The sequence below is a fragment of the Pelecanus crispus genome, chromosome 19, assembly GCF_030463565.1.
Source record: "Pelecanus crispus isolate bPelCri1 chromosome 19, bPelCri1.pri, whole genome shotgun sequence".
Classification (NCBI taxonomy): Eukaryota; Metazoa; Chordata; class Aves; order Pelecaniformes; family Pelecanidae; genus Pelecanus; species Pelecanus crispus.
In genome coordinates, this window is record NC_134661.1 from 7,310,069 (window position 1) to 7,375,550 (window position 65,482).

General features: G+C 62.6%; 6 protein-coding genes across 6 annotated transcripts; 4 read left to right on the forward strand and 2 right to left on the reverse strand.

Annotated features, from left to right (window-relative positions):
* Positions 1 to 459: 459 nt before the first annotated feature.
* Positions 460 to 4,586, forward strand: SCN2B (sodium voltage-gated channel beta subunit 2). Its single transcript, XM_075723345.1, has 4 exons — positions 460 to 629; positions 3,396 to 3,562; positions 3,990 to 4,200; positions 4,387 to 4,586. The coding sequence occupies exons 1-4, from the start codon at positions 560 to 562 to the stop codon at positions 4,584 to 4,586; spliced, it is 648 nt and encodes a 215-aa protein (XP_075579460.1). The 5' UTR covers positions 460 to 559.
* A 6,720-nt stretch (positions 4,587 to 11,306) lies between these two features.
* SCN4B (sodium voltage-gated channel beta subunit 4) lies at positions 11,307 to 18,553 on the forward strand. The gene is made up of 7 exons (XM_075723409.1): positions 11,307 to 11,524; positions 12,613 to 12,837; positions 13,140 to 13,180; positions 16,803 to 16,966; positions 17,702 to 17,927; positions 18,208 to 18,337; positions 18,460 to 18,553. Exons 1-7 carry the CDS (start codon positions 11,307 to 11,309, stop codon positions 18,551 to 18,553), a joined length of 1,098 nt encoding a protein of 365 aa, XP_075579524.1.
* A 3,770-nt stretch (positions 18,554 to 22,323) lies between these two features.
* Positions 22,324 to 30,914, reverse strand: TMPRSS4 (transmembrane serine protease 4). Its single transcript, XM_075723410.1, is given in 14 exon segments — positions 22,324 to 22,335; positions 22,636 to 22,785; positions 22,960 to 23,099; positions 23,228 to 23,323; positions 23,520 to 23,686; positions 23,969 to 24,128; positions 24,661 to 24,701; positions 24,827 to 24,928; positions 25,985 to 26,114; positions 26,219 to 26,371; positions 26,562 to 26,675; positions 26,756 to 26,786; positions 30,644 to 30,773; positions 30,775 to 30,914. Coding segments are annotated over 14 exon segments (1,566 nt in total).
* A 3,462-nt stretch (positions 30,915 to 34,376) lies between these two features.
* Positions 34,377 to 38,052, forward strand: SMIM35 (small integral membrane protein 35). The gene is made up of 4 exons (XM_075723411.1): positions 34,377 to 34,392; positions 37,306 to 37,422; positions 37,723 to 37,756; positions 37,947 to 38,052. Exons 1-4 carry the CDS (start codon positions 34,377 to 34,379, stop codon positions 38,050 to 38,052), a joined length of 273 nt encoding a protein of 90 aa, XP_075579526.1.
* Positions 38,053 to 42,093: 4,041 nt separating this feature from the next.
* Positions 42,094 to 46,019, reverse strand: IL10RA (interleukin 10 receptor subunit alpha). Its single transcript, XM_075723353.1, has 7 exons — positions 45,956 to 46,019; positions 44,857 to 44,977; positions 44,563 to 44,741; positions 44,011 to 44,177; positions 43,526 to 43,676; positions 43,215 to 43,339; positions 42,094 to 43,086 (listed from the first exon to the last, which is right to left on the reverse strand). The coding sequence occupies exons 1-7, from the start codon at positions 46,017 to 46,019 to the stop codon at positions 42,094 to 42,096; spliced, it is 1,800 nt and encodes a 599-aa protein (XP_075579468.1).
* Positions 46,020 to 51,470: 5,451 nt separating this feature from the next.
* TMPRSS13 (transmembrane serine protease 13) lies at positions 51,471 to 61,336 on the forward strand. Its single transcript, XM_075723412.1, has 13 exons — positions 51,471 to 51,491; positions 56,931 to 57,102; positions 57,456 to 57,557; positions 58,336 to 58,458; positions 58,546 to 58,675; positions 58,963 to 59,055; positions 59,139 to 59,182; positions 59,460 to 59,619; positions 59,780 to 59,952; positions 60,387 to 60,485; positions 60,770 to 60,912; positions 61,037 to 61,189; positions 61,322 to 61,336. The coding sequence occupies exons 1-13, from the start codon at positions 51,471 to 51,473 to the stop codon at positions 61,334 to 61,336; spliced, it is 1,428 nt and encodes a 475-aa protein (XP_075579527.1).
* The last annotated feature ends 4,146 nt before the right edge of the window (positions 61,337 to 65,482 follow it).

The window sequence follows — 65,482 nt, forward strand, 5'->3', positions numbered from 1 at the left end:
GGGCTGGGTCGCCAGCCTCCAGCAGGGCAGAGGTGACACATCTGCATGGCCCCGCAGAAATCAGGGGGCTGCAGGGGCCATGGGAACCCTCAGGGTCAGGCCTGCACTGTGGGGCAGCAGCTGAGTCCCTGGGCTCCTCGCTTCCTGGGGGGAGAGGAGCCCTGAGCACCGCTTGCTCCGACAGCAAGTTTGCACAGCCAGAGGGAATCCCAGCAGAAGCCTGCTCCTCGGCTGCCCTGGGCTCAGCACGCTGCAGGAGACGCTGTGTGACACAGCCCACAGCCAGACCCCGGAGCAGGAGCGCCAGCAGCATTCGCCTTCCGTTCAGGGGAAAAATTTTTCTGCCCTCCCACTTCCCCGGCTGAAATCCACCAACCATAGCATTTACTGATTTTCTCAATCCAGCACCACTCCAGCCAGCCATATTGGGCTGTAGAAATAAAGCAGCTCTAATGTTATATGTCACCTGCAAATAACCCGGGCGTTCGAAAAAAGCAAACCACCACCACCAAAATCCACACCAACACCAGGTCCTCTCCATACACACAAGTCCTTCAAAATGAGCCTGGAAGCTTGGCTCCCGCAGCCCATCTTGTTCCTCACTGGCCTCAGCTTGCTCCTCTCGCTGGGTAAGTGTCGACTTGACCCCTTGCATGCACACGGCTGCCAGGGGAGAGCACCCAGGCTTGGGAGAAACACCCTCTCTGGCCAGGAGCCCCCTCCCCACGCCCCAGCCCCGAGAAGCCCCTCCTGTCCCCGGGGAAGCAGCGAGCCAGCGAGAGATGCTGTGCCGCAGAGATGGGGACGGAGGTGGTCTGCTGTGCTCCCTCCTGAAATCCACCAGCCAGGGTGACCTGCTTTTGGGCAGGAAGGGGGGTATGTTGCAACTGCATCTTCTCTTAAAAAAGCCGTGCATCCTGCTTGCTGGAGGTTTTGTCTATGCGCACGGCTGTTTGCATGCCAGGCAGAGGTGTGGGCTGCGGTGGGGAGAGGGGGCAGTTCTGGCCGTGCCTCGCTGGGGAGGCGGTGGCTGGTGGGCTCCGGGCGGCTCGTGACTGTCCTTTGGTTTGTGGCTGGCTGCTGGGGTGGCAGGCTCGGGCTGATGGCGCTGCATGGGGTAGCAGGGAGCTGTGGTATCTGCATTTCTGCCCTGCCCCAGAGCCAGCAGCGTGTGTCAGCAGGTTTGGGTCTGTATTGATTGGAAACAGGAACGCATCACCTCTTTGAAGTGCTGCTTGCACTGTCCCGGAGCTCCTGGTGGGCTGCCTTTGCTTTAGGAGAGCGCCTGGGAAATGGAGGCTAGGAAGCCTAGCAAGGTCTGCTTTAGAGGCTGCGTGTAATTTTACCTCCCGAGCCCTGGGTGCAAGGTGTAGCATGACAGAGCATTTAGGGGTCTGGAGCACTGAAGGATGCAGCCTGGACCATTGGTTGCAGGGATTTTAGCGGTTTCTTTCCCCGCCTCTGTTGTCCTTGGGTGCCCAGGTAATGGCAGAGTTTGGACCAGTGCACGCAGGTGCTCCTGCGGCACGTGCCCATCACGTGCTGGCTGCCTGCGAGGACCCTCTGGCTGCGGTACGGTCCTGCCGTACCAGGTGGCAGGGCAAAGCCCTGCCAGGGCTGCCCCGTTGCTGCAGAGCCCAGGAGAGCTCCTGGTGGCATCTGAGCCCTCTGCGGAGCCCTGGGGCACCCCGAGGATGCAGCACAAAGCCACGCCACCTGAGCGCAGGCACACAGGGCATCGTGCCGGGACTGCTGGGCACTCAAGCCGGTGACCCTGTGCAGGGACCCCTCCAACCAGGCCTGCTGGGCTGGGGCTGCGAAGGGGCCTCCTGGGACAGGCAGGCTCCCGGCTCTTGTCTCCTACCCCTACGAGGTTTTCTTGAAGGCTTCTAAGGGGGTGGGCTGCGATGGGGCAGCAAGGCTGGGTCACCAGCTCAGGCCTGGACACTGCTTCTTCCCTTGGGTGCTGCGACTCAGCCCCATGCGCCAGCTCTCCCCATCCCTGCCTCCTAGCACCCTGCGGGGAGCCCTTCCTGCGCCGGGGCCCGATGGAGGGTGCTCGTTGTGCATGCCCAGCTGCCCGCACGAGCAGGGAGCCGTCTCCAAGGGCTTGGCCATACCTGGAGGGCATGCCTCTGCCTCTAGAGCTGCCTTCAGCATGCTGCTGGTTCGCACCTTGCAGCAAGACCTGTGGCTCAAAACAGCCATATCTGCAACTTGGAAAAGCCTCTTTTCCCTGGCTGCAGAGCCTGGCCCCTTTCCTGCCCTGCTTGCGGACAGAGCAGATCAGCCAGCGGAGCAGCCTTGACATGCACCCAGCTTGGCCGCAGGGCTGGACCCAGGAGCACCTCAGGAAGAAGGCTTGAGAGCAAAGAGCAGCAGCCAAAGGGGAGAGGGGAGGTGATGGGAAAAGCCCGTGCTGCCGGAGTCACCGTCCCTGCCCTGTGGGTGCCACAGCCACCCTTTACAGCCCCGTCCCTCCAGCAGTCCTTCCAGGGCACTCCGTCCCTGTGCTTCTCAGGGCTCAGCCTTAGAGTTTGCAGGCAGCTGGCTTACAGGAGCCTGTCTCGGCGTGCGCACCCTGCCCTTTGCAGGCTGGGGAGAGCGTGCTGGGGGCAGGCGCTGGGTTTTGGGTGCTGCTGCAGGAAAGGAGTGGGAGAGGGAGCAGGGCACAGGCACCCCATCCCTGCCCATGCCCTGAGTGAGCCGTCCTGCCCTGCGAGCTGCAGTGGGCAATGCCCCCATTTCTCTGCCACAGCGAGGCCAGGGTGCAGGGACTGGCCTTGTCCCCCCAGCAGTGACTGAGATCTTGATCCAGTCATTCCCAGCTGGAGAATCCTTGCGTGAGCAGCACTGGGAGCATCTGCATTCCCCCTGCAGCCCCCAGGGGCTGGCCCTGGCAGATCCCAGCCCTCGCCGCTGTAGTGCGTCCTGCCGGGAATGAAATCTGATGAGCGCAGCCATAAATTTCTCAGCGGATGTGGCGCTGAGCCCTGCATGCTAATGCTGCATTCAGCTCTTTGCATAGCGTTATCGATTCTGCAGCAGGAAAACCTCATCTAAGTGGCAAGGAGCAGGGCTTGCCTGGAGTCAGCAGAATTTAGCACCAGGCACAATCAGGCCAGGCATGGCAGAGCAAGGGACGGTGCCAGGGCTGGGGCTGCTCCCCCCTTGTCCCTGTCACTGCTGTGCAAGGAACCCCTGGTCCTGGCTGGCCACAGCATGGTCTGTGCGTGGATGTGCCTGAAAGGCAATCCCAGGGCGCGGGGCGAGCTCTGTGCGGCCAGCTGTCTGGAGGGTGGGATGGGGAGACCGGCTCAGCCAGCAGGATGGCTGCTTGTGCCCCCTTTCTAACTCACCTGCATTTCTGCTCTTGCTCTCTGTGCTCGTGGCAGCGCCCATGGGATTGGGCATGGAGGTCATGGCTCCCACCACCATCAATGCCTTGAATGGCTCCTCCGTGAAGCTCTCCTGCACCTTCAACTCCTGCTACAAGGTGGAGAACAAGCAGTTCTCCCTCAACTGGACGTACCAGGAGTGCAGGAACTGCTCTGAGGAGCTGGTGAGTCTCGCCGGGGCTAGGGATCTGCTGAGAGGTCCCGGGACCAGCTTGAAGTAGTTGTGTGCTTTCCTCGGGGTCCTGAGCCTTAGCCTTACATGTGCTCCTGCTCTCTGGCCCTCCTCCGCCGCAGGAAAAAACCAAAGGAACCGACTGCATAAAGAACCAGGGGTCAGGGCAGCTGGTCTGATGTGGCAGGACAGGCAGGTGTGAGTGGGGAGAGGTGCTGGCAGCGCTGCTCTGCGAGGAGACCCCGGCCCCGGGTCCGTGGGGGCCGGAGCTGAGCGGGGCCGTGCTGCTCGGGGCGAGCGTGCAGCATGGGCGTGTGCCCGGGGCAGGACATGCAGGGGAGGGGGATGCCTGGCCGGGGGAGGCGAGCGTGTGGGGTGCCAAACGCCGTCTCACCTCCTCTCCCACGCGGGCTGCCCAGTTCCTGCAGTTCCGGATGAAGATCATGAATAAGCAGCTGGACCGCTTCGGGAACCGGGTGGAGTTCACCGGGAACCCCACCAAGTACGATGTGTCCTTCACCCTCAAAAATGTGCAGCTGGAGGACGAGGGCACCTACAATTGCTATGTCCGGAACCCCCCGGACCGGCAGCGGGGCCATGCCAGCATCAGCCTGAAGGTGCTCACCAAAGGTAAGTGGTAGAATGGTCCCCTCTGCTGTCGGGCACCCATGGGTGCTGGCTGGCTCTCTGCTCTGCCCTGTGCCCTGCCCTCACCCTGCCTTACACACAGGGTTTGCTCCCCGGCGGTGGGAGCGAGCCTCGCCTGTTCCCTGTTGCTCCCGCTGGCTGCCCTGAGCCCGTGCCCTGTCTCCCCAGAGCCGCCAAAGCACGACTCGACGGTGGCTGTCATCGTGGGCGCCTCTGTAGGTGGCTTCTTGGCCGTGGTGATCCTGGTGCTGATGGTGGTGAAATGCGTGCGCCGGAAAAAGCAGCAGAGGCTGAACACGGACGACCAGAAGACGGAGGAGGAAGGGAAGACAGACGGCGAAGGCAACCCGGATGAGGGCACCAAGTAACACCCCCCTGCCCGCCCCTCCCTCTTCACCCCTGTACAGCGTGACCCCCTTGACGTGCTTCCCAGAGCAAGGATTTCTGTCTCCCCAGAGCATCCCTCCTTCCATCTAAATACCCAACCCAACCTGGAGCAGGGCGCGGAGAGAAGAAGGTCCCCGGAGCCTGGCCGCAGCGGGCAGGGCTGGGGAGGGTGGCTGAAGCGCATGGAGGCTTCCCCGGAGGCTGAGCTGGGACCGGCTCATCCCCTGCTCCTGCTGGGCACGCTCCGAGTGCCGCAGCACTGCGTGGGGCCGGGGAGGTGTTGGGGACAGGGCGGGGAGGGAGAGGAGGGAAGCGTGCGGTCCCCACGCGCAGAGGGGCTGGAGCAGGGGGTGCCAGCAGCGGCAGAGGGGGCCGGGCAGCCCCGTGCCCAGTTGGCTGCACCCTGTCCCAGTAGAAAAAGAGCAGGGGCCAGTGGCCAGCAGCCGTCTGCCCTTGGGGCCACATCTCGGCCCCGAGGCGCTCCTGCTGTGCCTGGGGCACGGGCACTGGCGCACCCGTCCCCAGGGGATCCCCGAGAGCTGCCCGTCTCCTCCCTGCAAGTCCTGTGTGCCGGTGCTGAGGGTGCTGCGACAAGACGCTCGTGCTCCTCAGGGACTGTCCCAGCCTGCTCAGAGCCGATGGCCAGGTAATGAGCATTAGCCCACGTGCCGTCTCTGGGCTTTGCTGGGTTTTGGAGCTGCTGATGGCTCCTGGTGTGTAACGGATGTACCCTTCTGCCTCTCGGGCTATTTTTGGGCCTGAGCGTCTCAGCCAAAGGTGCTGGGCTGACTTTTTTGTGCTCGTTTCTTTCTTGGGGAGGGTAATTCTAATGGAAAATGTTCTGCTGATGTGCCAAACCGAGGTGGTGGGGAGCGGCAGGGTGCGGCTGCTAGGGACGAAGAGCTGCTGGGAGGAAGAGGAGTTTCTGGGTGCTTGCTGGGAAGAACTGGGCACAACCACGGGCCCAGAGGCAGGACAGCTCCGTCACCCCCAAGCAACCCTGCGATGCTGAGACTGCCTCCTCCAGCCTCCCTGCAGAGCGCTGCACAATCCGTAACTGCCACGGCAATGCACTGCCAGCCGGCCCAGCACGGGCCCCGCGGTGCCGGCTGCCGCCTGCCCCAGCCCCGTGCACTCCAGCGCCTGCCCTGCTTACGGCAGCTCCCTCCGCGCACCCAGGAGCTGCCCTGCACGCTCTGCAGTTCGTTGTTAGCAGTGGCCCCGGCAGCTCGGGGGGGCGAAGGCAGGCGTGAGCGAGTGGTGATCCCCGCTGCGGTGCAGGGGGATGCGGTGAGCCCCAGGGCTGGCAACCGACGGTCCTGCCTGCCTCGGGCTCGCCGCCTGGCCTTGGGCAAGCCCTGGCCTTGGGCAAGCCCTGGCCTCCTGCAGCAGACCCGGCAGGTGAGCTGTGCTGGCTGCAGCACACGGGGAGCTTGCCCGGGCCTCCTGCGGGTCCGACAGGGCAAATGACCGGGGGAAGTGTGCCCTGCTTTTCTTCCCTCACGGCAGGCGGGACATGGGGCAGGAGAGGGGTGGTGCACGGAGCCCCGGGGGACGCTGCCCAGGGCCTGGTGACAGGGGTCCCCTGTCACCCACGAGCAGCACTTCCAGGGGAGAGGGGAGACCTTCGGCGCAGCACCCACCACCCAGCACTGCCACGTCCCCGCACGGGTGCCGTCCCGGCAGCGCCGCGCGCAATGCCATCAGGCCCTGGGGATGAAGGGACTGCCGTGTGCTCCCTGCTCTGCGCCCATCACCCTCTGCCCCGGCCCCACGTGCCCCCGCCACCCCGCTCGACCTCGCTGGGCTCTGTGCTGTTTCCCTTCCCGTCTGCAGCAGGAATGCGCCGTGTCTCGCCGTGTGGCTTCCCCCTCTCCCACGGGCTTCCTGCCCGGGGAGGGCTGGGCTGAGGCTGCCTGCCCCCGCGCACCCCCGTGCCCACGCCGGATGGATTTCCCTGTACAGTGCCGGTGGGGAGCCGGCCGCAAGGCCGGTTCCCTGGAACCGCCTGCTGCTCGAATCTGGGCTGTGAGCGGCTCCACGCGGGGCTGAGCTGGCAACTTTGCGGCCGAAGGCCTCTGACTGTTGCACATGACCAGTCTTGCATCTGCCTTTCATTTCTTTCATGCACTATCCTTGGATTGCAACTTGCCAATGCATCTGTATGTACATAGCTGTACACAACAGAGAGATTCTCTACAAATATATATATATACACAGGAGGCTATAGTTTTGGGTTTATAGTCATGACTATAGTTTGGGGTTTGCGCCTTCTGATGGGTTTCTTTTGCCAAACACTCTGCTGAGTGTAGGATGTTTTTATTGCTCTTTGAACAGTTAAACAAACAAAAGAACAACAAAACGCAAACTGCGCTCGATGCTTTTGTGCTGCTGCCTGCTGGAGGGGCAGGACAGGGTCCCTTGTCTCTGCTCTGCCTGTGCCTCTCTCCAGGGGGATGAGAAGGCTCCTGCATGCCCGGAGCTCAGTCCCGCTGTGGCAGCAGGTTTGGTTTGGGTGCCGAGGGAGCCCAGGGCAGCCTGCGCTTCCGCAGCTCAGTCCCCGGGAGCTGCCACCGAGTCAGGTGCAAGCAGGGCAGTGCTGGGGGCAGGGGAGTGGCGGGTGCTGCCCGAGTCTTTTCACACCAAGATTTTAGGGGTGCTCTGCACACACTGCGGGGGCTCTGGCTGTGCTGCAGGGAGCCGCGCCCTGCTGACTTCACCTCTGCTCCGCAGGGAGCTGAGGACGGTGGCTGCTCGGGGCACGGCAGGTAAGGCTCAGCAGGCTCCAGCGGAGCCCAGGGCACGTGCCGGGTGATCGACACCCGTAACGGGGCTGCCGTCCGACTTAGCAATCCGGCAATGCCGCGCGGGTGCACCAGAGCGGCACGGCACAACTGGGGCGCAGTTAATAGGCACGTCCATCAATTTACCCACTGTGGAGACGCAAGGGCGAGGGGGGCTCTGACAGCCGCCCTCAGTTCTGCCTCTCCCAGCTGCCCTTCAACCCGGACCACTGAATGCCTGTGCACCCCAAATCCGCGCACAAGCAAGGTCTGGCCAGCACACCGACTCTTCGCACATATGGAGACTCTCTCTTTCCTGGGCTAACGCTGCCTGCCCTGCCTTACCCACTCCCCAGCAACCCCACCTCACTCAGCCCGCTGCTGCTCCGAGCAGCAGGGTGACAGCGAGTAGCACCAGCGGTCTCAGCTCTTCCACACACTGCCTGCCTGGCCCGGGCGCTGTGCCCGGCACACCTTGCCGTGCGCCCGTGGGGTTAAATCCGCGGAAAACTCCCACCTCCCCGCAGGCACCTCTCCCTCCCTGGAGGAAGGGCACGAAAATCACCTCCAAAGATCTGCTGACACAGTCCTACAGCGGCTGGGCTGGTGCTGGGGGTACAGCCCAGCCAGGCTGCAATCTGTACCTGGCCTGTGGCAGGGAACAGCCTTGCTGTTGCAGAAAGGAGCCTCTCTGGAGCAGGGCGGGCGGCTGTCTACCCACCCAGCTTCAGGAGTCAGCCCGACGGCGGGTTGAATACAGCCATAGGCAAAGGGGACGGGGGACCCACAGATTGGCAGTTTGGGGACATGTCTGGGAGAGTTGCTGGCAAGAAACTCGTGAGGAAGGCAGGCACTGTAGGATCACGGAGGACAGCCCTGCGGGGCACGACGAGGGTGAGTTTTCATCACTGCAATGGACCGAGGGCAGCAGCTGCAACCCCCCACCACCGAGCTGCGGCTTCACAGATCCTCCAGAACCAGGGACAGTCACTTTTACAGACCGCATAAATTTCCTTGGACCAGGTGGGATTAGAGGTGTTGAAGAGCAAGTCGGGAGATGGCGGGGGTCTTCCCTGTGCTGGGGAGACCTCTGCTCAGTGCCGTGCAGAGAGCCATGGGGCACTGCTGGGGTGGCTCGGTGGGAACCCCGAGCCGCTGTCCCTGCGATGCTGTCTGCCGCCTGGCCGCCCTGTTCATGGGGCCGGGGAGTGATGAGGGGTGCCCTGGAAAAGGGGACAGCCTGGGGCGGTGAACTCCGGGGAGCAGAGGGGTGGGAAGGGCAGCAAGGGAGAGCTGGGGCCAGGGAGGTTCCGGCAGAGGTGGCCTCAGGCTGTGCCGGCTCAAGAAGAAACTTTCTCCTGGGACACAGGACAGTTGCCTCAGTGTTTCTTGCAGATGCCTCTGCAGCGGCTGCCTGGGGACACTGCTTCTCTTTCCCTGCTTGCACTAAAGGGCTGGGAAAGGGGGCGAGGAGCCTGCTCTCCGGGAGGGCAGCCAGCTCTGCTGGCGGGGCCGAGGAGGCAGCGGGCAGGAGGGCTCTGCGCAGGGAGAGGGAGGCAGGGAGAGGGGAAAGCATCGTTCCAGGGAGAGCTGCAGGCAAGGGAGGGCTGAGGATGACAAAGGCAGCCAAGCACTCACCCGCAGTCCGTGTGCCCGGGACCTCCGCTCAGCTCCCAGCCCGGCCGGGACGGTCCTGCGAGTGTCCGATCACTGCCAGCACCGCCTGCCCGCGCCAGCTCCCGGCTGCCGGGCCACCTTGTCTTTTAAAGGTCACAGCCAGAGGACCTTGCAGTAAATATAAGGTGCTGATGGGAAGCTCTGTTCCCGCGTTGCCACCTCCTCCGTCGGCAGGAGGGCTCTGCCTGCTCCTGGTCTGGGAGCCCAGCATCCCCTGGCTCTGGGAGGTTTGGGAGGGGGGCCGGGGGGGTCTTTGCATTGCTGCTGGGAGGGGGGCAGGGGCTGCCCCCGGCAAGATGCTCCAGGACAGCCAGGGCCAGCGCAGCGCCTGCTGCATTGAGCTGGGAAGCTGCAGCCCAACTGCTCTGCTCAGCCCTACCCTGCTCGGTACCCACGTGGAGGGAAGCAGGAGCCCTCCTCGGAGAGCAGCCTGGCATTTTAACCCTCCCAGCTCCATTAGTGCAAGGTGAGAGGGCGAGGGGTGCACAGGGGCCTGGCAGCCGCTGCAACCCCCCCGGCAGGCTGTGAGCCAGCTGGCAGGACACTGAGCCCTTCTTCCTGTCCCCCCGGGGAGGTGACAGTGTCCGGGCAGAGGGTGCTCGCCTTCCCTGAAACCAGACACAGCAGCCGGGTGCTGGAGTCAGCAAAACAAGTTTCCGCTGAGCCGCAGTATCCCCGGGTCCCATGCCGGACATCTCAGCATCATGCCAAAATCCCAGGGCCAGCTGCTGTGAGTGCCCTTCCCAGCCACGGCACACCCCGCTCACCGAGGCCAGGCTGCGGGAGAGCAGAGCATTTCCCAGGCCCACGGCAGTGGCAGATGTCTCACAAGATCAGTCGGCCGAGGAGACCGGCCAGAGCTGCCAAGTGTGACAGCTCCATCAGGCTCCTGTGACAGGCAGCATCCCGCTCAGGGCCCCGGGGCCGCCTGGCCAGAAGGGCACGGCTGGCCCCGGGCGTGCAGCGGGAGCGGGCAGCACGGCACCAGGCTCGCCGTCTCTCCCACGAGGGCACGCGGAGCCCTGCCTCTGCAGAGATGCTCAGCACGGAGACAGTGGCTGCAGGTCGTCACGGAAGAAGCTGGGTACCCGCCTGCCCAGCACGCCTGGTTTGTGGCAGCACCCACAGGAGCCCCTTTGTCTTTCCCAGCTGGGTGGTGCTGCTATTCCCAACCTCCCTGCCTCCAAAAGGGTTTAGGGCTCTACTGGGGGGATTCACAATGGCAGTTTGGCCAAATCCATCCCAACTTTACCCACCTTTTTGGAAGCAAACTTGACGGACACCTGAGCATCCTGGGAAGGAGTCCTCCACACGCAATGGCCTTTCCCTGCACCAGGGCACGGGTGTTACTATTTCAGGTCCCCAGCGCTGCAGGTCTCTGTGGTCCTGCGCACAGGGTGCTGGAGGGTCCAGCCTCAGCCTCAGCTGCCCCCGCCCCGCTTCAGTGCTTGTGGCTGTGGCCCAGAGGCCCCCAGCATGGGCTCATTGGCACCCAGCAGCCGTCATGCACCCTTGCAGGGATGTCGGGCATCCCTCCACCCCTCCACACCTCTCTGCCGAGCTGCTCCTCGGAGCCGTGCCCCCCCGCCCACGAATCGCAAGGCTCCAGCAGAAGCAACACTCCTCCTGTCTCAGCACACCGCTTGCCTGGTCGCCAGCGCCTGTGGCTCTGCTCACCAAGCCATATCCATCACCTACCCGTATCCATCACAGCCGCCCGCCAAGACACCTTCTGCTGCATCAGCAGTACTCTCCACGCTGCTCCCGCAGCGCCGGCTGCCAGCGCTGCCCAGCCCGCTCTGCCTGTGTTTTTCCTGTCTCTGTGGCCAGCGCTGCAGCCCTAGCTCCTCAACCCACAGGCACTGCTGGCATCCTCTCAGGGTCCCCTGGGATACCCGTGCCCTGCGAAGCCTCCTGCTTTCCCTCTTCCCTCCTGCTTCATGCTCCTGGCCAGGTGGGAAGGAGACTGAGCTGCAGAGGGGGCTGGAATGGGGCTGAGGAGTCCCTCGAAGCGCCCTGGAGCTGACAGGCTGTGGCACGCCGGACACGCAGGCAGGGCCCTAGGCAGCATTCCTGCGGGCAAGCTGCTCTCACACCCGAAAAGAAGCAATCCTGTTTGGGGAAGGCATGCTGTAGTGCTGTAGCTAGAAGGAGGTACAGCCTTGCCTGGCCCTGGGGTGAGCTGTGCCGGGACACGTGCCTTGTGCCGGTAAGGACTATGGCCCGGAGAGACGGTCAGCGATGTTGCTGCACCGTGAGCACGGCAGCACCTCCTCCCCCTTCCCGCCATGCCCGTTCTCAAAATGCGTCACCTCCAGCAAATTGCTGCTCTGCAGAGGGGTCCGGTTGCCTAATGGACCTGGGCGCAAAGGTGAAGCTCTATCTCTGCACACCACATCATCGGAGGCCTCCATTAGGAGGGCCCCTACCACCACCGTTCTGGATGTGGTCTGCGGAAGGTTGGGTCTAATGGATGTGACGGTGAGGAAAAGGTTGTGGAGACGTGAACTAGGTGCAGCCAATTATCCTGGAACAAGCTCACAGTGAGAAAAGTAAGTTTTCAAAGCATTCCCCTTGGCGCCGGGCGGATTCCCCGTGCAGCCTTGCCCACTGGTGCCCGGCTCCGCGTCCCTGCCCGCGGCTGCAGAGCTGGCTGGTGTCTGCCTTGGGGCTAGAGGGGTGCTGGCAGCTACCGGGGGCTCGCAGGGTGGGGAGACCTGCTGAGGTGCACCCAACGAGGGCTGAGCCCCAGCCTCGGCCCGTTCTGTTGTCCTCCCGGCAGCGGCAGGGGAAGCCGCCAACCTCAGCAGTGCTTTGCCCCTTTCCAAAGCTGGCCCCGGGGCAGCGCCTGCCCGGTGTTCCCGGGCCATCCCGCAGGGAGCTTTCCCCTGTGCCCACCCTGCGGTCCCCGCTGCGGCTCACCCCAACACCTCGCCCGGGGGCACCAGCCGCGGGCACGCCACCCATGCCGGGGCCAAACCCCGCGCGAGGGCAGGAAAAGCCGGGAAAGATGAAATTAATTGTTACTCCAGCATTAATTGGTGTAGGGGTGGACTTGGTGGTGGTACGGTGGGACTGGATGACCTGAAAGGGCTTTTCCCACCGCAGCCGTTCTAGGAGCCTGTGAAAGGGGCAACCTCCGGGGGTGGGGAGCTGGGCTGGCGGGGGGGACAGCCCGAGGGCGGGGAGGGCATCGGCCTGGGGGTGTGGGGACACAGCGGGGGGTGCGGGGACACGGCGTGGGGGTGCGGGGACACGGTGGGGGCTGCGGGGACATGGCGGGGGGTGCGGGGACACGGTGGGGGCTGCGGGGACATGGCGCTGGGGTGCGGGGACACGGCGGGGGCTGCGGGGACACGGTGGGGGCTGCGGGGACACGGCGGGGGCTGCGGGGACACGGTGGGGGCTGCGGGGGTCCGGGGGCACGGTGGGGGCTGCGGGGGTCTGGGGGCACGGTGGAGGGTGCGGGGACGCTGCGGGGGGTGCGGGGACACGGTGGGTGCTGCGGGGGTCCGGGGGCACGGCGGGGGGTGCGGGGGGCGCGCAGGAGGGCGGGGAAGGGCGGGGGAGCGCGGAGGAGGGCGCAGCGCAGCCCCGCCCGGCGCGGCCCCGCCCGGCGCCGCTCGCCCTCGGCGGGGGTGGCCAGAACCGGGCCGCTGCGGGCCAGCACGGACCGCGCCGCCCCGCTCCGCAGCCATGGCCCCGGCCCCGGCCCCGGCCCCGGCCCCCGGCCCGCCCGCCGCCGCGCCGCGCCTGCTGGCAGCGCTGCTGGGTAAGGGGCGCGGGGGGGGGGCAGCGGGACCCCTCCGAGCCGGGTACCGCCCGCCTCTTGCTGCCCCCGCCGCGGGGAGCCCGCCCCGGGCAGCCGGCTGCGGGGAGGCACCGCGGGCCGCCCCCCGCGTCCAGCCGCCCCCTCGCCTTCCCCAGGCTGGGGGGGGGGGCCCTGGCGAAGCCCCCCGGCCTTGGCGCTCGCCCGCTTTGCCCCTGGCCCGCCTGCACCGCAAGGAATCGGGCGCTGCCGCTGGGGCGAATTGCCCGTCCGCGGGCGCTAACGCGGTTGTCTCTGCTCTGCAGACGCAGAGTGCGAGGCGCTGAGGAGAAGTCGCTTGTCCAAGGTGACTTCGCGGCGGAGTCCGAGAGCGGACTCTGAAGCCCCGGCCCCCTGCCCTGCCTGCATCCGCCGCTCACATCGCCGGAGCTTCCTTCTGCGAGCGCGGCGGCTGCATCCCGCTTTGCCCCGCTCCGCTCTGCCGCTCCGCGAGCGGGGACCGCTGCTACCTGCCTGCTACCCTGAGCCGGGGAAATAGCCCTGGGGAAGCAATGCGCTGCTTCAGCACAGCCGCCGGCACGCCCGCCGACAGGTCATTCTTTTTGCAGTTCGTTTGGTAAAACACGCGTTTGCATGCGCTTCTGCCCGGCGCAGGGACGAACCCGCTGCGGGGCCGCCGCTTGCAGCGCGACGCCCGGAGCTGCGTCCGGGGGTGCCCGAGCCCCCCAGCTGCAGCGCGGGGGAGGGAGTTTGCAGCCGCCCCCCGCCGCTGCAGCCCTCGGGGCTGCTTCCCAGGCACCCGCATCAGCCCTCCCGCACCGGCTGCGCTCCTCTGGCGTAGGTCATCCTTGTGGCAAGGGGCACGGAGAGCCTGAAACCAGGGGCTGCCTTTGCAGCACTTGCTGTGGGAAACTCCCCTGAGAGGCGTTTTAGAGGGCAAAGTTCTTACGTTTGCTTTAAGTGAGCTGGAGGCACGAAAAGACATGTAAGTACCAGAGTCCCTGCAGGGTTTGGGTGCTGGTCCCTGGCTGAAATTGCCTCCTCAGGTAGATGCAGTGCAAGCTGCTTTCGGCATGGGGCTCGGAGACGCTGGAGAGCAGGGTGCTTGGGGGCCTGGGGTCCAGGGCGTGGAGGTGGGAACCTTGTCCCGCAGGTCGCTCAGCTGGGCTGGGAGCCTGGAGGGGCAGGTGGGAAGGGGAGAGTTTCTGGGCAGGGCTCTCTGTGCCTGTGCGTTTCGGGGATGCCCCGCTCTCCAGGGAATGGCAGCGGGCTCCTGGCTGCACCGGGGAGCCGCAGCACGGCTGTCAGTGCCCACAGCAGAGGCGAGGCCCGGGTGTCCTGTCCCAGAGCACATCGTGGCTGGGCTCAGCCTGGCTTGGAGAGGCGGAGAGGAGAGCCTGGCCAGCGTGCCAGGCGTGGCTTGCTGTCGGTGCCAGGGGGTCACGTCGATTTTTATGGGCAATGAAAGTTTTTATGGAGCAGCTTTCTCACAGATGGTGGGGGCCTCCTGTGGCTTCTCAGGTGAATCCTGTGTGCCCTTTCCATTAGGGCAGTGGTTCCCAGACCCGGTTCCTGCTGGGATGCAGGAAAAGCGGGGGGCTGCCAGCAGCCTGTGGGGGGAAAGGCTTGCTCTGAGCCCTGGCCAGAGTTGGAGGGCTGTCGCTGCCATCGCTGGGGCTGGGTCCTGGGTTGCACACACAGCGCTACTGCATATAGCTCAGCGGCTCTGGGACCCCTTGTCAGGGGAGCTTGCCCCAGGTGCTCACCGCCAGCGAGAGCAAAGAGCAGGCAGCCAAGGCTCTGGCAGCAGCAGGAGTGGCTGATCCCCGGCCCTGTCTCTTGGGGACACCTGCCTGCAGGCATGGGGGGGAGCCTGGAGCCCCCGGAGGGGCTTGCCCCGCGCACGGAAGGTTGGGGCTCTGGTGGTACAAAGAGCAGCGGCTTTGGGCGTATGGAAAAGTAACGGTGGCAGCTGGTGTGGCAAGTTTAGTCAGTAATCTCCCAGCCTCCCCAAGTGTTTTCCTCTGTGCTTTATTTAGTGGTAACATATCACTTCTGTCTTCCTGAGACCACAGCATGACCGGAACAAGATCAGCCTCCGTTTACCCCACACATTCAATTTAGATTACGTTCATGACGTTCTAAAGGTGGCAGACAGGATTAAAAGTGTTAGAAGCTGCAAGGAATCATCTTTCCTGTAAGTAACTGCCCCCTTGCAGCGCCCTGCCTGCTCGGGCATACCTGCAGAGCCAGCCATCCCCCCGCTAAGTCGTACTCCAGGTAGCAGCATGATTCCCCTGGGATGCTCCGGGCTGCGAAGGCCCCTCTGTAGCATCCCCAGGGCTGGTCTTTGAGCCTGACAACTGCAGGAGACCTCCAGCTGGTGGGAACGGCTCCCTGCCGGTAGCTAAAGCCTCTCAAGCAAAATTAAAAGTGCTTCTTTGTAAAGTTAAGTAACTCCTTCCCTGCAGTGCTTGCAATGCAGCACTGCAGCAGGGCCCACAGCCCAGGATGCAGGGCTCTCAGGCTTGGCTTGGGCTGCGACGTGCCTGGGGAGTTGTTAGCACGGGCATGTGTGGGAGAATAAATCAGCAGCTGAAGCGGCTGCAGAGAGACGTGAATCTGAAGCTGAGGGCAGGGTCTCCAAGTTAAGGTGTCTGGGGAGCTGGGGAGCAGGTTGTAGCTCTGGGAAGAGCTGTCCCCCCTTGTTTTGGTTGTCAGAGTGCCCGGGGAAAGCTTTGTAGGGACGGCTGGGTCCCTGCGGTGGCTGAGGTCTGGGAAGGGGGCGGACAGCGCTTTGCTGGGTCGTGCTGCATCGTGGCCATGCCATGTCACACAAGCGGGACAGGGTCCTGGTGGGATGGGAATGGGGAGTGGGGCTGCTCCCCAGCCTGGAGCAAAGCATCCCAGTGCCCCGTGCAAAGGGTTCGTGTGGGCACCGCTGGCCCAGCGTGGCGCACAGGGGTGCGGTCCCCCTGCGTGGGACCCCGGGAGCTTTCAGGCACTCACTCAGCTCTTGCAGCTGAGCTCGTACCTGCTCCTTGAGGCATTTCTCCCTGCTAACGGGGAGGAGAGGAGCAGGAGAGCTGCGTTCTGCAGTTTGAAGGTCATCTGTCAGCTACAGCGGGAGATGAAGCTCTCTGCAAGGCAGGCATGAGGGGGTGCCGCTCCGGAGGTCTGCACAGGCGCTGCAAGGAGCTGTGCGGGCTGGCTGAGGGACGGCGCCTGGGGTGGGGGGCGGGCGGGGTGGCAGGCGTCCAGCACAGCGATGCTAATTACTGCTCCAACTCGCTGCTTGAAGAACAGAGAGCTCGGCTTTGCTTTGCGCTTTTTTCCCCCCCTTTAAGGTTTAGCTGAAGGCCTGGTGGATAACGTGCAAATCGGGGCTTTCATTTGCATGCGTTATTCGTGGTGATATTATGGTTCCCTTTGAGTCTGCGCCATCTCTGTGGGTGCCAGCCGGCCCCTGCCCTTCCTCCAGCAGCAGGTCCCCTATCTCTGCCGAGCTGTCCTGGGGCCAGGGACAGGCGTGTTTGCCCCTGCCACGCTGCTGCGGCAGCTTGCCGTGCCAGGGGGGACGAGGGGTGACAAACCCGTCCCTGGGCTCAGGGAGGGGAGCTGGGCTCGTGCCCCCCGTACTGCGGCTGCGGGACAGGAGGATGCCGCGGGTCCTTGGCAGAGCCGGGAGCGGGACCTAGAGGGGGCAATGGCTGAGCCCCGCTGCCCCCCACCCCTCCCTGGGAGGGGATCCCCACTCCGGCTGGTGCTCCAGCTGGAGGCTGCGATGCCGGGGGGGAGAAGTGGTCCCTCCCGTGCCCCGTTCTCCTACCTGCCCCGAGGGCGCGTGTCTGCAGCAGAGCCCAGCAGCAGGCTGGGCTGCATCGCAGCCCCGGGAAGGACCGGGCTGCAGCAGGCTGGGCTGTGTGCCGGTGCCCTGCCCTCACTCTCTCCTCCGCTCTCCCTGCCAGGTTTGCATCTCTTTGCCATCGCCTTCACCTTGGAGGTGTCGGTGGGGAAGACCAACACTGTGATGGCTCTGAATAACTCCAACGTCCTGCTGCCCTGCACCTTCACCACCTGCATAGGCTTTCAGGACCTGATCTTCACATGGTATTTCAACTCGACAGAGATGGTGGGTGGCTCTCTGAGTTCTGCCTCTGTTTTTCTGGCAGGTCCTTTTGTACTTTTCCAGTGCAGACCAGCACTGCAGTTCTCACGGAGTTCCCTTTCTCCTCTTACAGGATGCCCTCCCTCCGAGCGTCTCCAGCTCTGGGGGGATGGGGCTGTGCAAACAGGGTGACTCAAATACCCTGGCACATCTGTGCTTTTGGCACAAAGCTGTTCTGGATTTTCTGCTGCCCACAGGCTCTTTCCTTTTCATACATCGATCAGAAATTGGCTGTTCAGGTGCAAGGCTGCACTTTGGGCAAAATATAGTTAATTTGCTCCTCCTGCGCTTGCTCTGAAACACTAAAAGTATAGATTTGCTTCCTGCTAGGAATATTCAGCTCTTCAGTGCCACAGCAGGATGGCTGGCTTAGAGCAGGTCTGTCCTTGCAGGCTGGCCAGCCCTGGCTGGCCCTAGAGCAAAGGGCCTCTCTCTGCCCTGGGGTTCTCCCATCGTTTGCATGGTCTGTAGCGTTGCTGCAGGGCAAGTCAGACTGATGGGTTGCTTCCCCGGCAGGCTGTGGGTCAGTCCCCCTCCACAGCCATTCCTGCTTTAATGGGGTGTGCCGGGATGCTTGGCCATGTCTATCTGTCCGTGCAGAGGTGGGGCAGGGCGCTGGCAGGAGAGCTGGAGCCTTTCCCTCACCTGGGGTTGTCGGGAGCCCAGCTGACCCCGCGTCCTGCATCCCTGCCTCCGCAGATTTACCACGGCAAGATAAAGAGCAAAACTTCGGAGCCCGTCGTCGTTAGTCGCAACCCACGGGTCGAGTTCGTCGGCTCGACGACCGGGAAGGACAACAACATCTCCATCGTCCTGAAGAACGTGGAGTTCAGCGATGCTGGGAAGTACACCTGCCACGTCAAGAACACCAAGGAGAAGCACGCAGAGCACAACGCTACCATCTTCCTCACGGTGGTCCAGAAGAGTAAGTGCCGGCTGCGGGTCCCATGCCCTGCGAGCGGCACGGGGGCCGTGGGGATGCAGACCCGGGCTGGCCCCACCTTGGCTCACGGTTGTGGCGGTGTGCAGCACGTCCTGGCTTCTTGGAGGTAGTTGGCATCCCTGAAGGGCAAGGCTTGGCCTCGTGCCCCTCTGTGCTGTGGGCCAGCGGCTGGTGGAGGGGGTCGCTGCTTTTCTGGGGGGGCCGTGCAGCCGGGAGCTCCCTGCTCCCCTCCCGAGGCCCCTCAGCACCTTCTCTCCTGCAGTGGTGGAGGCAGACAACACTGTGACGCTCATCATCGTGGGCATTGTGGGGGGGCTTGTCGGCCTCCTCATCCTCTTCATGCTCATCAAGAGGGTTGTCCTGTTCATCATCAAGAAGACCCAGGATGGGAAGTGAGTGCGGGTGCCGGTCCCGGCACCCTTTGGCGGGTGCTGCTGTGGGGCAGGGCTGCACGGGGCTGGGGTGGTGGCGAGAGGGGCTGGGGGCTGTCAGCTGGCCGTGTGCTCTCCCCCAGGAAGGAGTGTCTCGTGAGCTCGTCGGGGAACGACAACACCGAGAACGGCCTGGCTGGCTCCAAGGCAGAACAAAAAGCACCACCAAAGGCATGAAGCAGCGGCACCCCGAGCCCCGGCCCGCCTGGCAGCAGGGAGGCCGGGCAGGGGGATGAGCCTTTCCCTTTTGTTTTCTTTCCAAACTGCCAACGCTTGAGACATGTTTCTATTACACACGTGCCTGCAACCTGCACTGCTTCTCAGAAAAGGCTTCGGCTGCCGTGGGGACTGGGAGGTTCTTGCAGACTCGGACTGGGACGCCACCGGGACAGAGGGAGCCGCCTGCCCGGCGCCGAGCGAAGGCAAGAGGGTGCCGGGCGGTCAGGGAAGGGGCTGGGTGCCGGGGAGCACCCCGGTCTGCAGCTGGATGGGTGCTGTGCTGCGAGCGCTGCGCTCCCGGGGGTGCGGGGTGCCGGGCGGGCGCGGGTCCCGGCGTGCCTGGGGGGTAGAGGCTGTGAGGAGCTTGGGGCGTCTTGGCTGAGTGGCGATGCTGAGCTGGGGCGGGCAGGAGCTGCCTGCCTCACGCAGAAGGTTTCTGGAGCAGAGTGAGGATGCACGAAACTTGCCGTAGAGATAGAGGTGCCTGCCTTGGCTGGATTTCTCATGGGTCCGGCACAGGAGGAAGGGAGGAAGCAGGGCTGTCACGATGGGGCTTGGCTTCAGCTCTCCTGTTAAGTACACTTGAGAACCGCATCAGTGAAAGGCCCGTTGCTGTCAGGGCTGTCATCCCTTCCCAGCGTGGGCTGGGTGCCATGCTCCCGCGGGGCAGGCTGGCCCCGAGGTGCCTCGGTTCCTCCCGTGGCAGGGCTGGGGGGACCAGCGGCCGGGGCTGCCTGTGTCCTGGGGGCACTGCCGGCCCGCGGTGGGAGCACGGTGGGGTGAAGCTCCACGTTTCACACTCTCTTTGCCCCTGCGCAGGGCCGTCCCCCGCCCGAGGGTGGCGGGGGGCTTCTCCCCCAGCCAGCCTTCTCGGGAGGCGCTCCCTGGGGTTGTGCTGCTGCTGCTCTTGCTCCTCCTCCCCTCTTTTTAAAGCTCAGCACTCGGAGCAGCGATGCTTTCGATGCTGACTCGCCAAGGCTTAACTCGTTACGCAGATATTTTTTATATTAGACTCCAGTGGGAAAACGTCTGATTGCGTTTCCCTTTCACTCGAGGAAGACTCTGGCGCTCCATCCGCGATGCAGGGAGGGAGCACGGCAAGCCCTGGTGACGGGAGCTGGGCTCGAGCTGTGCCAGCCCGCTCCAGCGCCTGCCACTGGCCCATAGGGTGACCTTGGGCAAGTCACTCTGCCTCTCCATGCCTCAGTTTCCCCATCTGTAAAATGGGGATAATAATACTGCTCTACCTCACAGGGGTTGTTGTGAGGCTTCCTTGGCTAACGTTTGTACAGTGCTTTGAGACCCTCAGATGAGGGGTGCCACAGAAAGCCAGAGAGTCTTTGCAAAGGGTGCCCACAGTGGGGACCCGAGCAACCCAGCTCTCTTCCTAAGGGCTGTAGCAGGACGTGAGACATGAAGGGAATGAGCTGATCCTCCAACCGAAGTTGACAACATCCTTTACAATGTGATTTGTTCCCTGTTTTTCCTTTTTTTGTGGGTGTCTGTCAGTGAAGCTGCAGAACAGACAGCTCCCCCGTCCCCACCCGAAATTGGGAATCAAAGCTGAGCCCTGACTTCCCCAGCTGTGGGGGCTTGCACGCTGGCAGAGGGGCCGGAGTGGAAGGCAGGCGAGGATTTGGTGGGCAAGGCAGACAGGGACTGGTTAGGTGCTACCTTCTCCGGAGACTGTTGTGGGAGAGGTTGGACCCCACCTGCCTGCTTGTGGGGACGGCGGTACGGAGAGCACCTTGCAGCCTTCGCCCGGGCGCGCGGCCGGCTGGCCGCACCCGGGCTGGGCTCAGGGGCACCCGCTGGAGCAGGGCCCTGCATTTCGGACGGGAGACAGGTACAGGCACCTGGCCCCAGGCAGGTTTCCTTGGCTGCTGGTTAGACGGGCACGTGGGAGTCAGGTCCCCGGGATCCCGGTCTCTGAGGATCCATGGGGCAAATCACTTGATTTCTCTGTGCTTCAGTTTCCCCATCTGTAAAATGGGGACGGTAAATCTGACCTACCTCACAGGAGGTGTGAGGCTCCCTGCATCGCTTTGCAAAGTGCTCTGAGGGGCGAGAGGCACTCTGTAAACGCAAAGTATTGTGATCGTACCATTGTCACGCGTGAGAGTCTGGGCAGGAAGGCGTGAGACCTCCCAGTTGCCCCAAGAGACCCCCCAGCCCGTCCTTGGAGGAGACCTCCCGTGGGAGAGGACAGTGAGGGAAGGGATTTTTTTAAAGAACTATTTTTAGCTGTCCTAACCTGTTGGCCTTTTTTAGACGGTATCTGGACACAGTTCCACTTGCCACAGGATATGCAATGCTGTACTATGCATGGATTACTCTTCTGGCTTGATGGAAAAAGTCAACATAACCAGTTTCTGAAATGTAACTCTCTATACGCATATGTGTGCGGGTGCTGTACGCAGCGCATGGGTCCCGGGGGAGCGGGCTGGCTTGGGAGCTTGTGCCAGCTCCTGCGGGCTCCCTGCTCTCGCACGGGCTTTGGGGGGTCTGCAGAGGCTTTCCGGGGCGTGCAGGGAGAAGGCCCTGCCGGGGGTGCGTGCTGCGACAGACACGTATGTGTATACGCATATAGAAATACATGTAGGAGATACCTGCAGATAAACACAGCATGTGCACAACATGCTGTGTGATGACTTGCAGCACATTTTGCACTGTAGAGGTGTAGTTAGCTTTGCCTTGAATGAAATAAAGTTTATGTTTACTAGAGAAACTCGCTCTAGTGTGGGTTGCTGTGGGCGTCTGTTCAGGCTTACCGTGAACCCCCTGGGTGCACACGCTGCATTGCAAGCCCTGCGCTGGGGCAAAGCGCGGCTCGCCCACTCGAGCCCAGGGGCTGTGGGCGCCTGGAGCTGGGGAGCCAGCCTGGCGTGGGCCACGGGATGGGGCAGGAAACATCTCCGTCTGCCGGCAGGCCGGGGCTGTAGTGCCGCCTTCGGAGGGGCAGTGTTTGCGGGGTGCTTGGGGGCATTTCCCAGTGCAAAAGGTGCTCTGAGTGCAGCTGCCTGGAAAGCAGGAGCCCTCCCTGCCACGTTGCACGGGAACGGCCCTGATTTCTACTGGGGCTGAAGCTACGCTAGAAAAAGCTGATTTAAAATAATGCCTGACATCCTGGTTTGTGTACAATGATTTAAACTGACCCCATTCTGATCAGCCCGAGTGGCTGAGGTCCACGCAGCGCTTTCTTCCTTGTGCGCAGGAACAACTTGTTCACAAGAGCCAGCAAATAAACCCTGCCTTGCGCTGGGAAAGCAGCTCTGGCATATAGCGCAGGGTATTGCGAAAAATACCCCTGCAAGCAAGTGGGACAAAGCCTTCGGAGGCTGTGTGAAAAAACAAATACTTTCTTTTAATGGGGATACTCTACAGCACAAACATCATTTCTCTCTGTATAACAGCAGCTTCGCCCCACAGGAGCCTTCCTGCCACAGCAGGGTCGGCACAGGGCAATAAATTAATCTCTCTCCGGAAGGGAGCTGGAGCCGGTCAGATGCCTTCACGGTATCGGTGGCCGTCGCTCCAAGCCGCCCTTTGCCTCCTTGGCTGGCCTCTGGTGTGCTAAATCACAGCCTGCCAGCGAGGGCTCGGGAGGCACTGCTCACCTTCCGTGGCTTGAGATCCATTTCCCAGCTACTGCCGGAGCCGAGACAGCCAAGCGCGTAGGGACGGGGAGGGAGGCTTGGGGAGAGGGGAAGGAACTGTCCCGGCAGGTCTCAGAGCTCCAGCTGGAAGGAGAGAGAAGAGAGAAGAAATTGCAAGCTTTGCAAGGGTAGCTGAAACCGGGCGGCAAACAGGGTCGCGTCCTTAAGGAGCTGGCTCAGCTCCCGCGCGGAGCCGAAGGGGGCTGGCTGGCTGCAGCCCCAGCCCCACAGCCTGCCCTGCAGCGACGCTGCGCTCCGCTGGTGCGGTTCCCCTCTGTGCAGAGCCGCCGAGGGGGCCCTGACCCTTCCCCACCACCCCCCGAAACCTGCGTGATAGAGCAGCCGCGCGTGCTGCTGCAGCAGAGTCGGCAGCGCAGCACCGACCCTCCGGACGGTGTAGATCCAGTTGAGGTAGGCGTGGACCCTGGTGTAGACGCCGGGCGAGTTGGGGGTCCCGCAGCCCTGGCCCCAGCTGACGATGCCCACCACCTGCCACTGCCTGCCCGGGTACAGCAGGGGCCCGCCGCTGTCCCCCTGCAAAGGACAAACGGGCTGAGCGTGGGCTGAGGGGCCCCCCAGCGCTGTGGGTGCCGGCGCTCCCAGCTGCGGCTTGCGGCCATTTCCAGGAGGACAGCTCTTCCCTGAAAGGGGCTCCTTCACTGATAGGTGCGGACCCCCGCCCCCCTTTCTGGACCAGCCACCCCGCACCTGGCAGGTGTCCACCCCGCCTTGGGGCAGGCCGGCACACAGCATCTTCTCGGTGACCTCCCCGTGGTAGGCAGCCCGGTTGCAGCTCTCGTTGTCTATGAGTTTCACCTCCGCCTGCTGCAGGGTCTCTGACAGTTTGCCTGTGCGAAAGGTGGCTGCTCAGAGGGGCACCCAGCAGCCCCAGGGGAGCAGGGAGCCCACCCGGCCCCTCCTGTGAGTGGTGCTGGGGGGGTCTACCCTCGGCTCGCCCCCACGCTGTCCCACTCACCGTGCTCCTGCGTGTAGCCCCAGCCTATCACCCACAGGGATGTGCCTGGCACCGGCTCCTCATCGAAATAGGGCAGGCAGATGGGCTTGCTGCTGTCTGGAAGGGAGAGGTGAGGCGCGGGGGGTGCCTGGGGAGGCTCACGGGGAAGGTGCCCCTGCCCGGACTGGCAGGGCCACGCGCCGGCTGGGCACCCGGCTCCCCACCGCGCTCTCGGCAAGGCACCGCTGCTCGGTGCCCAGCGAGCTTTGCCTTTGCGAGCTCTTGCTCCGAGGAGGTGCGTGCCGCGCCTCACCTGAGAGACGCAGGGGAGACCGCAGCTTCACCAGGGCAATGTCATTGTCCTTGGGAGACGCGGGCGTCACCTTGGCCAGGAAGACCTTCTCCACGGCGAGGGTGGTGGTGCCCGAGAGGAGGCTGGAGCCAGCCTTCACGTGCCAGCTCTGGATGATGGGGTTGTTCCTGTGCACAGACATCTCTGTTATCGCTCCCCTCTTTCCCCTCCGTGACTCTGCTGCGGGGCCAGGCAGCAAAGCCCTGCCTACGCGCTGTCCTGCTCAGCGTCAGTCAACTGCACGGGACCGAGGGGCACAAAGCCCTGGGCAGACGTGTTAATTATGGGACGTTTAAGCAACATTCGGCTTAAACCCGGAGGGACTCAGCCCGGCCTCGAGGAGCCGACCCAGCCCTGGCACGTCGGTGCTGGCTGACCGGCGCGCTGCAGCGGGGAGGTCGCCGACTCACTTGAAGCAGTGCGCTGCCGTCAGGACCCAGCTGGGGTCGATGATGCTGCCTCCGCAGATATGCTCTTTCCTGTACTGCAAGCTGACCTGCCAGGGCCAAGCCTCGATGGCGGCCGGGCTCCCGCCCAGCACGCGCGGAGTCCTTATGCTCTCCCCACAGTCTTCTGCCAGGCGGCGGAGCGGCGGCAAAGCAACACGTTAGCTGCGGCGGCAGGGAGAGAAAGAGCACCCGCTCTGCCCTCCTCCATCCTCACAGGTGAGTGGGGACGGAGGCTCCCGCGCCTCCCAGGGAGGGGAGGGTGGCCCCGGTGCCTCCCCCCCCATGACGCTGCCCGTGTCACCCCTTCGTGGGACGCTCGGCACCCCCCCTTTTGTTCTCAGTTTGCACATCGTCCCCAGGCTTGCTGAAATGGGTTCATCCATTCCTTGCCTTCCCCAGACTACCAGGTGGATTAGTTTAATCAGGGTGATTCATCAGCAAAAGTAAACCCAGCCAGGCTTATACTGGCATAATGAGGTTAGCAGTAATTAAATCCAACTTTTCTCATGCACAGTGTGGGAATCGGGGAGGGACAGGGCTTGGGCCAGAGCCAAGCTCTTGCAGCCGCAGCGCACGGGGCTGTGCCAGGATCAAGGACCTGGAGCAGCTCGAGGATGGCACCTGCAAGGTGCGAACAGGGTCATGATACTTACTGGAACAAAAGAGCGAAACAACCGATCCAGAGAGGCATTTCCTGGAAGAGGGAGGAAAAGGGCTGGATTTGGTGGGGTAGAGGCTCTGGCTCCGGGGCCAGGCACGGCAGGCTCCCGTGCGGGGCGAGGGGCACGGCGGGCATTTCTGCAGAGCCCCACCACTCACCTGCCCGGCTCGGGCACCTGGAGGCTGCCGTTGCTCAGCACGGCCTCGCGGGGAGGCAGGGGCTGCCCTGCGCCCACCTCCACCGCCCTGAAAGTGGGGGTGCTGAAAGACAGGGAGGGGCACAGGTGAGGAAGCGCACCCCGGGGTGCGCAGCCCTAGGCACGCTACTGACGGGGCATGGATGCTGGGAGAGCATAGGCACTGGTGCCTGAGCACCACCGGGAGCCTGGAAACTGAGCCAGCGATGGTATAGCCCAGTTCTAAAACTTTAGGGACTGAAGTTTTACAAACAGATCCTAAATCTTTGCCCGTGGCCCCAACAAAGAGCTGGTGAGACAGGGAGGAAGCAGGAGCTTAGGAAGGGAACGTGGACCCTGTGCCACTGAGCAAGAGAAAGACCCCAGAGAAAAAGGGGGTTCCTTGGGACAGGGACACAAGGATGCCCAAAGAGGGAAGTGTCACAGCCCTGAAGGGCCGGGGGAGCATGGGGGGACTGGGCACTGAGCTCAGGGCCGGCAGCGTGTTGAAGGAATGGGGACTACTCCCCGCTATTCAGGGAAGTGGGGGGCAGGTAGCTCCCGGGGGACCTCAGGGGCGTCCCTGCTGTTGTGACATTTGGGGTCTGTGCTCAAAGACTCAACCCCTGACTTTTTGGAACTGGAAAATACCATCTTGGGCTTAGTTGAGGCTCCCAGACGGGCTCAAACACCAGAAACCATCTCCCTAGTCTATTCCTAACTTAACTCAAACTCTCCCTTAATCCAGGGCTGATACCAAACACGCAGGGCTAGCAAGCTATTTCTCCAAATCTCGGCTTTAAGCAGCTTTGAATGCAGCACCACAAGCTTGCTGCTAGCTCAGGGCAGCGTGCAAGGCGGACACAGGTGGGTGACATGTCACTTCGTCGCAGCCGCAAGCACCCAGCCCTGCCTGCAGCTCTGCAGCGCCTGCAGCCCCGGCCAAGTGCTGCTCCCTTCTAGCACAGAGAGCCGCCAGCTCCTAGGGACGCACCGAGCACTCCGCGTGGTGGGGATGGACTGAAAGCATTAGCGCAGAGCTCGGAGTGCTTTGTAAGTAAACAGCCCCACTCAGAAAGAGCTTTTATGGGAGAGGGATACTAAAGCAGGTGAGAGAGGCGTGGAGGAAGCAGCCACGTACCTCCTGTAGCCCATTTGCTCGCAGGCTGCTTTTGCCAGCGCCAGGCTGAAGTGGTCATGGCAGATGCAGGACCAGGCTCCGGTGTTTCTGTTAAGCACCTGCAGGATGGATCTATCTTTGGAAACACGGACTGGAGACAGACACAAAGTCAGCTTTGTCACAGGTGGCTTCAGCAGGCGGAGGCTTGCTGCAGCAGCCCAGCCCCTCCGGAGGGGCAGGGTGTCCTGGACTCACCACTTGCTGGTGGCCCCTCGGGGACCCACTGGGGACAGCTGGCCTCGTCCTCGCCGTGCAGACAGTCCACCCGCCCATCACACACCTGCTGCAGCGGCACCAGCTTCAGGGGCTCTTTGCAGAAGAAGTAGTAGCCGTCCAGGTAAATCTTGACTAGAGGGAAAGGGGGAGCTCAGTGCTGAGCTTGTGCTGCTGGGCAGGCTCAGGGCTTGCGCTTGGGTGCTCAGCAAGAAGGTGGCAGAGCTGGTCCCGGCTGAGCCCTGGGTCCGCGGCCGCGTTTGCCGAGCCGTGGCTGTGCCCGGCGGCAGCAGGAGGAGGGGGGAGAGGAGAGCAGGAGCGGTACCCAGGAACCCGACCGTAACCAGGCAGGCGAGGCTGAGCACCGCTGCCAGGACGGGGATGCCGATCCGCTTGAAGGACTCCAGCGCCGTGGAGGCTTTGCGTCTTGTGCTGGGACCTGCAACACAGAGCAGCGTGGCCCCGCGTTGCCAGGCCCAGCCTGGCAGCACCTGCGCTCCCAGCTCCCGTGGGTATTACCTCTGCCATTCAGCCGCTCGGAGGCTAAATCCTGCAAACCAGAGGGGGAAACCAGTTACCGAGCTGAAACTTCAGCCAAAAAGCAGGTGGCAGGTGGGAAGGGTGTGTAGCAGCGTGGCTAGCCGGCCCCGTGGCGATTCCCACGCCAAGCGCACGGCTAACGTGACCAGCCACCCCGGGGAGGGCAGCGGAGGAGCAGCTAAGCCTGGGCAGGCGCAGAGGCTGCCGTGTCTTTGGCTTGCTCGAGGCCCACCGGGAGGATTAGCCGGGAAACTGCCCCAACCTACAGCTGAGTTGCTTTAAAGTTGCTGGGGATGGAGGCGGCAGCCGGGGGGTGGCATGTCCTGGTGCGACAACACTCTGCTCTGCTGTCACCCGGCATCGCCGGCTGTGTTCTTCCCGTGGACACCAGCTGTGCAATTCCAGGAACTGGCTATTAATGGTGTAGAGGTACTGCCTTTAATGCACCAGAGGCTGAAGAAGTCATTATTATGAAAGAGGCACTTTCTGCTGTGCCAAGAAATCCTGAGTCAAAACACACATGCCTGCAGGGCTGTGCCACCCAGACACGTCACGACAGGGGTTATATTCTTCAGCTGGTCCAGCGTGGGGTCAGAAACTGAGAGGCACAGCCCGAGCCCTCCCCGACAGGCTGCCAGCGCCGCGGGAGAAACCTTCCCGGCCCATGGGACCGAGTGCTCTCAGGGCGGGGAGGGAGGGCTGTGCTAGGGCACGCAGTAAACACAGCCCCGGTAGCAGGCAGTGCTGGAGCAAGGGATGAACAAGGCATCGATCCCCCTTGATCTCTTCAAAATGATTTTCCTGTAATAGCTTCTCGTATGAGAGACGCTCAGCTGCAGCAGGAGGCGTCCCGTGAGCTGCACCAGCCTGCTGCTGCCGCCATCCTCGGTGGGCGGGTTGGTGCTGGGTGAAGATCAGAGCCCCTTCGGGGGGGCTCAGGTGGACGCTGTACGTTTCTGTTGCCCTGTTTTGCAGCCGTGCTTCTGCCACGCTGTTGAGCTGCTTCCTGGCAGCTTGCGGTTTGCAAGCGTGCTCCTGCCCTGCTGAAGCTGTGGAAAGCAGCACGCTTGCTTTTCTCTTGAACGCCCTTCCAGCCCCGAGCGAGCTCTTGGCCTTTGCTGTTGCTTCTGGACTCAACCGCGACAGGTAAGAAGAGCTTTTTTGCAGGGCCTGTACCCAGCATGAACAGAGGTAAGGAAGATAGAAATGCTGCAATAAACCCACAGATCCAGGAGCACGATGCAGGAGACTTCGGGGTTTAGAAGCCTTTTCTCCTTTGGCTGCTGAGCTCCGGGAGCAGCATGCTTTTCCCTGGGCAGCAGCGGGCTGGAGGCGATTGCATTCATCATCTCAAATGAGAGCAGAGGCCCCTGTGCAATCTCAGGGCTCGGAGGTTGGGGCTTTGAACAGCGGCGCAGCGGGACCGGGGATGCGGTAGGGCTGTAACAGGGCTGCGCTCCAGCCCGAGGCGGGCAGGAGGGAGTGGTGGAGCCCTTCCTCTCCGGGTCACTGTGGCAATGCTTAGCCATGCACAAAGACTCTACCAGCAGGATTTTACAGGTGAGTGCCAAGCAACTATTTGTGGGTTAACGCACAAAGATAGCTTGGATTTAATGTGCTGCTAGCTTAGCTGTCGCTGCCCCTCACCCAGCCCCGAAATGTTGCCTCCCCATCACGGCCCTGCTGCATGGCTTGGGCTGCCCATTTCGGCTGCTCCCCAGCCCGGGAACAAGAAGTGACCTGTGCAGGGGAGGACCAGATCCTGCCCGGTGCTGGTGGGGCTGTGGGCATGTGGCTGTGCCCCAGCATGCAGCCGTCTGGCTCTTTTAAGGAAATGCCAGAGGCCTTTCTCTGAACAGTCGGGCTTGTCTGGCACCAGTGCCGGGCATGGGCAAGTCATGGCAAGCACCGGGCCCCTGGATGGGCTCTGCACAGCCCCGCGGGTCTTTTTGGCTCCTGTGAGGACACTGCAGTGCTACCAGGGGATCCCAGCTGCAGATCAGCTACCGGGGGCATGGAGCCCGGTGGCAGGGAGTCAGGGAGCTGCTGGGAGCAGGAGGGCAGGGTGGGAAGGGGAGCTGTCTCCTGGACTTCCCATCTCAGCTGCCCTTCCCGAGCCGCTTCTCTGCGGTGCCCTGCGCCTGCAGGAGCCCTGGGAGTTTTGTAACGCCAGCTCGGCTTGCTCCCAAACGCCTCCCACGTCCTGCAGCGCAGCCAGCCGAGGGCACGTGGGGCCGGTCCTTCCTCATGCTGACCTCTTGTGTCACCGTGGGCCCGGACCGGGCATGACCCGGATAATGGGATCCTAACGGTTCCCTGCGGGAACGGTCCCAGGGCCCATGGCTCCTCCGGGCAGCGCGGCACGGCCGGGGCTCTGCGGCTGAGGGGCACCGCAGCTGCCCCTGCCTGCCCACAGCCTGCCCGTACGTGTCCCCGTCGTGTCGCCCGGTGTCGGGCTCCTTTCTGACAACCCTGTGCAGCTCTGGTGTGGACGCAGGTGGGAGGGATGGTGCTGTGGTGCTGGCCGTCTTCCCACACAGAGCAGGTATTGCCCATTGTTGGGTTTTGTTTTTTTTTCTCATTTTCTTCAGTCCATGAACCTTCTCCGTTTCAAACAGATTGACAGCTTGGAGCTGCGTCGGGGGCTGCCTCTCCATAACTGCCCACTTGCTCTCAAAACCACACCACAAGCAAGAGCTGCAGTGGTTAAATCCAAAGCAAGGTGAGAGCTGTGCCAGCTCCGATGTGGAGTTGAAGCACATGATTTCCTGGAGAACTCAAGGCTACCGTAACTAATTGAGCTCCTTTGCTGTGTTCTCTGGAAACACGTTAACGCTGCTATGGCCACTCTGCACTCCCGCTGTGCAAACGCCAGCGCACGAGCCATGGACTCCCGATGAACTTCCGCACCCGTGCCATCTGAGCAGGCTTGGGCAGCTGGGGTGCAGTCGGACTCCTGCCGGTCGCCCTCCGCAGCGTGCGGCTGAAAGGCTCCGTGGCGCACTGAGTACCTGCGCCAGCTGCTCCGGAGTGAGGGAAGGTGGGATGGGATGTTCCTATGCGAAACCCAGCTTCAGAGGGCGCAGGGAGCTCAGATCCGGAGCTCGCTCCTTGGCTGCAGGGGATTTCACCCATGGGCGCATGTAGCCTTTGCTGCTGTGCAGGGGGACGAGTTCGCCACCCCGGAGGGGATGGTGTCCCCGTGTATCACTGGCGCAGGGTTTTGCCGTGCCCAGCGAGCTGGGCCCATACGTGACTGCCCTCTGTTAAGGAAACCTTTTCCTCCTAGGGAGGGACTGCATGCCAGGCTGGGGTTTGGTGGCCATGGCTTTGCTTGCAAAGGGCGCTGCGGGAAGCTGAGCCGAGCGCGTCCCTTGTGCTGAGCAGGGGGACCGGCAGCTGCCCAGTGGGAGCTGCGCTGGGGGCAGGGACGCCGGGCTCTTGCCCAGATTGCCTAAGAACCGGCCCCTTCTTGCGGGGGGAGAAGACGCTCAAGGAGGGCACGCTCCCCTCGGCGAGCAGACTTGCAAGACACACATACTTTTCTGCTTCCCGGTCTGGGAGAGGGCCAAGGCAAGCCACAGAGAAATGTTGGAGGATAGCCGAGCACCGTATCCAACAGCCACGGTGGGGTGTTGAGAGAGACAGGTAAAATCATTCCCTGCCTGGACACTGCAGGGGACCAGGGCCAGGGAGCAGCAGCTCTTCCGAGCCTTGGGCCAGCAAACCGCTCCTGGCAGAGCTGGGCTGCGAGTGCAGCCAGCGGCGCGGCGCGCGGGGTGCCGGCTGCCCGCTCCCGGGGCGAGGGGCTGGGGGCTGACGTGCAGGGAGGGCGCAGAGCGGTGGGCAAAGCTATCGGTAACTCACCATGTTCGTCCGGCTCTGAACGTGGTCTTCTGCCTGCAGAAACGCGGCAAATGTCCTCCAGTGTGGGACACGGGGAGGCTGCGGGTGCCCCGATGCCCAGGCAGCCAGGCTGGCGATGGTCCCTCCGCCCCTGTGCCTGAGCTGCTCTGCCCGCGCTGTACTAACAGTGGGGCAGGACCGCCCAAGCACTCCTTAAAACCCATAACAGGAGTTGTGAAACAGGAATTATGATTTGTATTGTAATATAACACCGGTCTATCAGCAGCACCATCACCTGCAATAATCTCCTGAGCATCTGCCACTGGAGGGTGACTCACCTGCAGAGCTGCTGTCGCAAAATAGCTTATCAGCAGTGAACTGACTGACAGAGCAGGATTTTTCCCGCTCCTCTCCTGATGGTAAGAGGAACCACAGCCATCCCGCTCTTTGTCCGTCTCTTCCGCGTTGCACTGGGTTGTTTTTAAACAGAGGTTTTAGTAGGTGGAGGAGGAAAGGAGAAGAGTTTACACGAGGTTACCAGGCCACTATATGCTCCCGTCTCTCGGGTCACTTGGTCTGTGTGTCCCTGCGCAGCCCCAGGTCGTGGCAGGCGCTCCTGGGGGCACTGGGGTGAAGTTAACAGGAAAGCGAGGGGGTGCCGCGGGGCAGGGGTTTGAGGGTGGCCCCTCCAGACTCCCTTACCTGCCCTCTGGGGCAAACCTCCCTCTTTCTGCCTGGCTTTTGTCCCTGCTGTGGTACAGCAGTGCTGCGGGCATGCTGACTGCCAGTTCCTACACCACTGGGGTGCTCCTGGGCTGTTTATGGAGGTTTCCAGAGGCCCGCTTTCCATGCGGGTGTGCTGGGCTCAGTGCCGAGGCTGGGTCTGCAAGCGGGACGCTGTGGTCCGAGCTCAGGGATGGCCATGCCCTTCTCCCGCAGCCCCCCCGTCCCTTTGCAGAGCAGCTGCCCCATGTTGGTTGGGCTTGTTGTTCTTGCACCAGATGGGACTGGCAGGGAGAGGGGCTCTTACAGCCCCCAAGCCCTGTTTTGGGAAAGTGCTGTGCCTGTAGGCAGGTGCTGAGGCTGCTCGTGGAGCTGATGCAAAGCTGGGCTGTGTGTCCAGGAATAATCGCTCTGGGTCGAAGAGCGGCTTGCTTTAGCCCGCTGCTGGCAGCGCTGCCGGGCAGGATGGGCATTTAGGTTTAGGCGTGCAGGAGCCGCTTGCTCCAGCTTGGCAAAGGCTGGTGCGGGGAGTGGGCTGGGGTCAGGGAGGCTGTGGGCTGTGGGCTGTGGTTGGCCCCGCTGGCAGCTGGCTGGAAAGCCTGGCCTTGTGCAGACTCATGCTGGAAGTGGTGGGCGTGCAGGTTTTGCCGAGCAGCTAATTACCCTCTCCTCCTTTACTAATCAAGCTTTCCCAACAATCGGGGAGAGCTGCTGCTGCCAGGTCTGTGCACTGTGCCAGCAGGGAGACTGCGGAGCATCCTGGACGTCCTCGGCCGGGGAGCCGTGCCGTCGCTGTGCCAGATCGCCCCTGCTGCAGCAGGGCCCCCGCCCGCTCTGGGGAGAGCAGGCAGCATAACCCGGTAGCCTGACCAGGGATCTGGCATCTGCATGTGGCTCTGCAGGTAAGGGACACCCTCCCACACTCCCTGGTGAGGATCCAGCCCCCTCGGGAGGTGTGGGGACCTTGGCAGGCTGCAGTCTCGGCTCCTGCCCACGTGGTCCATGCGGTGCTTGGAGACCGTGGGATGGTGGGTGGGCAGCGGGAGCTGGCACATCCAGCCACGCGCTTCGTGCAGGGAGGTGCCCAGCGCTACTGCGGGGGCTTTCAGCTTGCACACCGGCTGAAGGGGCTGCGCACCGCAGCGGCGAGCTGGGCAGAGAGCTTGCGTCCCTGGCGCGCCGCGGTAGAGCCTGGCCGGGGCGACACAGGCAAACGGCTGTGTGGGTGCCTGATGCAGCGTGAGAAGCAGTGTGGCGGAGCGAGCAATCCTGTCCAGTCTGGGCATGCCTGTCCCTTGCCAGGGAACAAACTGTGGCTTAAAAACCAAAGCAGCTCAAGAGGTGGGTGCTGCCGGGCCAGCAGGGATCGGGCAGTGGCTCTGGAGTGAGCTCAGTCCCATGCATCCAGCACCGGCTGTGCAGCTGCAGCCCTGTGCCGTGCCAGAGGGACCCCCTCATGGCGTGGGCTGCCTCCCCCGAGCATCCCAGTGCCAGCCCCACGCACCGCACGGCCGGGCTTGGCCCCGCTGCTGTGGAAGGGAGAGCAAGCAGCCTGGGAGCATCCACGGGGTGGGAGGTGGCACAGCGGGGAGCAGCTTTTCCTCCTCTGAGGTTAAGCGAAGGGTTTGAGGAAGCAGCTGAGGTTTTCAGAAGTTATGTCACAGCTCCGCGCGCCTTTGGGGCTTTGCTTCCTGGAGTGCAGCTGTGTTTCCAGCCCGTCACCCTTCCGTGGCCTCTTGCGCATGGAGTGTGACGCAGGCTTCCACGAACCCCGGCTCCATCTAGGGTCAGGCAGGGGCCAGGCAGGGCTGGCCCCTGGCTCTGTGCAGCCGCCGGCCTCCCCGAGCCCCATGGCCAGGAACCCTGTGCCTTTCCTCCGCACTGCCCAGCAAGGAGCAGTCCCAGCCTCTCTGTCCAAGCCGGGCGCTGCCAGGGCCTGAGGGTCTGCCATGTGCATCATCCCCTCCACGTCCTGCCAGCTCTGCATCCCACCCTTCCCCGGCCAGCGTCCCCGTGCGCCCCAGGCATCGACCCTGGGTCTTGGTGCCGAGGTGCCCGCTCCTGGGGGGGGCTGCTCGGGGGCTTGGCTCCTGCCCTGGCTGCTTGCGTTGGGGCACTGCATAGTCCGTGGCTGTGCCTGGCAAAGCAGGCACAAAGAAGAGATCTCCGGGGAGCGGGGGATTTTGCCCCTGGCTGCCCGGTTTCCAAGCTCTTAATGGTTATCCCTGTTTGCTCCCTTCTACCTGCAGCCAGCAGAGATGGTTTCCCCCCCTTCCTGCAAGCAGGCGGTGATTGCTACCTAACCCTGCGGCTTGGGGCTTTGAGAAGATGATTGAATACAGCCGTAAGTGCATCGCACCGGGAGGTGTCTGTGACTGGGGGCAGCGGGTGGGGGACCCCCTGTCACCCTGGGGTCCTGCCCTCCCCGTGGGTGCCCTCGCCCCGCACGGGGCCATAACCTTTGCGGGCATCCCCAAACGCCCAAGCCCAGGCTCATCGTGGGACCCTGCCCCCTTCCCGGCTGCTGTTCTTTGCCAGGAGGTGGCAGTCGGAGGACACGGCAGCTTGGGCACCTTGCCAGGGCTGGACACCCCTGTGCCCAGGGCATCCCTGCCCCTTGGGCTCCCAGCGCTGCCAGTTCGGCCTCTGCCAGGGTGCCTGTCCCTGCCAGCAGTGGGAGGGCTGAGCTGCCCGCACGGCAGGCATCGTGCCTCCCCTCTGGGCTGGGGAGGCTGGGCAGGGCTGGGAGCAGCCGTCCGGGCTGGGGCACAGGCGACGGCCCGTCCGTCGCAGGAGGAGCGATGTCTGCAGGAGCTCCTCTGCTTTCTCCCCTGGGAACCAGTTGAACCGGCAGGCGAGGAGCAGCGCCCGGCCTCGCTGCGGCATGGGCGGTGAGGCAGCCGTGTCACCGGGAGAGGAGGGCACGGGCAGGACGTGCCAGGCTCCAGCGCGCACTGCGCTCTGCTGCGGCAGCTCCCAGCCTGGGCTAGCGGTGAGCAGCTCCTGCGGCGCGGTGCTTGGGCGCCGGGAGATGGACCCCCGGGCAGGTGAGTAGGTGGCATTTTTCTCCCTTTATGGAGCAGAGATGCGGATGTTTTATGGCATGGTAGTGGCTTGGTGACCTCCCCTCCCCTCTGCTGTCTGTGGAGCTGGGGCTCAGCTGCTGCTGCGGCTGTGCCTCAAGCAGTGCTGCTTGCTGGGATGTGGGGACATCTGCTCCCGAGGGTGTCGGGGCAGGGAGTGCCTCCCACGCGTGGCACGGGGCCAGGGCTAGGCATGAAGCCGTCATCCTCCCACCAGCAGTAGGCGTGGGGAGAGGGCAGTTTCGGCAGCCGGCTGATTCAGGGAGGCTATTGCACCATGCTCCTCCTGTCCCGCAGCTCCTGCTGCGTGAGTCACTCCTGCAGCAGACTCCCTGACCTCACCCACGCCGTCCCGTGCCAGGGCCGGGGGTCCCGGGGCTCCCAGCTCATCCCTGGCCCAGCAGAAGCAGGGCGTGTTGGCTGCCCACATATCCTGGCCTCCTGAGCCCTGCCGTGAGGGCCCAGCAGAAGGCAAAGGCAGGCCGGTCCTGCTCGTCTGCCGTGCAACTTGGGAGCTGGCGGCGCGATGCTCTGCGGCTCCCTGGGTGTTTGCCAGATCCCATCAGGTAGAGCAAGTGCTGCGGGTTGCAGGATGACCTGGGACCTTGCTCGCTATGTAAACACTGTGACCACAGGGGAAGTGTTCTCACTGCGCCGGCATCTGTCTAAATTTAGCTGCTGTTAGGTCATCCTTTTCCGCTGCCTCTTCACTCCTGATGCTGCAAGGCGCAGCATCCTCTCTCCGTGCCAGGCACTTGCCCCAAGCCCTCCGCGCGGGCAGGGGAGCGCTGTGGGGCTGACGGTGTGCCGGGGCAGTGGCCAAAAGCTGTGTTGGGGTTTAGCCCCAGGCAGCAGCTCAGCACCACGCAGCCACTTGCTCACTCCCCCTGCCCCGATGGGATGGGGGAGAGAATCGGAGGAGTAAGAGTGAGAAACACTCCTGGGTTGAGATAAGAACAGTTTAATAATTGAAATAAGGTAAAATGATAATAATATAATAATGATAATAATAATAACAATATACAAAGCAGGTGATGCCCAATGCAATTGCTCACCACCCACCGACTGATGCCCAGCCAGTTCCCAGCAGCGATCGCTGCTCCCCGGCCAACCCCCCAGTTTCCATACTGCCCATGACGCCGTATGGTATGGAATGGCCCTTGGGGCAGTTGGGATCAACTCTTCTGGCTGTGCCCCCTCCCAGCTTCTTGTGCCCCTGGCAGAGCATGGGAAGCTGAAAAGTCCTTGCCTGGCATAAGCAGCACTGAGCAACAACTAAACCATCAGTGTGTTATCAACATTCTTCTTCTACTAAATCCAAAACACAGCACTGTGCCTGCTACTACGAAGAAAATGAACTCTATCCCAGCCCAAACCAGGACACGCTGCTGGCCCCTCCTGGGCACGGCAGCCACAGCAGCCCCCAGAGCTGTGCCACCACCACCCCACCTGCGTTTGCTAATGGGCCACACTGGGACTGCCTGGGCAGCGTACTGGTCAGGGAGGCCCCGTGGGGGTGTGGGGATGCTGGCGTGCAGGCGGGTGTGCAAGAGGCTGTGCCGCCTGTGAGATGGGCTCCCGCTGGAGCCCGCTGTGAGAGTGGAGAAAGGTCCGGGACGGTGCGTGCGCAGGGGTTTGGGAGAGCAGGAGCTGGTAGGAGAGGTGCGATTCGCAGCCCTGTGCTGTACTTCGCATGAGATTTGCTCTCTGCAGCGTGCAGCCTGTTGCCAGCAGAGAAACTGCTGCTCATCGGCTGTGCTGCGCCCGGGCACCTTGGTGTCCCCTTGGCAATGCCGGGAGTGCTGGCTGGTGCTGGGCTTCACTAGACCCCGCGGTGTGGACGGGAGGGATGGAGGGGGTGTAGAGCTCCCGCAGAGGTGCTGCACAGCCCCATCGTCATCCTGTCCCAGCCCGGTGCCGGCAGCAGGAGGCTGTTCGCCCTGACAAATGCATCCTCTAGAGGGAACTGACTGTCCAGAAATGGGTCTGCGCAGCTGTGCAGGGGTGGCTGCGGGATGGACCGGGTATGGCACTGCGCAGCTGCAGGAGCGCTGGGGCGGCCAGCACCACTGCCACAGCTGTGGCACCTTGCTGCTCTTCTGGCTCTTCTCCACTCAGCCGGGTGCTGCCGGGGCATGGCCAGCAAGATGCACCAGAGCTGCAGGACACCCCGGCTGCGGGAGGTGACAGCCAGCAAGTGTCTCCTCAGCCCCAGCCTTGCTCTGCTACCTCCCTGCTCTGCCTGCAGTTTTGCTACCAAAATTACAGCTCAATTGCATGGCTAAACCCTGCCGATTGCCAACAGCTCCCTGTGCAGCCAAGAAGGGTGCTTCACCCCAGGAGAGTGCACGTGGGACCAGGAGTGGGGATACAGGCATGGTCAGGGTGGCCAGCTCCTGGCGCCCAGCACAATGTGATGGGCCCCGGGCACGGCCGAAGGCTGCTTGGGGTCTGGGTGAGCTCCCGGTGGGGCCAGGAGCGGGAATAGCAGGGGATCCTGCTGACGGGGAATGTGGGCTCCTGTTTACAGCTGCTCCCTTCCTGTTTCGGTTGAGGACAGTGGGTCGCCCATGCTCCCCTCTGGGCTCCCTTCACAGGTCACCGTCCTGCCCGCCAGCTCACCGGGGGACAGCAGAGGCGGTGGCTGTGCGACCAAGATCACGCGTCTCCAGCACGGGGCTTTGGGGGTAGCGAAAATCTCTGGCCACAAGGCTAAACAGCCTTGCAGAGTGCAGTCCCTCCATGTCGCGGGGACGGCACAGGGTGGACGGATGTATCCCAGCCCCGCAGCTGTCCTGCCCCCCCCCAAGGCACGGTCAGAACCCCCAGCTCCTGGAGGCGTTTGTCTGCAGAGCCTCTTCTCCCTCTGCTTTACAGGGCACGAGCCCATCAACGCGCTCGGGGTTGTCTTGGGTGTCGGGCTGACCTTGCTGATCCTGGTGCTTTTTGGCTACGCCTTCGTCCGGTGGTACCAGAGGGGCCAATGCTGGCGCCGTGAGTACGGGCAGAGCAGAGAGGACAGGCAGCAGCGGGGCAGGGAGGGCTCAAAAGAAAAAGGCTGCAGGGCCCGGGATGTGGGGAGCACGCCTGACATTTGCTGGTCCCCAAGGGCTGGGGAAGGCTGCGTGCGGGGTGGTTCGGGGGCAAGCTGGGGGCACGCAGAGGCCAAGGGGGAAGCACAGTGATGTCCTGGTGCGGCTGGCTGTTCTGCCCATCCCCACCCCACCGCACAGGCTTGTGAGGCGAGCTCTTGGCACCGTGTGCCTCTGACACCTCTCCTTCCCACCTCCCCAGGGCCTGACTTCATCTTCAACCTCTACCACAGCCGGTGAGTGAGGCCATGCGGGGACCTGGGGCGGGCTGGGTGCTCCCTCTGCGCGGTGCTGAGGTGTCGCAAACCCTTGCCAGTCCCACAGCCACTGAGCTCTGCTGTGTGCAGGCGCTGCCTCCCCGGGACAGATGCCCTGGGGAGCCCCGGCCATCCGGGCAGCTCGCTGACACTTCTGCCTTCCCTGCAGCGGGCCAGGGTCAGTGGCGGTGGAGCTGGTGCCGCCGTTCAGCATCAGCGGCTCGCTGAGCGGGACGGGCAGTGGCTACGTGCCTTTCCACGACCGGGGGCCGTGAGGCAGGAGCCGGGCTGGCGTGCAGGTAGGACATCACCCTGCTCCTCCCTGCCTGGCCATGGGCGAGCGGGTCCCCGGCCACGCATGTCCCCCGGCAGAGCCCACAGCAGCAGCGCCGTGCGGCTGCCCGGCGGTGCCTGGGAGCAGCCAGCGCTCGGGGCGGCTGCAGCAGTGGGTGCCTGTGCACGGAGCCCAGGTGGTGGGCGAGAGCGCTCCGCTCCGGAGCCTCCATGCCTCCTCATAGTCCCTGGTCATCGCAGCTTTCCCTGGGATAGTCCCAAGGCTTTTCCTGCAAAAGTCCTCCCCACGCCTGTGGGGCATCAGGGGCTTTCCCTGCGATCGGGTGTAGTTTCTCCCTGTGCAAGGTTTGGTTTGCATTCACTTCCCCGTGCCCCTCTGTCCTCAGCCTGGGCGCGTGGTGGGGGGTGAAGGCAGCTCGGGGCTGGGGCCGGAGCACATGTGCTCCCTGCGCTGCTTCCCCATGCTGCCTCACGCCCACCTTCCAGCAGCAACAGAAAGCGCAACCAAAACCAGCCATGGGGGAATTCCTCTGTTCTTGCTTCTTTAAAAAACAGCCCCTGAATGTACTGGATTTCTACTGAAACTGTAATGGTGCAGTTTCTGGTTTTGAAAGAGCTTCTCCATCTGCTCCCTGCAGCTGTGTTTCTCTCGCTGGCCCTCCGTGGCCATGGGCAGCACGGGAAGGTGCCCGAGGCCGTCTGCCATCCCCACGCTGCTGTGCTGGCACAGCCTCCCCTTGCTTGACATGGAGGAAGAGGGAGCTGCCTTATCCCAGGCTTCCTCAGCATGCATCCTGGAGGGAAAAGCAACCTTCCCCAAGGCTCAGAGACGCTCCAGCCCTCAGGACCAGCCAGCTGCATGCCCAGGAGACCTTGGGCCCGGCTGTTGGTGAACAGGGCAGTGGGAGTGCGGGGAACCAGCTAAAAAGGATGACAGCGAACCACAGAACTGGATGGCTGGTTTTGTGCAATAGGGGAAAATGCTGTAAGGAAATGAGATTGCTTTAGACTTCCCTCCTCAGTCAAGTATCTGGACCAATGTGGAAATTTCTTCTGGAAATTTCTTCTCCACGCTGATAGTGCAAGCAAACACCTCAGAAAGCCCCTGTGGGCCCAGGAACGCCCCCCCGCCATGGGCTTTCTCCTGGCTTTCTTGTGCCAGGTGCCTTCAACCTCAGCAGAGCAACCGGCCGTAGAAGTAGAAGTGCCTGGCAAAGTGCACTGTGGCCCTCGGAGAGGGGCCCCTGCCCGGCAGGTGCGCGCTGGCAAGGCATGGGCGCTCCAACTGTTTCTCTGCAAACCATTTTCTCAGAAGGAAAAGGAAGAGAAACCCAGGGCATCATGTGGCTGTGTAGGGAAACCAGAGCCCCGGGCTGCGCCCCGGCTTGCAAGGGTGATGGCGGCCGGCTGCAAGCAGAGGCCCTGGGGTTGTGGGGACGGGAAAGGGGCTGGGCTGGAGCGGGGTGGCTGAGGGAACCTGCCCGGGGGCTGGGAGCTCGGGCTCTGCGGCTTCGTGCTGCCTTCCTGTGCACGAGACCCTGACTGCGGGGTGGCTCTGCAGGCAGCTGGGGCGGTGCGGTGGCCGTCCCCACCCCTGCCCAGCACCCTGCGTGGGGAGGGATGCCGCTGCCCAAGAAACGCCAGCCCGTGCAAAGCCTGAGCAACCTGGGCACTTGCCTCTCGTGCTGTACGCCAGCCTGCGGTGGGACAGACGGACGCCTGTGCCCCTCCTGGGCAGACCCCCTCTGCCTTCCCCCTCCCTTCGCCTTCCCCGTGCCCGCTGCGTGGCTCCTCGCAGGGTTTGCACAACGCTGGGGGCTTTGCAGCCCTGTCGTTGGAGACGCGCTGGAAACATTTGCCTAGGCTGGTGCTGGGGGAGGAAAGGGGTTTGCAGGGGCGCAGTCCCTCGCTGGGGCGGCTGAGGCAGGGTGCTCCCTGCTGCAAGGAGGAGCGGGAGGAGGAGAGCCGCTTGCAGGAGGAGTCAGAGCCAAACATCCTCCGTGCGTTAGACTGTGACTTAATTCAGGAAAATGTGAGCATCCGGGATTTCCAGAGAGTCGGAGGGACCGTCCGTGCTCTCGGCTATTGAAGCCAACATGCATCGTCTGTGGCTTTCTGGCAAACTCATCTGGGTTTCGTTGAAAGGAGAGCCCTGGCTGCTCACGGAGCAGGGTGGCAATGACCCCCTGGACATGGGGGGCTGGAGCAGGAACCGGCAGCACCCGGCACTGCACGGGATCCGGCCACAGAGCTTGACGTCAAGAGTGTTTTAAAAAAAAAAAAAAAAAAGTCATGCTTAGTTTTGATGACTGTTTTTCAGAGGAAGTTGAAAAAAAGAAAGCAAAAAACCCCAACCCCCAAAATACCCAGGGGCAGAAGAGATGGTGGAAATGGAAGGGCAGGAGGGTGCCTGGCAGCAGGCATGAGGCTGGCATCGGCGGTGCCGCCGCAGCGGGGTGCCCACCATGGCCAGCGGCTGGCCCCTCCGTGTGACGCAGGGAGCATATCTTCCGTGCGAGGAGCGCAACGTCAGACATAGCAGAAGGAAATGTAGCAATGCATCAACAACCCTTCTCCTGACTGCAGTGATTCATGCTTTCACCTGAAAAAAAGTACTCCCCGAGCTAGATTTCCACCAACAGTTTTAATGGGACTATCCCACCGTCAAGGTTCTTGGAAACTAAGTGACTTTTGGAAAAACTCTCCAGTGACCTGGCAGTAGTCAAATGTAGCTCCGTGGTAAGTTGTTCCCATCTCATGCTTGTTTGCATTCTGACAGAAACTGTCCCCCCACCCCCCTGTTTTGACTTGCTCCCCTCTGCGCTGGAGGTGCGCCTGTCCTTCCCCGCTCTTGGTCCCGAGCTGCTGCCCCGCGGGACGTGCCGCACGCCCAGCGCACCCCTCTGAAATCACCACAAGCCACCCAGGTCCTTTTCCCCGCTGCTCCTCCGGTGCATGCTCCCACAACACGACACTCGCCTGGGACAACTGCCCTGGTCCTCAGATGAGCCTATAGCTCTCAGTGGGCTGGCTCCGTCCTTTTTTTTCCAGTTGTGATGTGGAAACGCTCTTCCCCATGTGGGGCAAGACACGTTGCCCTTTGCTGCAGGGGAAAGTCCGTATGTGAAAATGGAAAGCGTAGCTTGACCTTAGAAGAGGATGTACAGATGAACAGACCAAATAAATAACACCACATCCTTTCTGTATTTACAAATTAAATAGAATAAATAATGTCTGGAGGCAATAGTGGCAGAACATGGACCATAGTGTGGGCAGGGCTGCCCTGGCTCGCACTGGGCTCACATGGCAGCTGCTGCACGCATCCTGCACCCCGGCGGAGGTAGCCAGCACCCCGGGTCTCTGCCATAGGGGCTGAATGCTGAAGGGTCTGTGTAGGGTCAGGAAAGCCCCTCGCTCCCTCCAAGCCAGGCCAGCCAGCGTGGGAGCTCCACGCTCCCGGCAGCAGGATGGCTGACGTCAGGCTGCGCTCTGCTTTCAGTGTCTGTGTTGTGAAAGGCTTGGATGGCATCCATGGCGTGGGGCGCGGCGCTTGCCTGCCAAAGGGGGAAGCGGAGAGGGGAAGCGCAGGGCTGCTGCTGGGCGGCCCCAAGCCCAGGGGGCTGCGTGCCCCGCGCTGGGCTGCCGGGGAGAGCAGAGAAGGCAGGATCGCCCTTTGGAAACGTCCTGGTGTGTATCCTCAGGCTCGGCGGTCAGAGGAGAGGGGCGCGAGCCCCTCCGGCGCAGCCCGTCCCCGCGTCTTGTTAGCTTTGCACCGGAGGCTGGCTGGAGGGAAGGTGCAGGGCGCGCTGGGGGCCGGCCAGAGCAGTGCCGGGGCCAAAGCAGCCCCAGAAGTAGCGAAGCTGGTGCTTCTCAGGCGAGTCTCGGCCAGGACGCTGCTCGGTTTGATGCATTAACAGTCAGGGGTCGGTGGTAGCTTATTGGAGTAGCTGCTCCCCACGGGCAGTGGCTAGAAGAGGTAGTTGGGTCGGGGTGTGGGGCTGGCGGGCGCCCGCTCCCCAGGCTCACAGGCGGCTGTCCTTGCTGTCCCCGTTGAGCAGGCTCAGGGGGTTCATTTGCAGCGTGAGCCACTCGTTGGTGCTGAGGCTGGAGACGAGGGGCAGTGTCCCCAGGAGGTCAGTGTTGAAGATGCTCAGGTCGAAGGGAGCTTTCAGGAGCTCAGGGCTGGTTTTGGAGGCCAAGGGAGCACCCGGAGCCCCATAGCTCAGCAAGGTGGGAGCTCGGGGCCCCACCTGGCTGGAAAAGTCCCAGGCAGTGGGCTCGCGAGGGGCCCCCCATGGAGCAAGGTCCCGTGCGTGGCTGTGGGGAGGCCTGGGAGAGGACTGTTTCAAATACCCTTTGGCCACAGCCAGCTCGGAGCACTCTACATCCAGCACGATGTCGGTGCTGGCCGGGCCCTGCGGAGATCCTGCATGGCCCGAGAAGGGCACCCCCTTGGCTGGGTCCTGCCTTGGCTCCACCGTGCCCTTGGACTGCTGCAGGTACCCACGGAACTCCACGTCTTGCTGGCCGTCCTGGCCGGCGGCGGGGGAGAGGCCAAGCTCCCCTCCGCGGGGCTGCCTGGCCTCCGCGAGGCTGGCGTTCCCGCTGCCGGAGGAGCACGTGGGGCGAGGGCAGGTGCTCTCCAAGCTCACGCCGCTGTCGTCGCCAGCGGGCAGCTGCTGCTTGTAGCCCTGGGGCTCGGAGCCTGAGGAGTAGCTCAGTTCAGAGGAGGAGGTGTGCAGGCAAATGCCGCTGTCGGTGCTGGTGCAGCTGCTGTCTCCGCTCCCCGTGGTCCCTGACCCCAGCAGGGATGCCTGGTCCTCGGGCCACATGGGGAGCCTCCAGCCCTTCTCCCAGGGCAGCTGGGTTGTGCTGGCGCTGCCGTCAGGGCCGCTGTCCTGCTGGGGCTCCTTCTGGCACAGGAACAGCTGCTGGACGCGGTCTGCCTCTGGGCTGCCCCCCGCGGACGAGGACTCCTGCTCCACCCAGAGCGAGCTCTGCTTTATGAAAGACTTCTGGGAGGGAGAGGAGAGAGGGCAGTGAGCCGTGCTTCGTCCCTGCTCGTTGCCTGCCTCTCCCAACAGCTACCCAAGCCTGCGCCCTCGCGCTGGCCGCAAAGGGTGCCGCGTGCCCGGCTGCTTACCAGGACGGACGGCGGCCTCATGGGTTTCTTTATGTAGGTGCACACCAGCAGAGCCCCCAGCAGGCCCAAGAGCAACAGGGTGATGAAGCAGGAGCTGACGATGCTCAGGACAAGGTCTGCGCTCCCTGCAGGAGAGGACGTGCCCAGGTGAGGGGGGAAGCCGGAGTCCTCGGTGCACGCAGCACAAAGGCCCTGCAGCGGCGGCACGGAGCGGCTGCCCTGGTGCGGACCCCCGCCCTCCCAGGGCCAGGAGGCTGAGGAGGACCCGCGTCCCACGCGACCCCTCCTTCCCTGGCTCCCCCGCCACTTACTGTCTCTCTTGCCGATGGTGACGCACTGCTCGGCGGTGCGCGTGGCGTGGGTGTGCCAGCTGGCCACGTTGGGCTCCACGCTGATGCAGTACTCCGTGTCCCAGAAGAGGTTGCTGATGCTGAACTCCGGGGTGTTCTCTACCTTTTCGTACTGCAATGACCAGAGCACATGCTGGTACCTGAGAGTCCCCGGCTCCGTCGGGAGCGCAGGGCCCTGTGCTTTCCTCCCTCCTCCTCCAGTCCTCTGGGGAAAGTCCCCAGGGTGCTTAGCAATACGGCTGACAGCCGCTAGACCCAAAACCCCAACGAGAGTTGGGGAACCTACTGCAATAAAATGTGCAGATACATCTCTCTGCAATGTTGTGGCTGCAAGAAAGCTCAATACTAAGTTTTACAGAAGACTGTACTTAAAAAATCTGTTTTTCAACTTGAGCAGCACTGCGTGTGACAGATGGGGACAGCCCAGGACCAGCAACTCATCTCACCGTCCGATTGTCCTGTGTCCTCCTGATGTACACCCAGTATTGCTTCGTGTACTTGTGTATGTCGTCGTATTTCACGGTGAGGTTCCCTGCCCTGAGGAGCAGCTGCAGCTGCACGTGGATGGTGTTGCCCGTCACGGAGAGGCTCTGGCCTGACAGGCGCAGGCGGGCTGGAAACAAGTCAGTTGGAAGAGCACATTAGGGTTTTCTTCTCTTTGCAGCTCTCGGAGCCTTCGCAGCAGTGGCCTGAGTTGTGACTGTTCCTTACAGCCGGTGCCGCCAGTCCTAAGTTTGTCCCATCCCATCCCATCCCATCCCATCCCATCCCATCCCATCCCATCCCATCCCATCCCATCCCATCCCATCCCATCCCATCATCCCATCTCATCCCATCCCATCCCACAGCCTGGCTGCCCTCCAGGAAGGTAGGAAGAGGGGGACATCCCTGCTCTCGTCTGTCCCAAACTTCTTCCCGAGCAGTTTGGCACCCTGACCTCTGCCATCCTCGAAGCCTCCTGCCCCTGGCCCCAGGGTGGAGGCAGACACCCGACCTACCTTCTCGTGGGGAGAAAGAGTTGGTCCTTTGCCATGGGGACGTGTGGTTTCCGGACACGGCCCTGACCCGGGCGTAGTAGCGGAGGGCAGGATTCAGGGTGTAGTACGTGAGGTCGCAGGAGTACCCCGAGATCTTCCTGCAGTGTGGGATGGCTGTCCAGGAGAAATTCATGCCGTAGCTGCAGGGAGAAGTGCCTGGGGTGAGAACAGCACAGGCAGGTGCCAGGGACCCGGTTGTCACCTCTTTTGGTACAGATCCTGGGCAGGGGCCAAACCCCCTTGCGCTGTACTCACATTTTGTACTCCACTTCGTAGCGGACATCACCGGTGTGGCTGTGTTGCTGTTCCCACTGCACCAGGTGATGCGCTATCTCCGCAGCAAAGCGCACTCTTGTGGGTCCTGCCAGCCTGTCACCTGCGGGACCGCATGCGAGCATTAGGCGAGGCTGGATGGTGTCCTGCCCCACCATCCCGCTGGAGCCCGCAGGAGCTGGGCAGAGCTCTTTGCGATTGCCTCCTCGATGGCTCGCCTGGAGCTTGACCCCTGTGTTCAGCAGTGACCACCCGCCCATCTGAAAAGCACAAGGATTTGCCCGGGCCTGTCCTACTTCCAAGTTTCAGCGTTTCCTCATCCCCCTCTTTCCTCTCTCTTCTGGGGAGAGCCCAGCTCAGCCCAGCTGGGAGGATCTCGGTGCTTTTCTGGCCCAAGAAAGGAGCCTGCTGTATTTGCATCCATCCCTGACCGCCCCTGCCGTTCGCTAGCAGCTCTGTTTGGATTCAGCTTTCCTGTTTTGCTTGTGTGCTGTCTGCACGAAACAGACTTTTTCACACCTCCTGCCTGAATTTCAGTATTGTCACCTGGCAGCAGAGCATCGATAGATAACATCTGTCACCCTTTCTGTGCTGGTTTCCTCAGCAGCCACTGTATGCAGGCAAACGCTAAGCCGCACCGCTGCCTGGGGAGGACGGCCGTCGGCAGAGCACCACGCTAGCGACCGCGGCGTTTCACCGTGATACAAGGCACTGTGGTCCTCACGGGTGGAGACAAACAAGGCTGATGCCTGAGGACCAACACCCCCTTTAGGCTCCCAAACAGTGAAGAAAGGTGAGTGGTGAGCAGGGAGCCCTGGCCGTGTCCTGCTCCAAGCAGACAGGACCTGTGGGCACCACCAGCCTGCGCGCTGACCGGCCAGCAAAAGCGTCCGAGCGCGGCTCCAAACGGCAGCAGGTCCCCTCGCCGCCTGCCCTGCGTGCCATCCCCCAGCTCGGTCCCCAGCCCGGCGCCGGGATCTTGGGTGCGTAGGGGAGCAGAGCAGCCTGCCGGGAGCTGTGGGGCTCAGACACAGCGAGCGGGGAGCTGAAGACCGGCGCGGTGTGGGCAAGAGAGACTCACCGTCTGTCCGCGGGGCGAGGAGCAGTGCCATGCACAGGGCCAGGGCTGTGGCGCAGGGGGCCATGCCGGCTCAGCATCCTCTGCGGGCGCTGGGCTGGGCGAGCAGGGTGCTGGGCTCTGCTCTGGCGGGCTGCTGAACGCTTGTTTTTCCTCTGGAGGCTGGCTCAGTGACGTCTCGGAGGCGTTAGCGCAGTGGGAGGAAAGTCGCTGTGTAGCGACTTCCACTTTACTGTCCACCCACTCACCCACAGCTCTCCTCTCAGCCCAGGCTGGGCATTTCCTCCAAGCAGCCTTAAAGGAAGAGCTTTGGGGCTTTTCTGAATAAAACGGTATAGCGCTGAGAAAGGGAAAATAGAAATAAATCATGTGTCTGCCTTTGCTGCTTCGTTATTAAATGAGACGTTAAAAGCACAGCACAGGGGGTGAGTGTTAGCACCTAGGATGACCCGTCACAGGGATTTTACTGGGCACAGCACCCGCCGGCAGTGTCCCCTTGGGCCAGTGTCCTGTCCTGCCGGCGGCTAAAGCCGGCCAGGTCGTAGCCAGCCTGGGGGAGCCCAGGAGCCCCAGGTTTTTGCTTTCCCTTCCTTTGGGCTCAGCCTGTACTCTGCTGCTTCGGTCTGCAGTTTCCCTTTCCCCATTTCTGGGGCCGAGTGACAACCTCTGGGCTATTATGTGTCCTGCAAACACCTACGCACATGGGTGGCATCGCAAGCTCTGAAGTCGGGTGTGGCGGAGGGAGCTGTAAGTGGTCCCGGGGCTCTGGCAGCTGTCAGCCAGAGCCGGGGCCCCGGTACGGCCGCGATGCGCATGGCTGCCGGGCTCTGGCCCCACGCTGACGTCCTGCCTGTCCTGATGGTGCTGGCCTCAGGTGATAGGGCCTGAATTACCACCGAGCGGACTGCGAGTCCTCTGCTTTGCCTTCCGGCAGGTTGAATTACAACAGAGCTTGCTTGAGGGCTTTCCTGAGGACTGTGCAAACCCAGGGTCCTCATGTGATGGAGAGCTATTTTTCTCAAGAAGAGGAATTTCCCACTGGGGAATTAGTGGAAAGGACACAGATGAAAAAAGCAAGGGAAACCGAGAGTGCTCTGGGCAGCCTCAGAAACCTTCAGAGCAGTCCCCGGCTTGGTGGACATAGAGGCGCAGGACCTCAGGTCCCTTTGCCACAGCAAAGTGGCTCCTCAAAGAGCCATCTGAAATGCCCAAAGTGGGAGATTTCTGCTTTTTCCCCTGACTCTGAACGGAGTCCATCCCCTGACTTATTCTCCCTGCTAAAACCCACAGGCTTCCGCAAGCTCGCAGCCTTGCCACAGCACCAGCAAATTGGTCAGCTCCAGGACCTCGGGCACGGCACGGTGGCACGCCTGGCTCTCGTGGCGCCCAGGGACACGCAGGCTTCGGCTCTGATCCCCGGGGCCATGGGGAATACAGGCACGAGGCGGCGGTGCTGGGTGCCCGGCAGCGGGGAGAGGCTCTCCCTCGCCGACGGCCGTTCCTCTGCTGAGGGCCAGCCATAGGGACGGCAGCGGAGGAGGGCTCCAGCGGCAGATCCCCTCCCTGGCTTCACCCCGGCTTGGCTTCATTCTCCCCTCTTTGGGAGACCAGCTGATGTCCTGTCGCTCTGCCATCAGCTCGTGAGTCAGATCTCGCAGCCACTGAATTTAGGAGTCCTGAGATGAAGCACCACCCATCCCACACAAAGCCACAGCTCGTGTTTCATGTAGAGGAATGAAAATCAGAAGCAATGGGACCAAAAATGAGGAAGGAGGGAGCCTTGTGGAAAAGACACCATGGGGCTGGTCCTGTGGGTGAGGTTCAGAGGCTTGGGAGAAATGGTTGGCAATTTAGGAGAAAATGAAACAGGCTGAGGAGAAATGACAGTTCTGCTGAACAGTTCTGCGGTGCTTGTGCTGGCACGCAAGCTGCTGCAAAGGTGCAGGCGCTGCCAGGTGCCGTGGGAGGAGCTGGTGCCGGGACAGCACGGCAGCGTGCCCGCACGCTGCCCGCTCCGCCGCTCGCCATGCAGATGCTGCCCAGGATGCCTGTCTTGTCAGTGCTTTCCCCTCATCCTGCGTGAAACGCCGCTTGGCATCCTCGAGGCTGCAGGCGTCACCTCTCCGTGCTACCTTTGCCGCGAGGGGCCCCGGGGACGGAGCCGCTGTCTCGCAGGGAAGGGAGGGCAGACCCGTCTGCCCAGCCCGAGGCAGGCAGGCACAGCAGCCCGGTCCCACGGCCGTGTGCCGTGCTGAGGGACCCCCAACCCCCGCACAGGCAGGTGATAACCGCAGACCAGCTTTGCATCAAGTCTTGCTGACCACCCAAAGCACCACATTAAAGCCAAAGCATCACAGAAAAGAGCAGCCCCACGTTTTCAGTATCGGCAGGAGAGGTTTTGAGTTCATGGGTCAAAGCAGCCCTTGAGAACGCCGCTCAGTTTCCTTTTCATCTTCAAAATAGTTGACTAATCTTTGAATAGGAATAGCCATGTTTTTAATAACCTGGAAATCACCTGAGTCAGAACCGCACGGCGCGTCTTTCCCCAGAGCCTCTGCAGCTCCTCTCAGGAGCAGGGAGGGCTGAGAGCTGCAGCCGCCGCAGCCCCGGGCCCGCGCCCGGCTCCCGCCGGGACCCTCCTGCCAGCCGCTAGCCCCGGGCTAGCGAAGGGGCTGCCGGTGCCTGCGGGGAGGCTGCAGGGCAGGGCACGTGCTTGGCTCCATCCCACCCGCCTGGCTGGCTGCTGCTCCCCGCGCGGTGCCCACATCCTGGAGCTGCTGCTCTGAGGCCGGGGCTGAGGTTGCTGCAGCCTCAGCGACACCGACAGCTTCAGCACGGGCAAGGCTGGAGTGGGGCTGGGATTCTCAGCAGCCCCCGAGCCCCATGGGCAATGCGGCTGACCCCTCGCAGGCCACTGCGTCGGCCGGGCAGGGTGACACCACCGCAGAGAAACCTAGCCCGGAGGAGACCTGGCAGAGCTGGTCTCTGCTTTTCCCTGCCCTCCACCGCTGCGGACCTCGGGGAGTTTAGCCCAGGTGGTAGGGGGGTCGTACAGCCCCGGAGGGGCAGGCTCCGGCAGCGATGCTGCACCGTGTGGTGCTGGGCTCGGGCCGGGACCGGAGGGCTGGTTCTGCACGGGCGCAGCCCTGCTGCAGGACAAAGCGCTGGAGAAGGCACCCGCCTGGAAGAGCAGAGTTATCCTCTTCCCTTCCTCATCCCCTCAGGCCTGGAGGTCGGAACAGAGAGCAGAGGAGCTGCGGGCTCTGCCGGGCTGGCAGGGCTGGCTCGGGCTGTGTGTGCGATTAGTGCCTCGTTTGCTAGCGGGAGGCTGCAGCAGGGCTCACAGGAGCGGTTACCAGCAAGAAAGTGTGAAGATTTCACCCGGGAGGTGTTGCGCACTCATGACATTTAAGATCAGGTTGCCAGGGTCAAGCCCAGGCACATGGTTCTCTGTAACTTGCTTTCTGTAGGTGGCTTTGTAGAAATACCAGCAAGCAGCGATTCCTGGAGGTGCCATCTGGAGCTACTTTCTGAGAATCCCTTTTCAGACAAGGACATGCCAGTTCGCACAGGCACATAGGCAAGGCCAGCTCAGGGCTGTCCGGGGACTCAGCTCGCTGCTTGGCCAGCCCCTGCCTCCCTCCAGCCCTGCACCCCAGCAGGGCACAGCCCTCAGGGGCATGGGGTAGCTGCAGAAAGCAAACAAAATGCTGTTAGTCCTGTGTGTGAAAACTAAGGAGAAGTGTGGTGCAGAGCAAGGGCTGGCTCAGAAACCACCCTGGCAGCAGGAGATCCCCAGAGCAGGCGGCCCGGCTCCTGGCCCCCGCCGCGGGAAGCATTTGCCCTATGCACGGAAGCACGTGCTGGGCCTGCCGGGGCAGCGAGGCTCAGTGGAGCGAGGCAGGCAAAGGGCTTAACAATGACCTTGCCAGAAGAAAACAGGAGTAAACACCAAGATTAGGAAGGACTCAGGTGCCAGTCTTCTCCTCTGAGCTCCCCGATCCCCCTCTCTGGCCGGCCGGGTTTGGCCCCAGGCTGTGCGTGGGAGTGGGGCAGGAACTGACCCCTCCGGGAAGGGCTGGGATGGGGAGCCCCGGGGCAGGGTAGAGGCAACAGCGGGATCCATCCTGGGATTTTCAGCCTTGAAATCAAGGGGGCTTTGATGCAGGTTTTCTCCAAGCTTGCGTGGCGCTGCTTGTCTCCTGCCCTTCCGACGAGCAGGTGTGGGTGGGGAGCCGGATGAATAAGGGATTTATGCTATGAATAATGCCGGGAAAAATGTGCCTGGAAAACACAGTGTCGGGATGGGGCTCACGGGAGGCAGCACGCCACCAGGCAGAGCCTCTCGGGACTGGGCCGTCGGAGAGGTTGCCCTCCTCCCTGCAGAGCTGCGCGCTGCCCTCCCACCACCCGGTGCCAGCCCTCGCGGGCAGGCAGGAGCGGGGCCGTTCCTTGCAATGACCTCTTACCCCAGAGGCTGCTCATCCACACGCTGGCCGAAGCTGGGAGCAGCCTGGGTTACATGAAGCACCGGTTGCATCTCCGGGAAACCATCCCGCGTCTCTGCCGAGCAGTGCAGAGCGGAGACCACGGTGCAGCCCCGGCCGTCGAGGAGTGCGGGCACAGGCTCCCCACCGGCCTCGTTCATCCGCCCCGCAGCTGCTCCTCCGGCAGCCAGGGGCTGGGGTGAGTGGGGCATGGGGCGCTGAGGGACATGGGTCTGGGCGTCAAAACGCACGCAATGGAGCTGGGCTTTTTTCCTTTTAATCTGGATGTTTTTACCTGTTTCTCCCAAATGTGAGTTCTGGGTTAAGCAAAGCATCTCCTAGCTCATGCCCACAGAGGAAGCGGGAGGCCACTGCTTTCTCCTTGCACAGTCCCTTGGCAAAGGAGTGAAAAAGCCTCTAGAGAAACTAGAGGGAAAGGGCCTTTCATTTCCCTTGAAACAGGGCATCCTGGACTTCTCGGTCACCTGGGGCGCACGAGAGGGTTTTGCTGGGGTTGGCACATGGCTGCGCATCCCCTCCTCTGCCATCCCCAGCTGGCCCTTGGCCGGGGCAGGCGAGGTGAGGCGAGCACGTGGTGGGCTCACAGTAGAGAAGCTGGGGCTTGGGCGGGCAGGCAGCCGGGCGAGCGGTGAGGAGCCCGCAGCAGCCCCCCGTGCCCTGGATGCCGCTCCCCCCCAGGGCCAGACCTGACCTGCTCCCAGACCTTTGCCCGCAGCTGGGGCTCCCGCTGCCCCTGCCCAGCGTTCCTCAGTGCCTGGCTGGGGCGACCGGCAGCAGAGGCAGGTATTTTGCATGCTGTGCCTGGAGCAGTTGGGAAATAGGCAGCGGTGGAGCCGGGCGGCAGGTCGGACTGGTTTCCCTCCGCACCCGGCGCTGGCACTGACGTACGAGCCCGCTCTCCAAACAGATTCTGCCCCGTCCCTGCGGACCTGACTTTGCTCTGCACCGCGGTGCACAGCGAAGGATGGCTGTGCCGGAGCTGTGATCCCAGCCCAGCCCTGCAGCAGCCGATGGACGGGAAAACCTCTCCGGTAAGGCATGGGCAGCTCCTCCAGCTCTGACCCGGCTCGGAGTACCGGGGGCTGCTCTGTGGCTGTATGGACCCACTTTCCTCGGGGCTTGGTGGAGGGCCCGGTTTCTCCCTCCTGCTCTCTGGGGTGCTGCCTTCGCAGCAGCCTGTGCTGGCGGCGGGGAGAAGGACCCGGGGCGAGCTGCCTGTGAGGCTGCTGCCTCCGGCACTGCCTTGGCACACGGAGGGAGGAGGACTGCCGCCAGCATCCCCGGTGTCAGCCCCGTGCTGGCACAGGAGGTGTCAGGGACCCTGGCACCGCTGCTTTTCCACACTGGAGAGGATTTGCAGACTGGGGAACCAGCTGGCAGGGCGAGCTGGCGCTGCCGGTGGGAGCCAGCGATGCTTGGCACCCATGGGAGCTGCACGTTCCTGAGCCCGCTGGCACCTCCCACCAGCACGTCGGTAGCAGCGGCAGCACGCTGGTGGCCCTGGCCCCCGTGCTCTTTTCGGGCTGGGTTGACTGGGGCCTGCTTGGTGTCTGCCATGGGGCCTTGCTGAGCATCCTGTCATGAGGAAAACATCCTTCCCTGGCTGGGCACTGGGCTCAGCCCGCCCGGGCGAGGCAGCGGGTAATTACCATGCCGAGCGCTGCCGGCTGTGCCAGTAACGTCCGGAACGTGCAAAGGCAGCAGTGACAGGGTGGATGGGGCTGGAGGGGAGGCAGGGCCAGCTGTAAAAGCCACCTTCTTCTTGCCCCTTGGCGTGTGGGTGCCTCGGAGGCAGCCAGGAGCAGAAGAGTGGGCTCATGCCAGCTCCGGGCTGGGTCCCGAGGGAGGGGCAGCCTGCCCCCAGCACTGCTTTGCAGCGTGAGCCTGGGCGATCCCTGGGTGGCCCCGAAAGCGGGCAGCAGCACCGGGTCTCGGTGAGAGCAGGGCAGGAATTGGGATGCCCGCATATGGAGACAATTACCCAGTATTGGGCATCCCCGCTGGGCCACCTTGACTTTGTCCCTTGGATTAAATGGGCCATTAGGAGTCCCAGGTGCCGCCCTTGGCTCCGCAGCTGCAGGGGAGTCACTTCATCTTTCTGTGCCTCGGTTTGCCCATCGGTGGAAGGGGGCGAGCAGCGATTGCTCACCCCCGGGACATTTTCTGATCTCTGCCTGAAGGGCTGCTCACACTGGCATAAGGCAACCTGTCCCTGGCCAGATCGGGCTGACTCAATCGTCATGGCTCATCATCCGTGCTTGCAAAACGGCCCTTTGGGATTTCACTTCCCCATGCATTGCCCCTTTGCGGTATCTGGGTCTCGGCAGCGTCCTCCCGCAGCTCCTGCCCTGTTTGTCCCCACGGCCCCAGCGGCCCTGCCCAGCCCCACGCCGTCGGCAGCGGGGGGAGCGAGGCCGGCGAGCCGGGGGGGCCGTGGCTTGGGCTGGGGGTCTGCCCCCTCCCAGGGCGGCACCGCCGAGCCACCGCTCAGCTGCGGCACTCGAGCGGGACGGGTGTCACGGGAGGGAACAGGGGCTTTCACAGGCTCGGGAGGGTTTTGTCCCAGGTGAGCATGAGGACAATGTGGCTGTTGTGCGCTTGCTGATCTGATCTGCCGTGGACAATCAGCGCTCCACAAGCAGCTGAAGGAGCCGGTTCCCTGCCCCGAAACAGTGAGCAGCAGAGAGCGATGCTGAGAGGCGGGCCGCCGAGCTCAGCTGGGAAAGATGATCACCTGCTTAGGCAGCTCCTTCCAGCTTATTTAAGCCAGGCTGCTTCCCTGCCCTTTTGATGCTCCAAATTCTGGGTAGCTGCTGTGCCCTTCTGCTCCTGCAAGACATGGCTGGGCCCTGTGTCCGGTTGCAACACCCCAGGTGTTGCCTGGCTTCTTCCGCTCTGCCTCCCACTCCGAAACTGCGGGTGACTGCTGGCTGGTTTCCCTGCCTTCCCTCCCCGTCACGCGTGGATCCCGAGCCTCGAGCCCAGCCCGGTCAGCCTCTCCCTGGCGATTGCCTTCTGCTGGCACGGATTTGGTGGCCCTCCTTCTGCAGCAGGGAGCCGAGCTGGAGGTCAGTGCACGTGGCAGCTCATGCTGCGAAGGGGATGGGCTTCTCCGGTGCTGCTGTCTGTGCCTTAGGTGCTTTTCCCAGCTCTGCTCGAAGCCTCGGAGCAGGGCAAAGCAAAGAAGGACCGAGGTGGTGGCTGTGCTCGCCACAAGTTTAGCAAAGGGCTCACGCTGCAGACAGGCAGCATCCGCTCGTTCCCCGGGGAGGCTGCGCCAGGCACGAGGCGAGCGGAGCTGGCGAGGAGTCCCCCCGCATGTCCCCAGCATCCCTCCTCCCATGTTGGCCGAGGTCGGCCTTGCCGCGGGATGGAGCCGGTTGTGCTCCCCCTCCCCGCATCTGACTTCCAGGCGCCAGCCCACAGCAGCGCTTAATGCTCTCGTGGCTGGTGGAACGTTTGCAGAGAGGACGTCAGAAAAAGGGCTCAAACCACAGCCACGCATGTGAGATAGGTATGGCTCCGGGTCTGACTTTTACTCAAAAGCCAGAAAAGGATGACTAAAGGTTTTGTGGGCAGACGTCGCAGCTCACTCACCAGGGTAATGCATGCTCCTTAACAGAAATGTCTTCATAAAGCCGCTGCTGTTTGTTTTCTGCTCCAGTGGCTGTACAACAGCAGCCAATTATGCTGGTTACCGGGAGCCCGTGTAAAAGTTTTGTTAGCTTCTGTGATAGACCTAAAAAAACATACTTGGACTCTAGACTTTTAAGGAAATAAGTAGCTAATAGTTCATCTGAGTGTGAGAAAGGGCATGTGTTTCCTGCTGAGGAATAATAAGAGCAATTTAACCTATACTGAACTTATGTGTTAATTTGAAATGTTTGTACACCAGAGGTAGAAATGCTTTAGCGCCCAGCACCACTGGCTTACTGGTGAAGCTGGGCTGTGTTTTCTAGTACAACGGAGAGGTTTGTCCTTAGCAGCATTGTAATTCTGCTGTTCTGGTAACTGAAGGGTTACACTTGCTGCAGGATGAGGCATGTGAAATATCAGACATGATATATCTCCACATGATAGCGTACAAATGCCAGCGTAAATGATACTGTTTGGGTATTGACAAGAACTTCATTTACACATAGACAGGAGAAATTCTTTTCCTAGGAAGGCTCCCAGCATCTGCTCGTTGCTTTGTTTCTGCAAAGCAGTGGCGCAGGACCCGCTGCAGCCCCGGCCGATCGTGTACGCTTTCTAACAATGGGCACTAAGGATACCCAGGGATGTTTCACGGTGCGGGCGTGTGATACTTGCTGCAAGAACTTGAATCCCATCGGTGTGACTGCTCAGACTCGGTGGGGGAGGATGCTGCTGGGGCACTTTCCAGCCCCCCCAGCTGCCGTGCCAGCCCAGCACACGGAGGGGCTCTCCTGGGCCCCCGGCGCCTTTGGGAGAGCCCCAAGAAGGCAAGCCTGCAGCACGGCTGCTGTGAAACTCGGGTGTAGGGAAAACTGGCCTTTGGCTGCAGGCTGAGCACATTCAGGCTTGTTATCGCTGGCTGGTAGGGGTGGGTGATGCTGTGAAACAGAAACTGCCTCTGCTCTGCCCGGTGTGTGCTGCTCGCTCAGTCCCCATCCCCTGACGTGAGCGGGGAGGTGGCTCTCGATGGCCGGGAGATGTTAGCGGTGCCTGCGCCAAGGGCCCCGCGGGCGGCGGGAGGAGGGCCGAGCCGGCAGGACTGGACGCCTGTGCCGGGGGGTGGCCCTGCGCACCCTGCTGCTGGCCAGGGCGGGTGGCCAGGCAGCCTCCCCGGGAGCCCGGGGTGCTGTGCCTGCCGGCTCGGCGGCTGATGCGCCTGGGCTGCCAGCAGTTACTAAGGCACAGTTTGAGAGGTGTCGCGTCCCCCCCGACGTTCAGCTGGGGGCCGAGGCAGACCCTGCGTGGGGAGCACGCGTGGCCACGCCGGGGTGCGTGACTCAGGGGATAATGCCCAGGAAGTGACACCACCGCATTGCAAGAAAGGGCACAGCCGTATTTACGAAGCATGAGCTGGAGCAGGCTCTCGACGTGCTCATTAGAGCCCTTGATTCCCAGCAGGAAACACGAGGGTAGAGAAAATCCAGCTGGAAGGGGGCAACTCGGCGGCAGCTCCTGCTCTGCCCAACGCCCCCATCCTCTCTGCCCGTTCCCAGCGCCGTGCACCGGCCCAGGTGGGGCTTGCTGGCTTGGCAGGGAAGGGGATGTTTTCTGGTTATGGGGAAATGTGACCGCTAGCAGCTGCAGGGCCAAAAATTGGAGAGAGTCTTCTGGAGAGGCGTGTTTGAGCCCACCTCTTGGCCGGTAAGTGGTCCCCTGGGAGCGGGGCTGGGGTGTGGGTGCCCGAGCTGGCTGCACTCTGCTGCCAAAGGATGGCGGCTCCGCTTCTCTCTTGGGTGGCCTTCTGCGGGGCAGGAGCGATGCTGCCTGTAGGGACACGCAGTCCAAATGTGGGTGGCAATGGTTTCACCCGCTTCCCTCGACCAGGCCGGTGTGAATGCGGCCGGTCACAGCTGTGCGGCGCTGGGAGCAGTGCCGGGAGACCGCGGGCAGGAGGAGCGAGGCAGGGTGGTAAGCGCCTGCAGAGAACGAAGCCCAGGCCGGGCTGTCGCTGCCGTGCGCTGGCTGGCGATGCCTTGCAGTTTCTGTAAGGCGCGCGGTCATTTCTTACTGCCAAAGTTGTATCTGAGAGTTTACCGATGAAATTACAGTAGCAGAGGAAATGGCATTTATTGTGGGCTTTGAACATGGGTGCTCTCGGAAGGAAAACAAAAGGCTCTCGCTTATGTAGCTGATCGAAGCCGATGGAGCGCTTAGGAAGAGTATATCTTGAGGAAAGGAAACAAATACATATTCTTTTGCAAATTCATGGATCAAGAGTGACACAACTGCAGAACAGCATTCCAGGGTGCAGGACATTTCAGGGCTTGGAAAACACTGATTATTAAGTATTACTAAATAACAGCTGGAAATTGCACTGTATTTTTCAAATGGCTAATTAAGGATAGATGCATAAATTGGGGCACTAGCTTCGTGGAACTGGGCCACAGTGTGACTGACCCGATGCCAAATAACCGGCTGATCACTCTGATCGAAGCAATCAGTTTGGGAAATTCGGCCAGCAGCCACCAAAAGGGGAAAAACTCTGCAACAAAGAGGCTTTCAGCCATCCTGGGTGGGATACGGGGTGGGATACGGGGTGGGCTTTGTGGTACAGAAGGAGGCACCGCAGCGGTAACTTGCCATGCACCTCGTGGCGGTGTGGAGGAATAGCCACCAGCGGCAATGGCTGGCCGTGCCGCGGAGCTCGGTGCCGTGCCGGGGAGCTCGGCTCCGCGTCACCTTTGCCTTCACGGCTGCCCGGGCGGTGGGGGGCAGCCACGGGGACTCTCCTGTGGGCAGCGGTCATTGCCGGTAACGGTGTCCTCTGCTCGCAGAGCACGGCATCACCCAGCAGCGTCCGTCCCAGCCTCCATGCCTCCACAGTCAGCAACATCTTCGGTGCTCGATCTCCGCAGCCTCGAGAAAGTGTCCTTGGCATTAGCTTCAAACCCTACAGCCCGGAGTCCAGCGCAGCCCCGGCCCCTTGCACGAGCTGTGAGAGCGCACGTAAGAGGATGGTGCTGAGGGTGGTCTCTGGCCACCCTGGCCCCAGTCCCACCTGGGCTGGGGAGCGAGGGAGGCAGGGAACGGGTCCTGTGCCCACTGCTGGCACAAGCCTCAGCCACGGGCTGGTGTTTTCTTGGGGGTGTGAGGGGGGCCCCTGGCAAGGGAGAGGACAGGGACCATGGCAGGGTGGGGGGATGCCACGGGGAGGTGCGGGGAGCGCATGGCCCTGCTCCTCCACATCTCGTGGGCCGTGTGGGGAGCCAGGGAGGGCCCGGCACATGCCAGTGGGCAGCAGGGTCCGGGCACCCCGGAGGCAGCCGCTCCCCCTGACCCTGCCTCTGCCCTGCTGCCAGGTTCCTCCATGTTCAGAGCTCCCTGCATGAGCCAGCGACGGCTTGCGCTCATCTTCTGCACCTCCGTCCTCATCGTGCTGCTCATCGCCCTCATCCTGCTGTGTGAGTGAGGTCCCAGCCCGGGGCGGCTCCAGGGCAGGGAGACCTCAGAGGGGCTGGGGTTCAGCAGAGGCTGGGGAGGCCTGCGCTGGGAAGCACCCCAGGGAAACCCCCGGGCCGGGAGGCGAGCCGGCAGATGTGCTCTTCCCATTCCCTGAGTGTTCCTGACATCTGGTGGACATGCAGCAGCAGGATTGCTGGGGATGGAGAGCCGCTGCTCCGGCTCCCCACAGTCCCTGGTGGGGCGGGGGGCTGCGCCGCGCTTTCCTTCTCCTGGGCTTGCTTCGGCAAGCAGCGGGGCACCCCCTGCAGCACCCATGCTCGCCCTCCCTGGGGCGCGGGGTTAGCGGGCAGGACCTGTTGAAGGGCAGTCCGTAGGCAGAACAGGCACAGAGCCCGGGGGAATCCCTTTAATCCTCCTAACATCTAGCAGTCGGTTCTCCAGCTGCTGTAGCCGGTGGTCTCAAAGCATTTGGTGGGCTGAACGCATCTTTCTGCAGGAGCGAGCTAGAAGGGGGTTAAGGAGAGGGGCTTGCAGCAGCTGAGCTGCACGCTGCCGGGCTGGCACGGGGGGATGCTCGGGGCTGGCCAGTCCTCCCTCAGCCCTCCATCCTGCAGCTCTTCCATCTTGGCTCAAGCGGCAGCCCCGCACCCGAGCTCACACCTGTGCTGGAGGGGTCCCTGCATGTGGCAGACCACCTCCAGACGCCTGTCTGGGTGGGTCACAGCACCCTTGCCCACAGTGAGCCCCTGCCTCATCACGGTGTGCGCTTGTTTCCAGTTATGTTCTGGCGGTCACAGACCGGCATCGTGTACAAGGAGCCCGCCGAGAGCTGCAAGGACAGCTTTGTGCGCTGCGATGGCATCGTCGACTGCTCCCAGAGGAGCGATGAGCTGGACTGCGGTGAGGCACCAGGAGCCAGGGGTGGTGGGAGCAAGGGGAGCGCCCGGGGCGCTGGGTACCACTGACCCGCCTGCTCCATCCCTGCAGTGCGCTTCACATCCGACAAGTCCTTGCTCCACGTCTACTCAAGCGCTGAGAGCCAGTGGCTGCCGGTGTGCAGCAATGCCTGGAATGACTCCTTCTCCAGAAAGACCTGCCGGCAGCTGGGATTTCAGAAGTAATTCCCTGGGGATGGGTTGTCCTGCTCGGGCGCTGGGGTCCTGCCAGTCCCCTGGGTGTTGCCGTGGCCCTCCTGCCCTGGCCGGGTGTGCGGTCCGCTGTGCCCTTTCCCCGAGCGTTGTGCTTTTCTGCTGGAGGGCTGCGTGTCCAGTGCTGCTCCGGGTGTTCCAGTCCATGCCCCCCAGCTTTAGTGTGCAGAGCCTCTTTGAGAAGGCAGGGACTGGGTGGTCAGCGCCCAGCGAGGAGGGACCCTCACTGCCTCTCTCCTCTCCCCTCCCCTCGCAGTGCATCGCAGACCGAATACATTCCCCTGCACGTCTCCGGCAAGAGCCTCACGGTGACCGGCGAGCGAGACACCATCCAGCAGAGCCTCAACAGGTACCGGGCAGCGTTGGCTCCTGGCCCTGCCCTGGTGCTGCAGGGCCGGGGCTCAGGCTGTGTGTCCCTCTTCTCTCCCGCAGCTCGCAGTGTCTCACGGGAAAGTACGTCTCCCTCCGATGCACAAGTAAGGGGGCTGGCTGGCAGGGGCCAGGGTGGGCAAGGCCAAACACATGCTTGGGAGTGGCTTTCTCCTTTCTTTGCGCAGGGCTGGGCAAACAGGGCGCTTTCCAGCAAACTTTCTGGGTAATAGAAAACTATGAATTGCATTCCCGTGGTCTCCACTGGCCCCTACGAGCAACCGAGCGCCGCTGGTGCCTGGGGGTGGTGGGGACACTGTGCGCACCCCCTGCCAGGCTTGCCTCCTCTCTGAGCCCTTCCCTCAGCCCTGCTCTCCCCTCCAGCCTGCGGGCAGAGGATTTCCGGCCGGATCATCGGAGGAAAGGAAACCTCCGTGAGCAAATGGCCCTGGCAAGTCAGTGTGCAGTACGGGCCGATCCACATCTGCGGCGGCACCATCATCGACCCGCAGTGGGTCCTCACCGCAGCCCACTGCTTCTTCATGTGAGTGCCGCCGCAGGCAGCTGCCTGCAGTGCTGCTGTCCAGCCCGCGGGCAGGGGCTGCAGCAGGCAGGGGCTGCAGCCGGCAGCCCTCGCATGGGCACTCAGCCCAGCCCTGTGCCCTGCGTCTCACCCCTCGCTGCCCCCACCTCTCCCTGCCCAGGAACAGCATGAAGATCCTCGACGACTGGAAGGTGTACGGCGGGGTCTCGGACCTGAAGCAGCATGCAGAGAGCATCCCCGTCTCCCAGGTCATCATCAACTCCAACTACAGCGATGATCACGATGACTACGACATTGCTCTCATGAAGCTCTCCAGGCCGCTGACGCTCTCAGGTGGGGTCTCTCAGCTTGCCGTGCCGCAGGGCTGGGGATGGTGTTCGGAGGGGACAGAGAGCCTGGGGATGGGCAGGAGCAAGAGGCAGCTCGGGTCCCCTCGGAGCCATCCCCTGGGCTGCACGGGGCTGCTGCCAGCTGGAGCATCCTGCTCTGCTGTGGCCACGCTGCTTTCCCCGCCTGTCCCGCGGTTGGGAGCTGGCAGGGCCCCGTGCACACGCAGCCGTGGGCTCAGCTGTGCAGCTGGCACAGTGTTGCTCGCTGTGCCCGCTGCGGGGGGATGGCAGAGACCCTGCCTGGGTGGGCGCGGAGGGCAGCGTTTCCTGCACACCCCGCCCTTCCCTAGCCACCGGGCTGGTGACTACCGTGGCTATTTTGCTCCTGGGTGACTCATCCCTCTCTCCTCATGTGGTTTTCATCGTGTCTCCCTCCAGCTCAGGTTCGCCCAGCCTGCCTCCCCATGTACGGCCAGCAATTCCAGACCGGCAGGTCCTGCTTCATCACCGGCTTTGGGAAGACCAGGGAGAACGAAGGTGAGGGAGGATGCCGGCTCCCCACAGGCAGCTCCTGCGTGTCGCAGCCCGACCTGCGAACGCAGCGTGCGAGAGGAGCGAGTGCGGCTCTGCTGCTGTATTCGAGAGCCATTCCTGCAGGCGTGACTGGCAGCAGTTGCCCTCCCAGCTGTGCGGTTCTGCAGAAATAAGGCCTGCAAGAAATACCAGCTTCCTTGCTGCTGCAGAAATGCCTGGTGCTGTGGGGGGGCCTGGGGGTGGGGGGACGAGGCCCACCCTGCCCCACAGCTCCTCCTGCCTTGCAGATAACACATCCCCGAAGCTGCGGGAGGCCGAGGTGAAGCTGATTGACTACAAGATCTGCAACAGTGATAAGGTGTACGAGGGCTACCTGACCCCGCGGATGATGTGCGCCGGGTACCTGCAGGGAGGGAAAGACGCGTGCCAGGTGAGCCGGGCAAGGTGGCCCGGGAGCGGCGGGGCTGCCCGCTTTTCCTGCGCACCAGCATCCCTGGCTGGGTACGTGGGCATCTCCCGTCTCCTGTCCTCACCGGTCTGCCCCTCTGTGCCAGGGTGACAGCGGAGGACCCCTGGTCTGTGAGGACAACGGCCGCTGGTATGTGGCCGGAGTGACGAGCTGGGGGACAGGATGTGGCCAGAAGAACAAGCCTGGTGTTTACACACGTGTGACAAAGCTCCTTGGCTGGATATACAGCAAAATGGAGGTGAGGTGGCATGGCCGGGCTGTGCTCGGCTGGGGAGATGTATCGGGCAGCCCTGGGTGCATTGAGAAGGGCTGTATCCCCCCAGCCCGGCCCCTGGCACCTCATCCTTGCTCTCCCCTCTCTCCCTTGCAGAGCGAGAACGACTAAGACCGGGATGGACACTTGCCTGGGCTGTCCCTCTCCGGCTGGTACGGGCCCCTGTCCTTGACTGCTGCCAGGGCGTGATGCTACCAGCAGATCCCCCCACCTATCTCTGGACTGTCCACGCAGCCGGGGACCTGTCGCTGCCCCCAACCTCTGAAAATACGGCGCCTGCAAAGTGACTCTGCCCTCGCCCGGTGCAAGGGAGGTGGCCTGGGGGCGGCTGGGCCGAGCACCCAGCCAGCCCCGGCAGCGCGCCGGGGGCAGCAGCCTGTGCCGGCAGCCAGCCGTGCCGCCGGGGAGGCACCTCCTTGCCCTGTGTCTGTGGTCCTTCTCGTGTAAATAGACGTGTATGGACGGGGGTGTCGCGAGTGCTTCCTGGCAGGACTGCAGCATGCTCGGCGGGCGAGGGGCTGCTAGTGCTGCCCGTCGATCTGGAGGAGGTTGCAGATGGAAGCGAGGAGCAGGAAAGCCGTGGGATGCCCATGGCAAGGGAGTCCTCTCCTCTGCATGCTGCTGCCAGGTCGCAGCTGTGCCGACTTGGGGTGCGGGATGGGGCTGAGCTGACACGGTGCAGCTGTGTGCCATCGGCCCTGGTGGGCAGCAGCTGCCCCCACCCTGAGGCCATGCTCCCTGTTTTCTGCAGGGAGGGCTGAGCAAAGGGGAGCCCCGAGGTGCAGTTATACCACCCTCTGGGAGGAGCAGGAGTTACTCTCGTGTTTGCAGATCGGTTTAGGAAGCGCATTTTAAATGATGTTCTTCCCCATGAGAGAAATACCCATTTGTTTGTTTTTCTGTGCCGTGGATATGGTCAGAGCAAGCACTCACTCCCAGGACTGTGTGCAGCTGGTCTTGGCTCCCCCCCCTGCTCTGATGAAGATTTTGGCAGCGGTGTGGGGCAGGTCTGCTCTCTGGGGGTGGCTGCAGGAGCTGTGGCAGAAGCCAGCAGCAGCCAAAGCCAAGGTGGAGCGTGATGGAGAGCAGCTACCCCTCCCCGGCAGCGCCCAGCCCCTCCCGGATCTCAGAGGTGTCTGTTCAGTGAGCAGTGCCAGATGGCTTCTCCCTCCGGCTGCTGAACACGCAGGAATCGCATAGCCAGCCTTACCTCCCTGGCTACACCAGAGCAGGGATGCGTTTCCCCCAAGGAAACAAGTGCCTGCATCTCCCTGCGGATGCTTTGAGGCATGCAAGGTGCTCCGGGAGCCCCCCTGGTTGGCAGCGTGAGCGCCCGTCGGGTGGGCAGAGGCTGGCTGCTCCTTTGCTGAGGCTGCAGCATCCTCCCTAGACCTGTGGACAGCTGCAGAGAGGGGTCCTGGGGAGCCTGGCCACCTGCCACTCTTCTCAATAAATGTTTTGGTAGTGCTCCGTGTGGAGACGGCTCTTTTGGACAGGCTGGAAAGGCAGCTGGCAAGCGGCAGCACCCAGGTACCAAGGAAGCCCCAGGGAGGGGGGAGAGCTCTGCCCAGCCCTGGGCTCTGCACAGGGCTCCAGCCTGAGACCACGCTGTGGTGCCCCGGAGCTGCCCCCGTCCTCACGGGGAAATGCCGTGTGTGCTGCAGTGGGCGCATGGGACCGGCGAGCCAGCGGGGGGGTGCCCCCGTGCAGCCCACAGGCGGGGGGCTGCAGGGTGAGCGCAGCACCCAAGCGCACGCTCACTCCTGAGCTGCTCTGTGGCTGTTGCAATTGTGGGCGCATGTGATGGAGCAGCTTTTTGCAAAAGCCCTTCTTGCCCTTCACCCTCTGCGTTACTGCTCGTGACTGGGAGAAGGGGGGTGCATCAGGTCTTGTGGGGGCTCGGCAGTAGATGCTCGGGTATGGATGCAGTGTAGGGGTAGAGCCGTGGGGGTAAAGCCTCCTGGGGGGGGAATCCATGGGCGTGAGCCCAAGGGGGAGCCGTATCAAAATTCAGTTTGTGAATGCTGTGGACCAGAATAAAATGCTTTCCTGAGAAGGCTGCACAGCTGGTGCAACTGCCCCATGTTAGAGAAACAGCAGTAATAAGTATTTAGCCTTGAATTTTCCTTGGGAGGAGGAGAGGTTACTTGCAACTGGTTTGCTGTAACCCATCTTCTTGCAGCTGGGAACATTAAAGGAGGGACCGGTGCTTTGGGGAGCTCACTTGCTCTCTTTGAAATAGTCTGAAGCTGCCTCACGAGTCCGTCTCTGCTAGCCCCAGCCACAGTGGCCTCTTCTCTCCCCAGCCCAGGCGCGCAACAGCCACCCGCTACAGCCTGCCGCTCCCTCCTGGGGAAGGAGGTCGGTGTGGCGTGGAGGGGTCAGTGCTGTGCTGTCCGGCGTGTCCTGCAGAGGAACTGGAAGCATCCCTTCCCCGAATGATGTGAGTACTGGACTTTGCACGGGCCAGGCAGCCTGGTTTCTGACCCACATCGCTTACAGCGGGGCTACCTGGCTGTTCCTGGACTGGGGAGACTCATTTCCTATAAGTGCTGGAGACTGCGTCTCCAACCGTGCACAGGCTCTGGAGCTGCAGAGGCTACCTCCAAAGTGAAGATGAGAAATTCTCGGGGTGCGTGGGCCGCTGCAGGCCCGTCCCCTCCTCACCTCCTGGGAGCATCCCCCGGGTTCCCAGAACTGGCTGTCTGCTGTGGAAAAGGTTATCTGCAGGCAGAAAGCTGCGGTTTGCATTTGAATTTTGGGATTGCAGGTCTAGTCTGGCTCTACGTGTGCAGAAAGCACCTACCTCTCCCTGGGACTCGGAGCGGGCTGCAGCGTGCAGGGCGATGCTTGGCGGCTGCTCTAAGACCTGCACCGAAACAATAAGTGTTGTTGCCTTTTGGGAAACACTGAGTCAGCCTGACCTCAAATAGCTTTTCAAAGAAGCAACCCAGAAACCTCCCACGTCATGTGCGAGCCTCTCAAAAAGCGGGTGTGCAGGGGCCAAGGGACCGTTTTCACTTCACTTTGTGATGTCTCTGCTGTTCAGTGAGTTTGGGGCAGGGAAAAACCTGCTGCTGGCAACAAGCTGAGCGTAGCTCAGGCCAGAGAGGGACCCTGCCTTTGTAGCTGCGGTGCAAAACCCAGCCTGTTCAGGCTCCTGTTGTAACGGGGCGATGACCTGCAGAGCTGCGGGACCCATGGTGGTAGTGGGAGAGCGAGCAGAGCCAGCGGGCGCGGGGAGGTGTATGTGCTGAGCTCCACCGTGTGCACGCAGCTGGAGAGCCGTGCAGGGCTGCAGATACCACCCTGCAGCTCTGCCCCAGGTTGGGGTGAATCCCAAGGCGGGGGGGCCAGTTCGGCCTCTTGGGGGACGGAGGGGCTGGCTGGGCGGGGTGTGGGCTCAGGGGTGCTGCTCAGCTGGAAAACGCTGAGCCGGACCAGAAGCATTGCTGGGTACCGACAGCTGGTGCTGCTAGAATGACGCTGAAAACGGCGTCTAAAAATTGAAGTGTGAAAAGGGCCAGGGGCAAACCTGCCGCAGCAGTCGTGCAGTCGGGGCGCGCGAGGTGGGGCTGCCGTGCTGGCGGTGGGAGGAATGGGGGCTCTTGCTCCCCGCGCGCAGAGGCACTGCACCTTTGCCGACCCTCTTACAGCTGACCGCCCCGCTCGTGCAGCAGAGAAGGAAATGTCTTTTTGACAAACAAAAGCAGTTGAGATGGGGTGGGAGTAGGGGCCCCACACCACTTCCCCGTTTTGTGTTGCTCTGATTAAATTGTGCATTCAATGGGTCTTATGTTACAGACCCAGCTTACATTTGTCCAAAGGCTCTCGGGGATCTCGGGGTTTCTGCTCATAAAAGTCATAGTGTGCACCACGGAGCAGCAGCTCATAACATTTTATTGCTGTCTGAGATGGCGTGCTGGAGAAGCAGATCTTTTGAGAAAGAATAAAACAAAAATTGGAACCTAGTAAGAGCTGATCTTGTTGGAACTGTGTTCCTGCTAACGATGCCATTTCAGCGCGCGGAGGACCTGCTTCTCTGCTGTGGATTTCACCTCCTCAGAGGTTATTGCTCTTCTGCTCTCTGAAATAGCCTCTCAAAGCAGAGAAACGATTTCAGCCCCTAATACAAATTTAATTTATTTCTTCTAAACCTGCCATCCAGTGGTCCCTCCTCGCAGGCCCACAGAAAGGTATGCTGTGTTTTCCCAAGGGCTGAAGTTTTCTAACCAGATTAGAAGCCATTAGTTTCTC

Bases quoted from the DNA above. Each gene is read 5' to 3' on its own strand.
- SCN4B (XM_075723409.1), top strand. From the start codon at position 11,307: ATGTTGCTGCACCGTGAGCACGGCAGCACCTCCTCCCCCTTCCCGCCA. The intron at 12,838-13,139 runs GTAAGGGGCGCG...TCTGCTCTGCAG, and splicing joins CCTGCTGGCAGCGCTGCTGG to ACGCAGAGTGCGAGGCGCTG. The intron at 13,181-16,802 runs GTGACTTCGCGG...TCTCCCTGCCAG, and splicing joins GGAGAAGTCGCTTGTCCAAG to GTTTGCATCTCTTTGCCATC.
- SCN2B (XM_075723345.1), top strand. From the start codon at position 560: ATGAGCCTGGAAGCTTGGCTCCCGCAGCCCATCTTGTTCCTCACTGGC. The intron at 3,563-3,989 runs GTGAGTCTCGCC...CGGGCTGCCCAG, and splicing joins GGAACTGCTCTGAGGAGCTG to TTCCTGCAGTTCCGGATGAA. The intron at 4,201-4,386 runs GTAAGTGGTAGA...CTGTCTCCCCAG, and splicing joins CCTGAAGGTGCTCACCAAAG to AGCCGCCAAAGCACGACTCG.
- SMIM35 (XM_075723411.1), top strand. The intron at 37,423-37,722 runs GTGAGTACGGGC...CCACCTCCCCAG, and splicing joins GAGGGGCCAATGCTGGCGCC to GGCCTGACTTCATCTTCAAC. The intron at 37,757-37,946 runs GTGAGTGAGGCC...CCTTCCCTGCAG, and splicing joins TTCAACCTCTACCACAGCCG to CGGGCCAGGGTCAGTGGCGG.
- IL10RA (XM_075723353.1), bottom strand. From the start codon at position 46,019: ATGGCCCCCTGCGCCACAGCCCTGGCCCTGTGCATGGCACTGCTCCTC. The intron at 43,677-44,010 runs GTGAGATGAGTT...TGGTCATTGCAG, and splicing joins GGACACAGGACAATCGGACG to TACGAAAAGGTAGAGAACAC. The intron at 43,087-43,214 runs GTAAGCAGCCGG...TCTCCCTCCCAG, and splicing joins TGAGGCCGCCGTCCGTCCTG to AAGTCTTTCATAAAGCAGAG.
- TMPRSS13 (XM_075723412.1), top strand. From the start codon at position 51,471: ATGGACGGGAAAACCTCTCCG. The intron at 57,103-57,455 runs GTAAGAGGATGG...CCCTGCTGCCAG, and splicing joins CACGAGCTGTGAGAGCGCAC to GTTCCTCCATGTTCAGAGCT. The intron at 60,486-60,769 runs GTGAGGGAGGAT...CCTGCCTTGCAG, and splicing joins GAAGACCAGGGAGAACGAAG to ATAACACATCCCCGAAGCTG.